The sequence below is a fragment of the Bubalus kerabau genome, chromosome 1 (genome assembly GCF_029407905.1).
Source record: "Bubalus kerabau isolate K-KA32 ecotype Philippines breed swamp buffalo chromosome 1, PCC_UOA_SB_1v2, whole genome shotgun sequence".
Classification (NCBI taxonomy): domain Eukaryota; kingdom Metazoa; phylum Chordata; class Mammalia; order Artiodactyla; family Bovidae; genus Bubalus; species Bubalus kerabau.
In genome coordinates this window covers 213,038,677-213,108,073 of record NC_073624.1, presented here as the reverse complement: position 1 = coordinate 213,108,073, position 69,397 = coordinate 213,038,677, and the positions used below count along the sequence as shown (strand labels likewise).

At 54.9% G+C, this 69,397-nt stretch overlaps 4 protein-coding genes across 6 annotated transcripts in view; 1 reads left to right on the top strand and 3 right to left on the bottom strand.

Moving 5' to 3' along the window:
- The window catches only part of CSNK1G2 (casein kinase 1 gamma 2), a 24,256-nt gene extending 14,822 nt beyond the window's left edge, over window positions 1–9,434 (bottom strand). The window contains exon 1 of the mRNA XM_055553559.1: window positions 9,172–9,434. The gene's annotated coding sequence lies outside the window, so the exon portion shown is untranslated. The remainder of the gene's footprint in view (window positions 1–9,171) is intronic.
- Window positions 9,435–16,055: 6,621 nt separating this feature from the next.
- SCAMP4 (secretory carrier membrane protein 4) lies at window positions 16,056–33,487 on the bottom strand. 3 transcript variants are annotated; one of them, XM_055553535.1, is made up of 7 exons: window positions 33,433–33,487; window positions 25,964–26,012; window positions 24,266–24,394; window positions 23,618–23,774; window positions 22,264–22,365; window positions 19,186–19,303; window positions 16,056–17,582 (listed from the first exon to the last, which is right to left on the bottom strand). In XM_055553535.1, the coding sequence occupies exons 2-7, from the start codon at window positions 25,968–25,970 to the stop codon at window positions 17,403–17,405; spliced, it is 693 nt and encodes a 230-aa protein (XP_055409510.1). In that variant the 5' UTR covers window positions 25,971–26,012; window positions 33,433–33,487; the 3' UTR covers window positions 16,056–17,402. The 3 variants fall into 3 exon arrangements, with proteins under 3 accessions (XP_055409510.1, XP_055409524.1, XP_055409516.1); XM_055553549.1 differs by lacking the exon at window positions 33,433–33,487 and adding an exon at window positions 32,918–33,046; XM_055553541.1 differs by lacking the exons at window positions 22,264–22,365; window positions 33,433–33,487 and adding an exon at window positions 32,918–33,023.
- Window positions 27,322–30,333, bottom strand: ADAT3 (adenosine deaminase tRNA specific 3). The gene is given in 2 exon segments (XM_055553525.1): window positions 27,322–28,661; window positions 28,664–30,333. Coding segments are annotated over 2 exon segments (1,101 nt in total). The 5' UTR covers window positions 28,700–30,333; the 3' UTR covers window positions 27,322–27,596.
- Window positions 33,488–55,463: 21,976 nt separating the features above from the next.
- On the top strand, window positions 55,464–63,750 carry ABHD17A (abhydrolase domain containing 17A, depalmitoylase). Its single transcript, XM_055553516.1, has 5 exons — window positions 55,464–55,601; window positions 59,048–59,584; window positions 60,570–60,764; window positions 63,007–63,186; window positions 63,272–63,750. The coding sequence occupies exons 2-5, from the start codon at window positions 59,253–59,255 to the stop codon at window positions 63,495–63,497; spliced, it is 933 nt and encodes a 310-aa protein (XP_055409491.1). The 5' UTR covers window positions 55,464–55,601; window positions 59,048–59,252; the 3' UTR covers window positions 63,498–63,750.
- The last annotated feature ends 5,647 nt before the right edge of the window (window positions 63,751–69,397 follow it).

The window sequence follows — 69,397 nt, the reverse complement described above, 5'->3', positions numbered from 1 at the left end:
TACACACGTCCCCCTCCTCAGGCTGAGCCTACTGACTTGTGTAGGCAGGGCCTCCCTCCAGGAGTCACCCAGGCCCTGGGCCCGAGAAGCCACGAGAACCCCAAGCGCCAGATTGTGGCACCTACGCACCACTCCCTGAAAGGGACTCAGGCTCTGGAGATGCGCCAGCCCGGGGGGCCGCAGCCTGGAAGCCTGAGGTCACCGACAGTGTTACCGCAGAAAGAAAGGGACTGGGCCGAGAACGGGGACCAGACCCCAGGACAAGGCCAGCGTCCAAACGATATCAAGCAGAAACGGTTCACAACACAGGATTTACGACAACGGAACACAACCCTAGATAAATGGGAAAGGAGGGGGCACCCGCCAAGCAGGGGCTGCAGCAACACTGAGGGAAAGGCCCTGTGCGAGGACATGCAGGGTTCACAGAGAAAGGCAAGGAAGACGGTCAGAGCTCACGCTCTGGGTCATGAAGAGCAGGTGTGGGCAGATGTGCAGGTTCAGCCAAGTTACAGACGAGCCCAGAAGGATGTGGGACTCTGCACTTTCCTGCAGCTTTCCACGGACTTAAACACATGCATGACAAACCCCGTGGCCCCAGCCCAGCACACAGCAGGAGCTTCCATGGTGGGGGCGGGGTTGCTGGACGTCAGGAATGGGTGGGTCCAGGCCATGGGCTTGCTGGAGTGACCAACAGCTCACTCCCTGGGCACACTTGAAAGCCCCCACAACTGAGAGCTAAGAGAGGGATGTGGAGAAGAGGGATCGGGGAGGGACACAAAAGGCGCTCAAACGCCGCATAACGCCTGGTGAGAAGAGACAACTGAAGGCACGGAGCCGGGGCTAGGCGGCCACACGGGCCACAAGCGAGAAGACAGGTACACATACAGAAATGGCTGTACCCCCACAGGAGGGCCGGCGACTGGCAGAGCCCGGGGGCCTGGGGCAGAGAGGACGGGGGAAGCGCGGACCCTGGCTGAGGGCGATGCACCAGCACCAGCCCATCAGCTGCGACGCGAGTGACACTCAACGGAGGTGTGACCCACGGGGACCCCAAACTGACCCACAGACTCACTATAAACCTAACATTGCTCTGAAACAAGAGTCTATTTAAAAAACAACCTCCACCACCTCTGGCAGCACCCCCCAGACCCCCTCTCCCTCTACACAGTGCCAGGTGGGCACACTCCTGCCCAGGACCTTTGCACCCGCAGCCCAGCACCCACCCAGCCCCTCGGCCTCCACCAGAGCACTCGCCATGCCACCAGTCCAGCAGGCACCCGTCCCAGGGACACAGTGGGCACCAGGCAGGAGCACAGCTGCTCCTTGGCGTCGGGGTCCACAATCCCCAAAGCAGAGCAGGGAGGCCAGGCGACACCCTGGCCAGAGAGAAAGATGGAGCCCCAGCTGAGCACAGGGCGGGGACACAAGCCCTGAAAATGATGAAAACGTGGGCTCTGGGGCCAGATGACAGGGAGACGCCTGATGACCTGCAGGGCAGCCTCCATGGTGCCCTGTGCCTGCCCCAGGCCCACTGGAATCCTGGCTGGCCTCTGCTAGCAGGTGCACTCTCCTGAGCTCAGAACGGTGGGGAGGGGGATGGGAGAGCTGGGCTGGACCACCCTCCAGAGTGTGTAGCCTCAGCCCAGGGCAAGGGGCTGTGCGGGCGGACACATTAAAGACATTAAAGGGCCAGAGCACCTGCAGACCCACCAGAAAACCACATGCCCTGTCTCCCCATCTTACCGGAGCTGGCCGAGCATCACTCACCCACCCAGCTCCCCTGCTGGGGGAGATGGCTCCTTTAGTCTGGACAGGTCCTCAGAGATCGGCACATCCTAGACAAGGACCCAGCCCTTCTGCTCAGGACTGATGGTGGGGGGAGGACCAGCACCCGCCCACCACGTGGGATCCGGTGTCCCAACTGGAGCCTCCCCAGACCTGGTGCAGCAGGGGGAGGGCCAGGCCAAGGCACAGGAACACAAGCCCCTGGGAGGATGGCTTCACTCCTGTGGGCGCAGCTGGAATGGTCTCTCTCCCCAAGAAGGAGGAGACCCACGGCCGCTCCCAAAGGGGGAGCGGAGCACAGCAAGCAGCCAGACCTGCCTGTTACACACCCATGGTGTATGGGGGTTTGGAAGGACGTCACTGACGTGTGAACAGTGCCCACCGCCTGATTCTGAATGAGTTCTCAAAACTTTCCCACGCTTGGCCGAAACACCCATTTTCCTCAATGCGTGTGTGTCTTTTGCCCCTGAAAAACACCGACGACGGGATGCGATCTACGGTAACACGCGGCCAAGGCACCTGGCCCCGTGGGGCTGCAGTCCCTCCCGGCACCCAACACGCCTGCTCAGAGAGGCACCAGGATGGAAGACCCCGGGCCGGCCTGGGGGTCTGAGACGCCAAGGGGCAGAGCCGCCCTGGCCCAGGTCCTCTGAAGGGCTGGAGCTCCAAAAACTGCAGGGCAGCGGGAAGACAGTCTTCCAGAAAATGGCCAGGGTTCCCAGGCTTGGAGGAGGCAGAGACACTATGACCAAGGGTCAGACCCTATAACGCAGGACAGGACGCAGAACCTGGAGAGGGAGCCTGCAAGGACGGGGACAATCAGGACCCTCCTCCACAGCAGGCGGCACAGAAGACGAAGCAGCCACCGTGGAAAAGACAGCAATTCCTCACAAGAGTCACCACTCGATCTGCTCAGTATCCACCCGCGGGAACCGAGAACACATCCACACAGACCCGTGTGCACAGCACGCAGGCATCCACAGCCGCTGGACTCACGACCGCTACGCGGCCCACACAACCCGGTGAACACACATGTCCCTCCACATGGGAGTGTCCTTCAACCAAGAAAAGGGGTGACGCCCTGACATTCATTACCACGTGGAGGGACCCTGAGAACACGATGCTCAGTGAGGGCAGCAGACACAGAAGGACCCACAGGGTGTGAGTCCGCTGATGGGAAATATCCAGAACGGGACGATCCACAGACAACATTGTGGGGTAGTGGTTCTTGGGGGCTGTGGTTCTTTTGGGGTGACAGATGTTCTGGAATTGATTTTGGTGATAGTTGCACAACTTGTGAATATACTAAAACCACCGAGGTCTCCTCTCCAGTGAACTTTACGGTCGGTGAGGTGTATCTTAATTAAAGCCAGTGCAGCGTGTGGCATCACAATAAAGCTGTCAGGAAGGGCGTGGCGCTGGGCGCGCAGCCCAGAGCAGGGCTCCTCTGTCCAGTGTGGGTCAAAGTCCGACCCTCAGGCAGCTGCCAGAGCCACACCTCCCACTCCTGTGACAGATGCGGTAACCATTCCAGACAGGAATCAAGAGGTATGCACCCACAGGAAGAGAAGCCAGGGAGAAGGCGGGGAGGGGAGGAAGGAGAGCTTGGTCCTCCCCAGCAGCGCTGGCCCAGGCTGAGGGGACACAGAACTCACCCACTGCTCGCCCAGCGCTCTTCAAACTAGCCAGGGCGGCCACCCGGCTCATGCTTACCCGCACCCACCCCAGGCTGCCCTCCCCACCCGAGCCACCCTGCTGGCCTCTGGCCCGTCTCTATCCATGAGCTGGCAGCAATCCAACCTTGGTCCCCCAGATTGGCCATGAGCTGGGGAAAAACCCCTGGCTGAGAGGCTGCATCACAATCACCAGATGCCCCACCTGTCCCCAGATGCTGGCTGGAAGGACCACCACCGGATCGCAGAGGTTCCACTCCAACCCACCAGCGCCAATGTGGCCCTGAGCCCCAGACGGACGGGAAGAGGACGCCAGCCTGCGGTGGCCAGACGCAGATTAAACACCAGACGCCCAGCAGACAACAGAAGGTCAGATAAGCAATGAGTTAACCTTTACTGCAAGTGTGTCCCACATGCCACCCGGGGCAGTTTATGCCAGGCGACTTTCGATCGTTTGTAGGAACTACAATTGCGCCTGCCGCCCCACGCTTTATCAGCAATATCTGGCCACGCCTGACAGCCGTGCCGACAGCCTCCCGGCAGGACTCAATCCCCAGGGCCCTGATGTTTTTCTACTCAAGCTCTGTATTTGTTAAAATAGAGTGTTTCCAATGAAAATTTAAGCTTCCAAATGGTGATAAGCCACACACACCCAAATATGAAGGATGTAAACTATCTCAACAGTAACCTCTCACACCAACTACGTGTTTGGCCGTTTCTCAGATACCCCAAACTAAATGAGATAACCAGGTCACCTGTTTCTTTCTACTTTCTAACCAGCATACTGCCCACCATCCACGTAGCTCTCATCCTGTCCGTATCGGGGGCAGGGGCTGTGGGTCTTGACAGATACGTCTGCCTCCAAAAGACTCGGGACCACTTCCCCCCAGGGCACCAGCATGACCATTTCTGACTGGGAAGTCGAGGCCAGGGTGTGAGAGGCGCCAGGCATGCCCTATAGCCTGCCTGGGTTGGGGGCACAAGTCAGGGGCACAAGCCAGGGGCACGTGGGGACTAGCCAGGCTGGAGCTTCTGGGCCAAGGGTCTCATCATAGACTCCCCAGGCCGGTCACACAGGAAGCCCCAAAAGCCCAGCCACAGCCTGGAGACCAGAAATAAACCAGGAGGGACCGTGCGGGTCACCCTTGGGCCAGCAGGAGAGCGGCCCGAGGCAAGAGCAGGGGACACTGCCCTGTGGGGGGACCTCAGCCAGCCACCACGTCCAGTCCACAGGAGCAGTATCCCTCCTGACCTGCTTCCACAGACTTCCTGCTCCCAAGGGCAGAGGCAGGGGGCTTGTGGAAGCCCAGAGACAGGCTCAGGGAGGCCCTGAGATGGGCACCCGCAAGCCCCTCAGCTGCAGCTCACTGCGCACTGCAGGCTGGTGGGAAACAGTGAGGTGGGTGCTCACTGGACCCGACTGCCTTGACACCGGGCAATGCCTAGACATTGTCCCTATGTGGCTGCCCTCGAGAATGACCTGCTCCAGCGCCCACAGGGCGGAGGGGACAGACCCGGCCTAGAGAGCATGTCCCTGCCTACAGCTTCAGAGGAAACAAGCCCATGTCCCGGGGCCGGCAGGTGGAGGGAGGACTAGGCCTGGGCAAAGAGCCCCACAGCTGCTCCCTGCTGGTGTGAGAGTAGAGGCCAAGGCAGGGCACTGGTGGAGGGCACAAGGGGTCCTGGAAGCTGCCAGTTCCTCAGGTGAAGCCACACAAACAAAGGGCTGCCAGGCCAGTGGGTCTCTATGGGCGACTCCTAGCACACGGTGTGATCTGGTTCCTATAAGATGCCAGGCTCCCAGTGTGGGCCCTGGAATAACCCCCAAGCCAATTCTAGAACCCACAAGGAAGGGAGCCCTCAGGGCTCTGCACTCTAGGCACCAATCCCATCCCTCTGTTGCACCCCTCTTCTCTCTCAAAGCCCTTGGTCTTCCCAGAATTATCTCCCTTGGATTCTTCATCTCAGCCTACTCCCCATCCAGCTGCCCCACACGCAGCCCCACTGGGTCACCCACCAGGCTCCCAGAGAGCCCTGCCACATGCCCATCAGCTGGGCCCTGGGACTGCAGTGAGCACGTGGGTCACTGAAAACTCTCATTGAGGTTCCACGGAGGCTGTGGGTCCCACAGTGAGCAACACTGCCCTGCAACCCTGCCCTGCAACCTGGGGTGGGAACAGCCGGACCTCCAAAATGGGGATCATGCTGGATCACGCCAGGGGTGATGTTTAAGCACAGCTTTTTAACACTCTGAGGTGTGTCATGAACCAACACAAAGTTGTGACGCATGAGGTGTATCTGTTTCTACCTTTGAAGAGTGATGCCGTGACCCAGGACGAGACAGGACACTATTTGCACCTGGGCGCCCCCGCCCTCCACCTGCTGGAGAGACTTCCGTTGCCTTTCCACTCACGCAGAGGCACTGCCAGCGGGGGCGCTGGCGAGAGCAGCCCTGCCAGTGGTGAGCTCAGGCGCAGGGACACCTGGCTGGCGCCCCCGACGCACGCACTCACGCACACACGTGCGCATGTGTTCTGCAGGCTAGATCTATGCAGCGAGGGGAAGGGCTCGCTCTCCTTAATTTAAGCTACCTGGCTTCTGCCACTCACTGAAAGGGACTTACAGGAAAGCTGCAGACACCTGGGCAAGCCAGATCAGTGGACCATCCTGGGTGCCGAGGGGACAAGTGGGGTTCTGAGAAGGAAACGCCGCCATTACCCCCTGCCTGAGAATCCCACCGGCCATCTGTATGGACCCCCACATCACAAGGGGATGTAGGTTCTGCCAGGAGCTCAGTGGAAAATGGGCAGGACTGAGGGGCTGAGGCCAGAGGAGCCGGTCTTCCCACCCTCAGCCTCTTGCTCAGGCTGCATCCAGTGGGCAGAGAGGGTCCTGAGGAGCACAGGCCTTGGCAGAGTGAAGGTCCTCCTCCTGGAGGTCACTTGGGCCTCGCTTACTCATATGTAGAAAGGGAGCTTGGGGACTCGCCCAGCAAGGCCCCCAAGTGCCCAAATAGGGTGGGGCAGGTGCAGAACTGCTCAAAGTGGGACCTTCTGCACCACCGGGCCTCGTTCCCTGACCAAGCAACAGAAAGAATCCCGACTCGTGGCTTAGCGTGCACCTGCTGCCTGGATCACAACAGCAAGGCCCCCATTCAGGTACGACAACCCTGGAGAAACACCCAACACTGATGGTGACCACGACCCAACCCGCATATGCAGCTCCTTTACAAAAGCCCTTTCCAGGGAAACCAACGGTTCCCCCCACCACGCTGACCTGCCCGACACCCCCCAGCCCTGCTGCCAGCTCCCCGCCCCCCCCCCACCCCCGACTAAGGCCTTGTAAAGCCTCTCTGTAAGGCCTCTGTGGTCCTGGGGGGAGGGGGGCAGGTCTAGAAACTTTTCAAGACAGAGACCAAGCCCCACAAGAGCCCTGAAGAGAAACGCTGCACCTCTGAGGCAGCCATGGCAAGTCCATCCAACGAGGCTTTCCTGGTGTCCCAGGCTGTCCAGAGGACATGCCCTGCCCCCAGGTACTGCCTTGTGGGGGCTGGGCCCTCCCTGAGCGCTACCCACCAGTAAATCCCCAAGGCTCAGGTGGCCCCGCGGCTGTCCGGAACACCTCTCAGCTGGCTGGCTTCCCTGGAGCTGGGATGAACAGATAGGATGCTTTCAGTTTATTAAAAAAGAAAAAAAAAAAGAAAAAAAACCCTCACATACTTCCTCTTGCAACCCAGAGGTAATTACTAGGTAGTTAGAAGGAGGAGGTGGTTCAGATGGAATCAGAAGCCGCAGTTCAGAGGAGTCTATGCTCACAGGACCTGCTGTCACAGTTCAGAGCCAGGTGACTAGATGCCTGTCCCCAACCCACCTCAGAGAAATGAGAGGGATCCAGAATCAGATGGGAAGGCCTGACAGCAGGGGGGTCAAAAACCAGAGCCCTGCCCAATGCCCGCTGCAGACCTTGGGGTCTTGCCTATAGCTGGGGTGGAGGTCCAGCCAGCTCCTTCCAGATCTCCTTCCCTCTCTCCACTGCCAGATGCAGCAGACACAACTGGCCCCCCGAATCTGGGAGCTGCCCCCCACCAGCTAGATTCCCAGCCCACACTCACCACCCCCATTCCATTCCTCAGAGGCTGAGCCACAGATACCACCGCAGGGGTTGAACTAAACATCTGGGGCTCCAGAGACAATAAGATGGGCCAGTAAAGTCTTGTCTAGCCCTGTGTGTGCTGCTGAGGGAGCTATAGTCAGCCTGCCCTCCCACCCCCACCCCAACCTCTGCCTGCAGAGCCCAGAGCAGGCCACAATTCGGTGGAAACACAGCAGATAAAAACAAACTCCTGGCAACGACCACAAACTTCCCCCAGCAGCTCAGTCTGCTCCCCTCGGGGGCCACATCTAGCCCCCTAGCGGCTACCCCCTTCCCTATCAGAGCCATCCTCCCCCTCAGATTCGTGTTTCCCCACTCATCCCTCACACCCTGAGCCAAAGGAGGCCCTGGGGGGGGGGGTCAGGAAACGCCAACTGAGCCTGTCTATGTCCCTCAGGGCAGGGACGAAGGTGCCCAGAAGCCCCTCAGGATGGATGTGTGGACACTCCCAGGAGCTCCAGACACTGGCCCGGCCTGGAGCCCCCTATTGAGGGGGCTGGGGAGAGAATGCTGGACCCCACCTACGTGCACGGAACCCTCCAGGCCGTTTCCTGCAAACAATGCCATCCGGAGGCCAAGGGAATAACCCAGCTGCCCAAAGCCGGCCCAGGACGACGCCCCGGACGTCAGGGCAGGGCTTTCCCTCAGGCCCCCAGCCCGGTCCTGAACGCCTCCCCTGAGAAAACTGGGGCAGAGGGAGCAGGGGAAGCGCAGGACAGGGAGGGGGTGGTGTGGCTGCCGGGCACGCAGACGTCGGCCCCCCCTCCTTCATCTGAAGTGTTTCCGGAAAACAAAGCCGGTGGCGAGGGCGGAAGGGGGAGGCGCAGCCCGGCGAGCGCCGGGAGTTCCTGAGCGTCCCACAACAGGTCCCCCAGCCCAGACCCCTCCTGCTGTTCCCCTTTCCTGCCCCCAGCTCCCCCAACATATCTGCAGGGCCACAAAGGGGCGAGTATGCGCGCCAGCGTGGGGAGGACCGACGGGCCCAGCGGAGAAGACTGGAGGGGTGGGAGGCCAGGGGGAGTGGGCAGTGGGCTTGAGCACTGCGGGGGCAGTGAAGGAGTGAGGTGGGGTGGGGCTGAGGGACGGACAGGCCAGCAGTCAGGAGTGACGAATCCGTGGAGAACACTGAGGTCTGGAGTGAGGGAACAGTAGAGTGTGGAGTGAGAAATGGAGGAGGAGGGGAATAGTGAGGTCAGTAGTGTGAGGATCTGTAGGGAGTGAGAAGTGGCAGGACCTGAGTTTGGGAGTCACTGGCAACGACAAGGTCTGGAGTGCAAGGGGGTGGGAATGAGGAGTTGGGTCGACAGTGTGGGGATCACTGGGCTACAGCGGCAGTTGGGGTCGCCGTGGGGGGTGCAGTGGGGAGTGCAGGGCTTCACAGGAGCAGGTCCACATTATGGGCGTCTGCGAGATCCGGGGGTCCGAACTGCGGGGTGTAGGGGGTGCGGGGTCTGAGGAGTCTTCGAGACATATGAGTAGAGGGTCTGGGGGTCCGCGGGGGTGGGGCCGCCGGGCCAGGGCGCGTGTCCGCCGCCGCCAGCGAGGACGCGCGCGTCGTTACCTGACAGCCTCTGCCGCGGCCGTGGCCCCGGGGCCGGACTGGGCGGCTCGGGCTCCCTCAGCAGCGCTGCGCGGACCCCCGCTCCGGACCCTGTTCGCGCTCCGGCTCTGGCTCCGGCGCCCGCTTGGGTCCCCGCTCCCGCTCCCGCGCCGCCGCCGCCGCCGGCCTCCGCATGTTGGGCGCGGGCCGTCCCCGCCGCGCGGGCGCCCGGCTCGCCCAGGTCTCACAGCGTCGCCCGCGGCCCGCGCTTACGCCGCCAGCGTCGCGGGGGAGGGCCCGGCGTCCACTGCGCAGCCGCTGGCGGCCTTGGGGCGCGCACGAGACGTCACCGAGGGCGGGGCCTGGGCGGGGCGCCCGCCGCTTTGCGGCAGCGGGTGACGCCGCGCGACAACCGCCGCGCTTTGCGGCCGCTCCAGGGTGGCCGGGCCACAGCCCGCGGGACTACCGGAGGCCCGCGGCCGTGAGGACACGCAGGGGCTGAGAAAGAACTGGGCCCGAGAAAGAACCGGGCCCAGTCCACCCTCCCGAGAGGGCGGGGCTCCCGCCGCCGCCGACCCTGGCCCACCCCACCGTTGCCATGGTGACGCGTGGCCGGTCGCTCCGACACCGCCCCACCGCGCTTCTGTGACGTCAAGGTCTCGCCACTTGACGTCACGGCCGGGCGGCCCCGCGGGGCGTGGTAGCGCGGGGACCCGCCGACTTCCGGGGCGGGCGGCTGGAGTCGGGTGGGGTGGGGCTGGGAGCGGCGAGGGTTGTAGGTGATGGGACGGCGGCGGGGCGGTGCTTCTCTGCGTCGTAAGAAGCGGTGACGTCAATGAGGAGCCAAGGAGGGGGTCACCCAAGGTCCTGGTCCAGCTGGGCCTTCCGGCCAAGCAAGGGCCCTGGCACGCAAGCTGGCACTCAACAAGTGTGGTCTGCAGAGTGCTGGCTCACGCACCGTGTCAGTCAGGGGCGACTGGCAAGGGGCCCGCAGTGAGACCCTGCTCCACCTGGAGCCTCTTCCTGCGGGAAATTTTTACGGTGGAGGGAGACTCATCCACTCTCGTCTTAGTATTAAGTGCCTGCTAGCGGCTCTCGGAGAACGCAATGGCACCCCACTCCAGTACTCTTGCCTGGAAAATCCCATGGATGGAGGAGCCTGGAAGGCTGCAGTCCATGGGGTCGCTGAGGGTCGGACATGACTGAGCGACTTCCCTTTCACTTTTCACTTTCACGCATTGGAGAAGGAAATGGCAACCCACTCCAGTGTTCTTGCCTGGAGAATCCCAGGGACGGGGCATCCTGGTGGGCTGCTGTCTATGGGGTCGCACAGAGTCGGACACGACTGAAGCGACTTGGCAGCAGCAGCAGCGGCGGCGGCGGCTCTGAGACCAGAATGGTGAACTAGACTGTTGGCATGGCTTCCCAGCGGGTCCTCAGTCCTGAGCCCGGGGGATAGACAGGACAGAGACTAAATAGACATGACAGTTTCAGGTGGTGTTATAAGATGGCTTGGAGCAGAATGACCGAAGGGCAGACCCTAAAGGCCAAAAGCTAGATGTGGCACATGGAAGGAAGATTTCCGTGGTCTCTGATTATCGTCCTGCTGTCCCGCAGCCACAAGCGGGGAAGGAGAATTAAACCTGAGGGGAAAGGAGGAATGGCAGAGCTGTAGAGCTGGCTCTGCCCCACTTCTCCTCCTTCAGCCCCCCCCTTGTAATGTCGACACCTCCAGGAAGCCCAAGTCACGTCCCCGTGTTGTCCTTTCTCAATTGCTCCTCACCCTCTCCAACCTGAACCTTACCTTCGTTTCAAATTCACCTCCTCCACCAGCCATGCTAGACCAGGGACCACATTTCTTGCTCACTGCTGTGCCCACACACAGTATAAACTCAGTCTGTGTGGTCACCATGTGTGGTTCATTTGTTATGAACAAAATAACAGACGACTCTAAGGTCCTTCCAGATTCTGGGAGAGCCGGGAATTGTATTTCCTCAGACTTTCTGGCCCCATCTGTCCTCTTCTCTTCACTCTTGACATTCAAAAAAAAAAAAAATCTGCTCTCCAGTGCTCAACTCCCAGAAGAGCAGGGGGCATGGTAGCCTCTCCTCCAGAGGTGTTTGAGCCATAAACTTGAGCGCCAGCCTTGCCTCTGTAAAATGCAGGGTGGCTTGTGCAGATGAAAGACTGTAGAAAAAGCCACAACTGGGGTTGGGCCAGCCAGAGGCTGTCTCACTGTGGGTAGGTAACTGACCCCCTTCTGGTCCTCTGCATCTTCATTTGTAAATTGTAACTAATGATACCCCACTCCGGTACATCATGGGAATCCATAGGTTAGTGAATAAAGAACTGCCAGCATAGGACCTTCTGCCTCACATGGACATATTTCTAATCACCTAGGATCTGTGAAAAAGCAAACAGGTTTCAAAGCTTCCTCTTTTTTTAACCCGCTTCAAGTGCAGCCCACATGTTCCTGCTTCGTTTCGGCTTTGATCATGGGGACACCATTTGGGAAAGTTGGGATAGGAAAAAAAAACCTTTTGGGGCTCTGACAAAATAATAACACTGTAAAGAAGACGAGCTTGTCTCCCCATTGCCCCCATCCCTCAAGGGTAAGTCAAACAACATCCCAGCTTTCTAATAAATCCCAGACAGCTGTGGATTTCAGCAAGAGACAAAGAGGAAATGCTCTCTTCTGTTCCTTTTACCCATGAAAGAGGCAGGTCCATGGAAACATCCCAGGACAGGTTCAGGGCTGCATCCTGGTTGTCCAGCTCCAGCACACAAACACAAGTTGGGGAGCCATGTGCTTTTGTTGAACTGAATGGAAATATCCCTCCCTATGGCCAGGTCTTTCCCCCAGTGGGGCAGGGACTTGGACACAGATATTCCCATTTTTGAAATGTGGAAAGTGAGGCTTATAGAGCCCAAGTAAAGTGCCCAGTGTCTCCCAGAACTGACCTCCAATTCAGCTGCCCTCCAGCAGAGGGTAGAGGGTGGGCCCAGCACCCCCACCCCAATCCCAGTGGCTGCAGGGGAGGTCTGGCAACATAAGCTAACCAGTGATTAGTATTGTGAGCTACAGAGCGTAAAGCAAGGTCAGATGACAAGAGGCTGTGTGGAGCAGCCATGAAAACTCTGCACTTTCACTGCAGGGGGCACTGTTCTGCCCCTGGTCAGGGAATGCTGCATGGTGCAGCCAAAATAAAAAGAGAAACCAAGGCCTCAAGGATGTAGAAGCTCCTGGGGCACTTCATTCCAGGAGTCTACCCATCATCCTCTGAGAACAGCCCCAAGCAACCAGGTCTGTACCATGTGACTACCCCACCATCTCTGATTGGCTCATGAGCCAATCAGCGTCTCCTCTAGGGACTGGCCAGGAAATTGAGGCCAAAGGATCTGATTTGTGTGAAATATGTCCCAGACAATGGCCTTCTGCCACTGCAAGGTCGCCATTGTTGAGATACAGTGTAGGCTGACCAAGCATCTCAACTTCCCCGGGTCTCCTGGGACCCTGATTTCTCATTGCTAAGACCTGAAATCCCACCAAACTAGAAAGGCTTAGTCCCCTGAGCACAGGACATACAGTGTCCTACTTGTCCCCAAGGGGGGTCCCCACGAGGAACTCCTTTGCCCCACTCTTAGAGGCCAAGGTCTGGGCAGATAAAGGCTTGGATTTATTGTTTAGTCGCTAAGTCATGCCTGACCCATTTTAGCACCCCCAAAATTCATATTCCACCTGAAACCTCAGAAGGTGACTTTGCTTGGAAATAGTGTTTGCTGATGTCATCAATTAAGATGAGGTCATGCTGGATCATGCCTCTTGATGAGGGTCAAAGAGTAGAGTGAAAAAGCTGACTTAAAACTCAACATTCAAAAAACTAAGATCATGGCATCCAATCCCATCACTTAATGGCAAATAGATGAAGAAAAAGTGCAAACAGTCACAGATTTTATTTTCTTGGGCTCCAAAATCACTGCAGATGGTGACTGCAGCCATGAAATTAAAAGACACTTGCTCCCTGGAAGAAAAGCTATGACAAACCTAGATAGCATATTAAAAAGCAGAGACGTTACTTTGCTGACAAAGGTCGGTCTAATCAAAACTATGGTTTTTCCAGTAGTCCTGTATGGATGTGAGAGTTGGACCATAAAGAAGGCTGAGCCCCAAAGAACTGATGCTTTCAAATTGTGGTGCTGGAGAAGGCTGTTGAGAGTCCCTTGGACAGCAAGATGAAATAGTCAGTCCTAAAGGAAATCAACCCTGAATATTCATTGGAAGAACTCATGCTGAAGCTTCAATACTTTGGCCACCTGATGTGAAGAACTGACTCATTGGAAAAGATTGATGTTGGGAAAGATTGAGGGCAGAAGGGGGCGGCAGAGGATAGCATCATTGACTCAATGGACAGGAGTTTGAGCAAACTCTGAGAGATCATGAAGGACAGAGAAGCCTGGGGTGCTGCAGTCCATGGGGTCACAGACACCTGAGGTTAGCTCACTCCAGGGGCCAGGCTGTGGTCCTGCCCTCTCACCACGCAGGATGCTTCAGAGGATGGTGTCCTTTTAGCATCTCTTGGTCCTTACAGCAACCTTTGCTCACACCTGAACAGGGTCTGACTCATGGTCCCCAGTCACCCACCAATGCCACGGGCATCGGCCAAGTTCCCGTAAATTAATTTACTCTGAAGAATCAACTCCAGTGACCTCCAGGCTGCCTCAAGAGAGGCGCCCAGCTGACCTGTTGGGTGAGCAGAAGCCATGAGGCAGTGGAGAAGACATTTTGGGTCTTGTTGGTGATAGCTTAGGTCACAGGAACAGAGATGAAGACTGACCAGGCAAGCGGGCGCGTCTAGGGGTGGCCAGAACAAAGCACCCTGAATGGGTGGCTTCAACAACAGAGATTTACTCTCCCCTGGTTCTGGAAGCCAGAAGTTCAAGGTCGAGGTGTCTCAGTGGTGTTCCCTCTGAAGGGGGAAGTGAAGGCCCTTTGAGCATCTGGCAGTTCTCTGACCCTGGCTGCATCACCCCCTCTCCAGCAGCGTTCTCCCAGCCTCGGTGTCTGGGTCCACACTTCCCCTTGGATAAGAACACCAGCCATCCGTCCTGTGTTGGGGCCATCCCACCCCAGTCCCATCTGAACCAACCCCATGTGCACTCAAGGTGACCTGTCCAGGTCCTGGTCAAGCGCAGCCCCTCCCCTCAGGGGTCCTGCTGAGGATGCTCTCAGCACAGCCTCCCCTGTGGGAAGCCCTTCCTCCCCAACAGTGTCCACCACCATCATGAACATGGCTCTCATCCATCCCAGGGCCCTGTCCCCCATGGCCAGACCCCTCGCTGCAGCCTCAGCTCTTCCTGCTCTGAAAGTCATGGTTTTCCTGGACAGGCTGAGCAGTGGCCCCACATCCTAAAACCTGGGAACTTCCCTGGAATCAGGATCTTTTCAGATGTATTAAAGCTTAGGATGCAGCTGAGGTCATGCTGCTGTGGGGTGCACCCCAAACCCAAGGATGGTTACCTTGTTCTACTTTTATTTTTTTTGGCCATGCTAATCTTAGTTCCCTAACTACAGATCAAACCTGCGTTCCCTGCACCCCTGCAATGGACGCATGAAGTCTTAAAACCACTGGACCACCAGGGAAGTCCTCAGGGATAGTGTCCTTGTAAGAGACAGAAAAGTTTGTGAGAAAAGGCAAAGCCTGGAGCCACTGGGGGCTGGGAGAGGCTGGAAGGCTGCTGCCCTGGGGCCTGAAATGCAGTCTGGCCACACCTGGATCCAGAACCAGGAGGGATCAATCCTTCATTTAGGCCCCAGGTCAGTGTCCCATCCCAGCCACCCCAGCAGACAAGCTACCTTCTTGACCTCACCTCCATCCCCTCACCTCCACCCGGTCCTGTGTCCCCTGTATCACCTCTGAGTCCAGGTTGCAGATCCCATCCCCCGGGCCCACCTGGGCCACCCATCCTATCTGCAGCAGACACTGTTCGTCCTCCAGGTGCTCCTGCCCACCAACCTGTGTCCCCCACACCAACGGGCAGCACAGCCCCCACAGCCTCCTCATCTCACTTGTGGATACTCTGGGGGCAGCTGTGACGGAGCATGGCGGACTGCACCCACCCATGTATCCCCTCTAGTTTGGGAGGGCAGAGGCCAAGATCAAGGGACCGCCTGCTGACCCTCAGCTTTTGGAGATCCCAGCCAACCTGGGCTATAAGCCTCACCCCAACTCTTCCTCCACTTTCATGTGGCCCCTCCCCACATGTCTGTGTCCAAACACGCCCCCTTGTGAGGCCCAGTCCTGCTGCGTCAGGATCACCTGCTCCTGCATGACACTCCCTTAACTACCCCTGGAAGGATCGCATATGAACTTGGGGTTTCAGCATGCAACAGCCCCTATCAGCATGCAAAGGACCCCTACTTTGGGTCCTTTCTCTCTGGTCGTCTGCTGCCCTCCCCTGGTGTCTGTGGAGTGACAGACGCACTGCCCCCATCCCGTGTCTACATGGGGTGTCCACTCTGCCACCAGGGCCTCCTGAGAGTCAGGTGAAGGCCCCTGCAGACCAAGCTGCTCCTACTCCAGCCGCTTCTGTCCTTGTGTCTTCTTCACAGCAAGTGGTGCTGGTATTTCATTTTCTGCAAATTTCCTTTTTCAAGTGAAAGCTGTTGAGTGTGAAGAGAACATGACTGAAAGCAAACAAGAAGGGAATGACCCCAGGGTGCAAGGATATGGCCGCCGGCTCCTCTGTGGTGGGTCTGGGCAGGGGCCCCAGGCAGGGCGGCTGGCAGCATGGACGGGACTCGGCCCAGGCGCACAGCACGGTCCTGGTTTATCCCTCCCGAGGCCACAGGCACCAGGATCCATGGGAGGAAGGCCCTCAGAAAGCTCTCTTGGAGGCTCACCTGATGCACAAAGGATGTCTTTATTTCCTGGATATTTTCATGTAACAAAAACCACAATGCACAGTGAGGTGCGGGGGCAGGGTGGGTGCTGTGGGCACACCCTACTATCGGCTCAGCGCCCATCAAAAGCAGCACCCCAGACAGGGGATGCTTGGCCCCACCGGGAGCGTGACGCTGACCTCATCACAGGAGGTGGCCTTGGGGATGTGAAGGAACCTGGTTTCCCTTCTGGGCCCCAGACCCCGGTGCTCTCGCAGCATGGCCACTTTCAGGCACCACAGGGCATTCAGCAGGAGTAGCCAAGCAAGCAGGCATAGGGAGCAGCCTCAGGGAGAGACCCAGCGGCCAGTGGGACAGGAAGTACAGCTTTTCCCGAGAGCCAGGCGGCTGGGAGCCAAGGGGCAGTGTCAGGGCACCCGGGGCCTGGCCCACGAGGGCTGAGGACACTGGGAGGCATCTCTGGCCCTTCCCCTCACAGAGGTGCTAGCTGCTTATGTGGGAAGGAGAGGACAGGGATTCAGATTCCTAGTAAGGCACAGACTTATTGTGTCTCCCTTGTTCTTGTCCTTCAGGTTGGCGACTCCAGCTCCTGCCCTGCAGCAAGGGAAGGGCTCCACTCTCAAGAGATGCACCTGTGTGCCATCTGTTTCCAGCGAGGCAGGCTAGCGCCTCCCTCCCCCTCCACCACAGGCTCTAATGAGGCTCTGCCTGAAGGTCCCAGTTCTGAGTCCCCTCCATGGGACAAGCGTGGCCCCAGACAGGGAGGCTGGAGGCAAGCTGCCAAAGGACAACAGACAGACAGAAGGGGAGCAGTAGTTCCTATCATGAGACAGGAGGTGAATCAGCCTCTGGGCCTCCCTGTGGGCTTGCCCACTAGAGGACCAGCCACCACCCAGGCCCTCAGCCTCCTACCAGACACAGAACCCTGGTGCCTGGACAGCCTCCCTCTTCAAGTCACTGGGCCAGGAGCGACTGCCTGGACAGAGGCTGTGAGGGGTGGACCTGGGCTGGGCCCTTCTCCATGTCATCAGTTCTGAGAGGGGCGGCCTGGTCAGCCCCCTGCGACCGGGAGGGAGAGGGTGTGGCTGCAGCACAGTGGACGTCACCATGACAAACGGTGCTCCAGACTATGGGGGGGTGTCCTGCCAGATGGCAGTGACCAGACAGCTTCCGGGCAGAGCTGCTGAGGAGACCTGCCTCAAGAATGAGATGAATGTGGGTTCGGGTCGCCGAGAGCCCCTGAGCTGCCCTCTGAGCTGCAGGGGGGCCTCACCAAACCCAAGGTGGTGGGAGTGGACGGTGAGGGGCAGGTGGGCTGGCGGCAGGTGGGCAGCAGGGCTGCTGGCTCCCCCTAAGGCCACTGGCCACCACTGGCCGGGTAACTGGGCACGGTGGGGTACTCGGGCAGGCTGTTCCCCGAGAAGTTGTTGAACTGGGCCTCCCTGGACGGCGGGTTCCTCCAGGTGCCCGTGCTCCACTCCGTCTGCGCCTTCTGGAAGCTCCCACCAGCCCCTCGGTAGATGCTGTGCACCTGCGGGGGTGAGGATGATGGTGGGGAGGCCACTCAGCTTGCGTGCAAGGAGGGGCTTTTCTTAACCGAGCATGACTAACATGACAACACTTGCAAGAACTTTAGAAAACGTGCAGAAGCTGAGGCGGGGAGCTCTGAGGGCCATGCCTACACGGTGACTGCTGCTGGCTTGTCCCCAAGGGTCTCCACTGTCCCAGCCAAGCCCAACACTCGGCACAAGTGCTTCTTCCAGGGAAGGGGCTCTTCTGGGGCAGGTCTGAGGCCTGGCAATTGCCTGGTGACTCCTTCCTCAGCCACATCAGACCCAGGACCCCCAGGTCACCAAGGGGGTGACATCATTCTCTTCAATGATGTCCTCAGCAGAGGCCTAGGCGGATAGGCCACTGCCCCCGCACCGTCCAGGAAGCCGGGCTCCTCAGATGTGGGGCTGGGCTGTTTCTGGAAGTCTGGCAAATCCCGTAACTGAATTCATTTAACTTGAGGCTTCTGACCAGCAAAGCTGACAGTACTGTCCTTTCCCACCAGAATTCATCTTTCTTTCTTCCCAGTGAACTCCCAAACCTGGGATGGTGCAGGGGACCCCAACGGGGTGGCCCTACTCTGGGGAGCTTGCTTGGCTTGGAAGCCCCTCCCTTCTGCCATGACACGTCCCTGCCGGAACCACAGCCACCTTGTGTGGCCTTCATCCTGGCCTCTGGCCAAGTCTTCCAGGGTCTGTTCTGCACTGGTTATCCCCCAACCCCCTTCAATCGTCCACACAGTCAGGAGGCTTTGGAGGCAAACATGGGGGCAGCAAGTACCCCTCTGTCCTCCCAGACAGTCCCAGGACCAGCTGAACAGCCCAGGCCTGGAAACCTGAGAAACAGCTGGGACCCTGCAACAAGGAGGCTGGAGGGACCCAAAACCCAGGCTTCAGGAGTTGCTGGCCAGGCTGCAGCACAAGGCAGGTCCAGCCTCCCCAAGCAGGCTACCAGGCACATGGCCAAGAAGGTCACCCCAGGAAGGCTGGACAGGTGCACTGTCAGGCATCAGTCTCTATGTGGTCCCAGGACAACCCTCGTGTGGCCAATGCCCAGACTACAGTGCACATGTTCCCACTGGTCCCTCAAGGCATCTGAAGCAGGGCCGTCCAGGGAGTGGCCATGATGGTACAGACAGTCAGGGCAGGCCTTTCAAAGCCTGAGCGCTCAGTATGAGGGCAGTGCGATGGATGTGAATTTTCAGTTTTAGTTACTTTCACTTAATTTGGGTTTAACTGTAACCAGCAGCACGTGGCCAGTGGTGGCTGAATCAGCAGTGTGGACAACCCTCCAGGACACACATGCTGGGGGCTCCAGCAGACACCCAACCACCCCAGTGTGCAAGTGGTTACCCTTGGCCACACGGCACTGTCTGCCCTCCTCCCTGGAAGTCTACATGGGCAGGAAGGCAGGCAGTCAAAGGCCCAGATCGCAGAGAGTCTGCCCTGCTGTCAGCACTCATTTCACTGGCCAGCGCTTGGCCTCTTGCTCCTACAACAAGCCAGGACGAGTCCCAGGGCTGGGAGGTCAGAGAACAGGATGTGAGGGAGGAAGTGAAACATCCCAGGAGCTGGAGGACTCACCTTCATGATCATGATAGCCATCATGGCAGCCGACATGGAGAACATGATAGCTGGGAGCAGCATGACCACAGCAGCCCCGACGCTGGTCTGGAAGAAGCCAATGGCTGCCAGCCAACCACTGCAAGAGGAGAGAACATGTGTAGGAGCCAACAGGACCGTCAGATGGGCCCACTACCTCTCATATGTAAAGAGCTCCGGCAAATCAACAAGAAAAAGGTAACCCGCCAGCAGAGACATGGGATTCCCATGAGGACTACCATGGGGCCAGTATACTTAGGAAGTGATGCTTAACCCACCCACAAAGACGTGCAAGTCAGACAGAGGTGTCGTTCTCACAACACTGTCCCGACACATGTTGTGCAGAGGACAGAGAAACGAACCCTACTCTGTCAGTTTGGGCTGCACCCTTTCTGGAGCACAATGGGGTCTGACCCATAACAAGGCTTAAACATTCATTTCCTTCTCCCTCAACTGTTTCACTCATCCAGTGTCTGTAACGAGGACAATCTGAGGATGATCTAAACATCCACTAGTTGGGCAAAGCATGAACGTCAGTTACACTAAGAAGGTGTGAAAACAAGAGAAAGTTGAAGGTCTGGGGTAGATCCTGAGCCCGCACGTGGAAGAACATGAATCTGGTGTCCAGGCAGGCCAGGGGTGGGGTGGGGGGGAGGCAGGAAATAGAGTTCTTTTGAGAATGTTTTTTCTTAATAAGTAACAAAACCACACAGTTCAGGAAGCTTAGAAAAACACACAATAGATACCTCTCTCCTGTCAACGCCACTCCCCAGCCCAGAGGGAACTAGCATCCCTCATCTGCTAGTTCACTTCCAGATACAGTTTATAGAAACATGTGTAGGGGATTCCCTGGGATCCAGGGGTTAGGACTCTGTGCTCTCACTGCCAGGACCCAGGTTCAATCCCCTGTTGAGGAACTAAGATTACACAAGTCACACAGCAAAAAAAAGATAAAGTGTGTGTGTGTGTGCGCACGCACGTGCACGCACATGTGCACAGGTATACAACCTGCTGGACATGCACACACACACACACACACACACACACACACACACACACACACGGACAGGCCTTGCCCCTTTGTGAAGCCAGGAGGGACGTCCTCCCATACAAATGCACACTGCTCTGCACTTTGAGGGAGTGTAAGCACAGCTGGGGGTCTGGGAAGATGACAGACCTGGAGATAAGGGGGATGCGACGAGGGTATAAGGTGTTCCCCCAGGGCCACCCAGCCAGGAGCTCAAGGGGCCAGAGCCAGGGAGATGCGGATGCAGCCTGCAAAGGCCAGGGGCGGATCTGGGAGCTCTGATGAAGGTTCAAGAGTTACCATGTGGCCCAGAAATTCCACAGCCAGGCATCCACCAGAGAGAACTGAGAACACGTGTCCACACAGACAGGTGTACACAATGCACAGAAGAACCACCAGCAACAGCAGAAGGGCAGAGAACCCAAGAGTCCACCCACAACAAATGACACACACACTGTGTCCCACCAACTCGGCCACCAAAAGGGGCAAAACCCTGACACTTGCTACCGTGTGGACGGAACCTGACAATACACTTGCTCAGTGAGAGGAGCAGACACAGAAGGACACACAGGGTGTGAGCCCACTGATGGGAAACGTCCAGAACAGGCCGATCCACAGACACAGGGAGTGGGTTCCTGGTTGTTAGGGTATGAGCAAGGGACTGCTCACGGGGATGGGGCTTCACTTTGGGGTGGTGGAATGTTCTGAAACTGGAGAGAGTGATGAACCTCCACCCTTGTAAACACACAGAACCACTGAGTCGTGCACCTAAGCAGCTGCCTTTCTGGGCTGGGAAGGCACCTCAAGGAAGCCCCAACCGTGGAAAGGACTGGCGGTGGGGGCCCCAGTCACAGAGGGTGCACACTCCACCCCACCTGGAGTCTAATGTGGACCAACCACAAAGGCCAACTGTTAACAAGCCACAGGGACCCCAAGGGGAAGGCCTGACATGGTAGCGCTGTGGGTGAGGGCATTGTGCCCACCACATCCGGTGGAGGCAAGGGTGTCAGACGGGTGGGGAGGCAGCTCGGGGTGGACACACTACCCCAGATCCACAAACCGCGAAGAAGCCCCATGTGAACAGGTCACAAGCAGGCAGGACGGACAGGTCTGAGCCTCTGTGGTCACTGTTGCTTCCTAGTGTGAAGCAGCACTGTGGTCTTTTACACATAAGACGTCTCACAGGTTTTAAAAGGCCTTCTGAATGCACTGACAGGGAAGCGTTCACCCAGCAGATGGTGGAAGTCTGGGGCCAGCAGGGAGGGATGGATACCCAGGGCCCAGGACTGGCCAGGTGTCCCTGTAGCTCCACAGCAACGGTGGACCCCCATGCTGTCCACCGCCCCCTGGAGGGGACTTGCGGGACTGTGGCCACCTGGACTGGAGCAGGTGGCTCTCTGGAAGGCCAGCCCTGCCAACCTGTGGGTTACATGAATTCGGACCACTGGGACTTAAGATGAAAAGTTTGTTTCAAATCACTGAACATTTAATAATTCACTATAGCAGCAGCAGACACCTCATGTGTTAATGAACGCTAAGTCACTTCAGTTGTATCTGACTCTTTGTGACCCTATGGACTGTAGCCGCCAGGCTCCTCCGTCCAGGCAAGGATACTGGAGTGGGTTTCCATGCCTTCCTCCAGGGGATCTTCCCAACCCGGGGTTGGAACCCACCTCTTTTATGTCTCCTGCATGGGCAGACGGGTTCTTTACCACTAGCGCCATCTGGGAAGCAATGGAAAATGCCTCTCCCAGATCGTGGGGCATGGCCCTTCCAGCTGCTCTCTGACCCCAGGGACACACAGCTGGACATGCCTGCCAGGTTCTCCTGGGGGCTGGGTGACTGGCATGAAAACCACTGTGAACGGGCTGCCAACCCGGCACCTCCCAGGATAGGGGGTTTACAAGAGCGATGAGCAGACTTCACCCTCGTCCAGCCATTGGCATTTTGGTGTCTTGGCCACAGTGTTCAGCCTAAGCTCAGGTCTGTCCTGCACATGACACATGTCCCCATGGCTGACCCCACAAGCTTACCACGCGCCCCATCCCGAGAACCCGACGGCCTGGATGACGGTCAAGATGAACTGGGCTCCGAAGATGAAGAAAAACGCCATGAAGTTGAAGGAGCTGTCGGATCTGGAGGGAAGCCAATGGCTTTGTTACCAATGCTGGAGGAGAGGGCGAGGCCGAGGAAGGGCCCAGGCCAACTGGGCAGGATAGCCCTGCCCCACCACACCTCCAGTTCCCGCCCCCAGGAGGAGGACAACCCTGACATGCTCCTCACCAGAAGGGGATTTAGGAGGCCCCACTACGCCCAAGGACCCGCTGGTACCCTAAGGTCAATCTGATAGGTTCCTGGTGGGTTTGCGACGCCCTGCTGCCCTGGACAAAAGAGGCTGCAAGGGGCTCACATAGGGAGGTCAAGCAAGGGGAGACCCGGGATGGAGGAGGGCCGGGGACCTTGCGGCACAGGGCTGCTCCCGGGCTGCCCCCGAAGCTCTCGGGGGGTCCCCATTCTTGCACACAGTTGCTGGAATCAGCTTGGGACCTGAAGCCACAGCGCCCCTTTCGCTTCAGCACAAGTGGACAGGTTTCTGGTTCTTGTCTCCAAAGGGCCCCAGGGGCCCCACCTGACTCCCACTGAGGGTCTGGGATTAGGGGCCACGTGGAACAGACATAGCACACGCCTGAGTGCCGAGGGCAGGTTTGCGGTGAAAGCCACAGAGCAAGATTCACAGTAGCCAGAAGTGGGCAGCAACACCAACGCCATCGACAGATGATGGAGAAACACCACTTGGTTCCTGCACACGTGGGAGCATCAGATACCCAAAGGGACGAAGCCCAGACACTCGCTACCATGTGGGTAGGGCCTGAGAACATGATGCTCAGTGACAGAAGAAGACCCAGAAGGACACGCAGAGTGATCCCACTGATGGGAAACGTCCAGAACAGGCAGATCCACAGACACAGAGAGTGGGTTCCTGGTTGTCAGAGGCTGAGGGGTTAGGATGGTGCTAATGGGGATGGGGTTTCTTGTTGGTTTGTTCTGGAACTAGACATGCTGGCTGTCCAGTCTTGTATAAACACTAGAAACATCAAGCTGTTAAGCAGGTGAGCTGAGTGGTATGTACAGTATGTCAACAGAGTTATTAACAAAACAGGGAGAGATGGATGTGGCTTGTGGACCCCAGTGCACAGTGTCATCCAAACACGAGAGGCAGGCTCACACCTGGGCCAGGCGGCAGCTGCAGATCAGGGTACACCCCTCTCAGGACTTGGCCCGGAGGGGGGTGTGCACAGTGAGGTCATCTGCTGTTGTTTCTGAGCCGACTGTAAACCCCAGACACTCCCCAAGGGCCCCTGGAGGGTGGGGGCCACCCCAACTCACCGGAAGGCCTTGTAGGCGGGCCGGAACCAGCACACGTAGCCGCAGGGCGAGAAGAGGAGCAGCCAGAGCAGAGCCAGGCCAAAGTTAGCGCCTGAGCCACCCGCAATCCACCAGGCCAGGCAGGCAACGAGGTTGACGCCCAGGGTGGCACAGTAGACTAGGGGAGGGAAGGAGAAAGAGGGCGCTGAATGGGACACCCCCTACTGCTGGGGTGTGGCTCCCATGAGCACAGAGACCTTGGGGCCAGAGAAGGGCCTGGGGGGCCCGGCTCTGTGCAGCTGCCCACCTGCTCCATCCACTCTGGACAGGAGCTCATCAGTGTGTGTACTCAGTTATGTCTGACTCTTTGCAACTCTATGGACTATAGTCCACCAGGCTCCTCTGTCCATGGGATTCTCCAGGCAAGAATACTGGAGTGGGTTGACATGCCCTCCTCCAGGGGCTCTTCCCAGCTCAGGACTGAACCCACATCTCCTGTGGCTTCCACATTGGCAGGCGGGTTCTTTACCACTGAGCCATGAGAGAAGTTTGTCGGTAAGCTTTATTACTAAACCCTCAGGCTCCCACTCATCAAGCTCAAGACAAGTCCTAGGCCAGGCCTGTCCCGGGCCTGGGTCTCTGGGTGGTGCACCCCTCCCCTTGACTCACACAGCCACAGGCGGTAGATCCTCTTCACCAGGACCTGGTGCTCAATGGGGATTTCGTCAGAGAAGTTCTGGTAGAAGCAGGGCTTCAGGGGGATGAACTTGGGCAACGGGGGGAAGTTGTTCTCCTTTCCTGCAGGGACAGGGGTATGGAAAAACTCACATTGCAGTCAGCTTGTAGTGGCCCTAGGGCTGTGCCCATCTGCTCCTGGGACCTGTAGATACATCACCTCATGGGGCAGAAGGGACTTTGCCAGAGGGATTAAGCTAAGGCCCCTGAGACGGGATGATCCTGGACTCCCTGGGGAACCCAGTGCCATCACAGGGTCCTTATGAAAGGGAAGGGGTAGGGTCAGAGGCAGAGAGACGGGAGATGCTGAGCCATTGGTTGTGAGGATGGAGGGAGGGGCCGCGAGTCAGGGATGCAGCACCTCTAGAAGCTGGAAAAGCGGGGAGCTGGTGCTCCCTGAGAGCCTCCAGAGGGACCAGCCCTGCCCACACCTGGATTTAGCCCTGTGGTACCCATGTGGGACTCCAGACCTCAGGACTGTCAGAGAACAAATTCTATTTACTTACTTATTTATGAACTTAGTTTCTGACCACGCCACACAGCATGCAGGATCTTAGTTCCTCCACCTGGGATTGAACTCACACCCTCAGCGCTGAAAGCAGGTAGTCCTAACCACTGGACCTCCAAGGAAGTCCCAGGACAAATTTCTTTCAAGTATCTGAGTCTGTGGCAATATCTTACAACAGTCACAGGGATAAGTGAAGATTCAACAGCAGGGTCCACACATATCCACACTGTTGACTTCAGGGCAGGTTGTGGCACTTGGGACGTGGGAACCCCCTGGGGTTGCCATTACAAAGGACCACAGGCTGGGTGGCCTGATTGGACAGAGGTCTGTCCCCGCTCCGTTCTATAGGCTGGACAATCAGATCCAGTGTCACAGGGCCACATTTCCCCCCAATGCTCTGGGCGCCCCGGGGTTATGAACCCGTCCCTCCAGCTCTGCCCCATCCTCCCTGCTTCCCTGTGTCTGTGCCCATGTCTCCTCCATCTTAGGATGTCAGTCCCACTGTTATCTCAGGGCCACCCTGCTCCAACATGACTTCATCTCACAGCCACACCTGCCATTAGGTCCTCTTCCTGGAGTCTGGACTCTATGGGGTTTTTGTTTTTGTTTTCTTGGCCTTACTGCGAGGCTTGTAAGATCTTTGTTCTCTGACCAGGGATGAACCCAGGCCCCCAGCAGTGGAAGCTCAGAGTCTTAACCACTGGACCACCAGGGAAGTCCTGGGACTTCCTGTTTTCCAACATGGAACACTTCCGTCTTACATGTGGGGCCCAGGGGCCGAGCTCGTCTCTGTATGGTCCCTTTAGCACCTGTGCCACCTTGGTGGGCAGTGGACAGACTTCATAGCACAGTAACAAAGTGCTGCCCAGAGCTGCCCACTTGGGCTCCATGTCCAAGCAACTACACAGGTGCCCCCTGGGCTCTGCTGGCTGGGCCAGATGCTCACTGTGTGGAATCGTCACACTGTTGTCCAATCCAGTGGCCAGAGCAACCCCGACTCCCATCCCAGGAGGAGAGCGAGGCTGTGCCCCTCCTGGGGTCACAGTGTGCTCAGCCACCCGGGGAACTTTCCAGATGGCCAGAGAAGCCAGGACCCCCCACTGTGGGGCGTGGGTGGGACTCACCTGACATTTTCGCTGTGAAGACAGGGTGGGAGTGGAAGCCTGCAGCCACCTGGAGGGGAGACAGGCACAGTCAGGGGGTCTCTACAGCTGCAGGGCGACCCCACCACCACTTGCGGATCCAGGGGCCACTGCAGTTACTGCCCTAACTACCAGAGCATCCACAGGGGTCTCTGGGCTCTTGGCTCAAGGCCAACCCAGCCCCACATGTGTGACCCCAGTCACCACCTCATGTCAGAGCCCTCCACCCCCACCCCGGGCAGCTTGCCACTGATGTGGGGGAAGCATCTGGGTGGAGGGTCCCAGTGACCCACCACTACTGCCCTCCTGCCTGTCCTCCCCCAACTCCCCCACAAAAGTGAACGTGTTAGTCACCCAACCCCCAAACTTTCCCTTTATCCACGGATGGCTCTGCACACTTCCTATGGCCACAAAGTCTCCGAGTCACCAAAAACTGAGTCCACGCTCATTGCTGTGTGACCTCAGGCAAGTTACACAACCTCTCTGGTCCATGGCTTTTGCCCCTATGAGCTTTGCAAGGCCAAGGACCCCACTGCAACCCAACTGAAATGCCTGGGGACAGGCCAGGCACCCAGCGACCCTGCCCAGGAGCCCGTGTCATGGAGCAGCCCCTCAGAGGAGGCACCACAGAGGGGCCAGTTGCACAAGGACCTAGGAGACAGACATTACCTTCTCTAGGAAGTGGGCCAGGCAACGTGGCCACACCTGGTACCCAACCAGCACAGCTGAGCTTGAACAGCCCCCAGCGCTGGGCACTGGAGCAGGTGCAGAGCCCCACATGCAGGGGGTCCAAGGGAAGGATCCAATGACTGAGAGTCTCCGGGTCCACCCCCGGCCCCCAGCTCAGAGAGGGCCTCCCCTGGGACCCAGAGCCTGGCCTAGCCCAGACCTCCTGCCACAGGCCCCACTGGCCATCCACCACTCTGGCTCCAGCAGACCCTCCACCTGCCCAGCCCCCATGGGCAAGGAGTAGCCCTGGGACGGGGGCTCAAGGCATGGATGTCTCAGGGGCCTGCAGCACACACATTTGCTGCTCAGAGTCCTGCACACATGGGTTCCAGGGCTAACCACTCCAGGGCAGGCAGACCCCCACCGGCCCCTCCAGGGACCCTCTGGGCACCTGGGAAGGACGGGAGACTGATGCAGTCAGCAATATCCAGGCTGATGGGCCCTTTCCTTAGGCTCTAGCCATAGCCATCCAGACTCTGGGGCCCCTCCCTGACTATACTCCACTCAGCAGCTCACCTCCCCGCGCAAATCCAGGTATCAGAGAAAATGGCCACCCCGACCCAGGGACTCTCGGCCACCGGGGCCTCATGCCTTTGTTAACAGACACCAACCTGGTTTAAGTTGTTTATTTTCACATGTCAAAGCTGTTCCCTGACACCTGAGAAAAGGGGACACAACGCTGGTGACCCCAGGGGCCCACCTGGGTCTGAAGGTGCCCAGCTACTCAGTCAGCTGGACCCCCACTCCGCCCAACTTTGAGGAAGACCGTGTCCAGAAAGGGACGCCCCCCATGTGCCAGCAGAAATAGCATGAGTGTCCATGAGTTGAGACAGGGCAAAAAGCCCCTGGCGATGTGAGGAATGCCAAGGAGGGTCCAGGCCAGCGCCTATGCCTTGGTGTCCAGCCCGTCGGGGTCCAGTCGGCGGCACTGGGCCTCCAGGATGCCGCGGAAGGCCTGGAAGCGGTGGTTGAGGTCAGGCCGGGCATGCAGGCGGAAGCGGGTGCCGAGTGCGCCGTCAGGCGAGGGCGCCCCATAAAAGACACGCCGCACCCGAGAGTGGACCAGGGCCATGGCGCACATGGCGCAGGGCTCGCGGGTGATGTACAGGTCGTAGCCGGTGCACACGTAGGGCAGCCCGTCCTCGTCTTCGTCCAGCTTGTGCACAGAGCCGGCGCGGACAGCCGGCGCAAAGGAGCAGGCAGGGTGGGGCGCCAGGTTGTAGGCACCGCAGCCCTGGCCTCGCGCCACCAGGTCAATGCACACCATGGCAGCGTGCAGCAGGGGGCTGGCGCTGCTGCTGCAGTCGTGGCCCGTGGCCAGCACGCGGCCTGAGGCCGGATCCACCACCACCGCACCCACGGCCCTCAAGCCCCTCGAGGCTGCCTGCTGTGCGGCCCACACGGCCCGCTCCATGTGGGCCTGCATTGCAGCCCGCTCCTGTGCCGAGAAGAGGCATCCAGCCAGGGCTCGGGTCACCTGCCTGTCCTCATGAAAAGTCGTGGGCCAGTGAGTGCGCGCCTCCTCGAACTGGCTCCTGGTCAGGGGCGGCCGCACAGGCACAGGCACCAGGAAGGGCTGCCCCAGGCCACGGGTGTCCACATCCGGCCGCGGGAGGAGCTCGGCCAGCGATCGCGAGTCCCGGGCCGGCCCCGCCAGGCACAGCAGCATTTCCAGCGAGTGCGGGCGGCCGGGGTCAGGGCTGGGCCGCACCCTCTTGAGGTGAGGCTGCGCGGGCAGCGGATGGACTGCTGACACCTCCTTGAGGAGGCGTGAGGTCTGGCTCTTGTCCAGGACGGGTGCAGCATAGGCCAGCACCAGCTCCACAGCCCCAGACTGCTGCTCTGACAGAACCGGGAGGGCTTGCCACGGCGGTTCTTGCTCGGGACTCCCGGCCTTTGAATCTCTGCGCAGCTCCATGATGCTCGGGGCGGGGTCCATCCTCAGTGGGGCTCTGACTGTGGGAGACAGAGACCGGAGCAGGGCATCATCCTGGGCCGTGGGGGGGTCTGGCGAGCTGGAGGGGTCGTCCCAGGAGCGTGCCACGTCTGCAGGCTCGTCCCACCAAGCAAAAGGCACCAGCTGTCGTGCTCTCACTCACATCTTACTAACGCCGTGTTTGCACAGAGTTTAAACTGCCCTTGTCTGGGTGTCTTTTCTCTCCCCCCTTTTTTTTACTGAGAAATGCCATGAGCAAAAATGCACACTGGATCCCAGAGACTTAATACAAAAGAGAAAACTAACTGTATCGTTAAGCCTCTTTCTGTATTCCACGGACACAGAAGACCAACTCACTACACCACTTTATTCAAAGGCCTTGAGATCCTTGGATCTTCTTATCCTTGGGGGCCCTGGACCCAGTTCCCCATGGACGCCGAGGGATGGCTGTGTTGACTACATGGCTGAAATGGGGATACTCTACATGTCTCAGGTTAAATAAATGTATGCTTAAGGTTAAGTTCAACTGTTTCTTTGTAGTTTCCCAAAACGTGTCTTCTACACACTTCATGTCATGTACACGTCTCGCGTTATATTCCTACTGGTTAGGGCTGCCCTGGATGAGAGCAGAAATGGGCCACAGATGACCTTCATGTGGCTCCAGGGGAGCTCTGTGCCATGGCAGCAGAGCCCGATGCCCTGGCGGTATCTGGGATTGGACCAACCCCTCCCACCTCTTTCCCATGGACGAGGTGTGCTGAGACCGTGTAACAGCCTGCCCCTTACTGCTTCAACGCAGCCTACTCATCACTCCTCAGCCCATGGGCCCTGCAACGGGCACGGGAGGTCCTCACCAACCACTCCAGCAAACACACAGTGTGGCTGGGGGCCCCTGGGGTACCCAGGACACCAGGGCCAGGTCAGGCCCTGAGGAGGGTCCTGGGCGTGCTGGCTGTAAATCCACTGCCAGCACACACCGTGCCCAAGGCAAAATGGCCCCCACAGCCTGCTCCAGGCCACAAAAGGCCCCACTGTCTCCTGGGCAAGACAGACACAGTCCTGTTTGTCCCTCCAAGACTGCAACCTCTGTCTGACCGAAACAAAACAAGTGACAGAGACAGGAGGCTGGCCTCGGACTGCTGCTGGTGGGGCTGCCATCCTCCAGGGAGGAAATAAAAACCACCAGGAGGCCACCATCTGGCTCAGTGATCCCACTCCCAGGTGCAGGCCCAGGAGAACTGAAACACATGTCCACACAGCCATCCACACACACGTGTTCACAGCAGCACGACTCCCAACAGCAAAAGGTGGCTGCAAGCCCACGTGTTTACTGAAAGATAAACACATAAACACCAGGTGGTCCCTCTGCACACGGGAGCATCCCTCAGCCATGGAGAAGAGAGAAGCCCTGACACTCACTGCCTCGTGATCATACCCGGAGAACACGATGCTCAGTGAGAGCAACAGACACAGGACACGCAGGGTGTGATCCCACTGGTGGGAAACCTCCAGAACAGGCCGATCCACAGACACAGAGAGTGGGTTCCTGGTTGTCAAGGGCTGGGAGGTGGGGGGATGGGGGGGTCTGCTCCTGGAGACAGGCTTCCTATTGGAAGACAGAATGTTCTGGAACTAGACAGAGGTAATGGTCATATAATACACTAAATACACTAAAAAAACACTAAAAAGTATGCTTTATGTGGGTGATCCCCACACTATGTGAACCGTATCCCAATAAAGCTGCTGTTCTTTCTGGCGGCGGTGGGGAAATCTGGCGATCACCAGGGCATGCCGTGCTTGCTTAATCAATCAGTCATGTTGGACTTTTTGTGACCCCATGGAATGTAGCCCACCAGACTCCTCTGTCCAGGGGATTTCCCAGACAAGAATACTAGAGTGGGTTGCCATGTCCTTCTCCAGGGGATCTTCCCAACCCAGGGATCAAATGGGCATCTCCTGCACTGGCAGGTGGACTGTATACCCACTGAGCCACCAGGGTCACAGCACACCTCTAACACGGCCCAGACCTCGTGACTGCTGCCAGTACTGAAACCGCTCCCTGTCTTCACTCCTGCAAATGGGCTCCCCAACTCCCCTCATGACCGGGACGGAGGCTGCAGGGCTCGTCCCTTTCCAGAGGTCAAGGGACTTGCCCAGGCCACGTGCCTGGGAGGGCAGAGCTGCGGCCAGGTGGCCAACAGCTCCCAACTCTGCCTTCTGAGCCCCGTAGTGGGGGAGGGGCTTTACAGATGGGACACAGGTTCCTCCAGGGTGACACACCCAGACTGGGAGCTGCAGCCCACCCAGAAATGGCCCCCACGCCCAGAGATTTGCTTAAATGAACCCCGGGGACCTCAGCATGCTGGGAGGCTTATCTGTTCCTCTTTTCCTCCTCAAAACCACATGTCCACCCTGCCTGTGGGCACCCCCTCACCCACCCCAGCTCTGGACACCCCACTGCCCCACCCTGGCCAAGTGCCCTGCATGCGCACCCCCTGACACACACACACACACACACACACACTGCCCCACACCCTCCCTGCTGTGCACTTGGCTGCTCCACCCAGCTCAGGCCCTTCCCTGGGTGTGTCTACCTCCCGCTGTCCACAGCTAGGGCACCTCCTAAAGGTTCCTGTGCTCCAATGGGGTGGAGGCCAGCCCCCTCCACAATTGTTTATATTTATGGTTGGAGCTTCTGTGGCTGGCACCCACTGTCAGGGCCATGTAAGGCTCAATGGTGTGGGGAAGGTCCAGGAGGGTCCAGGAGACCAGGGAGCTGGGACCCCCCACAACAGCCAGTCCCCTCAGTGGGTGCTGGGGCCTGAAGCCCAGAAGGCATCAAGAACATGGGGCTTATTCAGTGAGCTGAGGCAGCCTCTGCAACCAGAGGTAGGGGCCTTATCTCACCCCTGGGTGTGTCTGGGCCCTGCCCACGTTCTCCTGGCTGAGACCAGGCCTTAGGCCCAGGACAAGCTTCCCCCTCAGTAAAATGGGATCCACCACCACCCTGGCTGGGACAGAAAGTGAGAAAATCCATGAGGCTGGGCCCACCCCAGGGCACAGCTCTTCTCAGGAGCCAGTGCCCTGCGATGGGCAGATTCCAGGAAGGGTCCTCGGAGGCAGTGACCCACAGCTGGACCTGGAAAGCAGGTGAGGCAGGGTGGGGAGCCCTGAGCAGAAGGAACACCCAGTGTTGGAGTCTTGGACTCTTGAACAGTAGATGCGGCGATGGCTTCAAATATGGTATCCAGAACTTGGCCCCGTGGAAGGGGGAAGGTGCATTAATGTCCACATCTGACAAGCTCCCCAACAAAGCAGGGTCCCCAGAAAACATGCAGCACACCCCGCTAAGCGTGAACCCACATGAGCAGATGATTTCTTAACATAAATGTGTCCCATGGAACCTTTGCAATACTTTTATACTAATACATATATATATGTGCATATATTTGTTGTTTACACAAAATTCTAATTTAATGGGGCAACCTGCCTGGTTATTTGCAAAACCTAGCCACCCTACAAGGAGGCCTTTGTGCACGAAAAATCGAGAACCATGCGCATGTGGGGTGTGGGAGACCCAAGGCCAGAATTTTAAAAAGCCTTGAAAACTCACACTTCCCTTAAGTATCAGCAAAGATTATCAATTTTTAGGGCTTCCCAAGTGGTTCAGTGGTAAACAATCCGCCTGTCAATGCAGGAGACGCAGGAGATGCGGGTTTGATCCCTGCGTCGGGAAAATCTCTTAGAGAAGGAAATGGCAACCCATTCAAGTATCCTAGCCTGGGAAATCCTATGGACAGAGGAACCTGAGGGCCACAATCCATGGGGTCGGAGAGTGGAACACAACTGAGAAACTGAGCGCGCGCACAAACAAGACGTACAGAAAGATTGGGGGTTTCGCCCTAAGCGGGCGGAAAGCTTGTAAACGGACAGCACGGAGGTACAAGGCTGACCAAGACGACCAGAGGCCTGAACACAGAGGAAGCAGTTAGGGCACGGGGTCTCCACAGCGGACGGCAGGGGCGAGCGCACGCGCAGAAGGACGACGGGCGCCGAAAGAGGGGTCCCAAAACCTGGACGCCCCGCGCGCACGCGCACATGCGCCCCTCCCCGCGTTCGCCCGATGCGCGCGCACGAACCCGGGCCAGTTGGCCCCCTTGCTCCCCGCGCGGCCGGCGCCCCTCCGCAGGCGCGCCCCCTGCCCTCGCCCTCCTCGCCTTCCGCGGGAGCCTGGGTCGTAAAAGCCCGAGACCCCGGGGCTGTGTGCTTACCTGAGGAGACAGGCGGAAGCGCTGCGCTTCACCAAGTCTTAGCAACCAGCCCGCCTGCTCCGCCTCTGCCACCGCCTGGAGCCTCGGGGCACGACGGGAGCGTAGTTCCAGGGGCGGAGTCGGCGCGAGGCGGAGGCGAGGCCGGGACTACAATCCCCAGAAGGCCGCGCGGAATGAGTATTCCGCCCCTTTCTTGAGCGCGGCTGCTGTGACCCGCAGGAGAGTGAAGCGAGCTCTAAGTTAAGGGTTCGAGACCCAGCAGGGCGGCAGGAAAAGTTGGACTCTGGGATGCCGGGATCCAGCCCCGGCTAATCCAGGGTATTCGAAGGAGAGACGGCGTAGGCGACCTATTTATTTAAATATTTATCAAAGATATAAAGAGTAATAGGATGAGGATAGCTCAGTGAGGAAATTCAGTGGAGAAAAGCGGCTGAAATAAGGATAGCTCAGTAGGAAAATTCAGTGAAGAAAAGAGGCTGAATAAAATTCCAAAGCAGGGAATTAACGTCACCTACGAAGGCCGCAGGCGTCCTCCCGTTCTCCCGAAGGAGAGGAGACACTAAGGCCTCCCCAGTCAGATCTTAGAAGCCCAGGCAAAATTAGTAAGCTTGACGAGCTTCCCCGCCTCAGAGGAAAAATTCAGCCAGAAGGTGAAAGAAAGAACGACATGGGGAGACCAAACTTCGGTGAACAAAAAAAGGGGCATACTTTATTTTCCAAAGTAGTTTTATACCTTAAGTTGTGCATATAGGATAATGGGGGAACGGGTGGAGTCATGCAAGGACAGCAGTTCCTGGTCCTAATCGAAGCCAGGCTTTCAAACTTATCATATGCAAAAGTTCAGGTGATTTACATCATCTTCTGGCCAGGAGGCCTGTTAACATTTTAAGAAACTTATTTTTCTCTAAAGGTGATTATTCCAAAGTCAGGCACCAGCCTCCAAAAAAGCATTGGACAAAGCCGCATTCCTATAGGGCAAAGGGGAGGTGGGCTCAATCAAGAAAAGAATTAACTCAAGGGTCCAAGGTTACAAACATTGAGGCTACTACTTACATTTCTATACACCCATTATATCAATCAATACACTGCCAAGGACACAGTAGGTAAGGGGTATGGAGACTTAGCAGCAAACATTGGCCCAACAAGTGAAAAACCGTTCTCCAATACAATTTCTAATCAATCTTTCAACTACTCAAAGGAATCTGTGTTTAGACAGTTTAGAACATCTCCTACCTCTCACAGTTGGGAGGCTCTGAACAATCACATGTGGCCGGAAAAACCCATTCAGGCAGGCTAGAGGATTTCCAAAGGAGTTTGTAGGTTGAAACACTCACACCCAGGAATTATTAACTGGAGCTGTAAGCTAACTCTTTTTTCAGAGAGAGGTAGTGGGGGACAGCCCCCCTGTAAAGTCAGAGGTGTAGGTGAGAGCACAAAGCAGAAAGTAGGCAGACTCTGGTTTTGGGGGTAGATGCTCGAGAATTTCCAGGGGGATTCCTGAGGCTCGATCCCGCCTTTGCGTATGCCGAACCTCCTTCCTTATGACCTTTGCCACGAGCGGAGTGCCTCACGCTGGCTCCCGGCAGTGATAGAATTCTAGTTGAGCTATTCTAGATCCTGAAAGATGATGCTGTGCAAAGTGCTGCACTCAATATGCAATATGCACTCAATATGCAATATGCCGACTCCCGGCACTGGGAGTCTTTTGGGAAATCAGCAGAGTGAAGATACTGAGGCATAGGTGTTCAGGCCACGTGCTTCAGTCACTCCCAGAGTGCAGTTTGCTGCTGCCACGTGGCTCCAGAGATCCTGACCCCACAGACCTGGTTAAGGTCGGCTTCCCATTCTGGTTGGGGCCCCAGCCGACCCCGGCCTTATTTTCTCGTCTCTGCAGTAGACAAAGAGGATCTGTTGACACTCCTATGCAAAACTTGCTAATTTTATGAGCAAATCCAGTTATTCATTCTAATTAGAGATTAAAACCAGAGCGTCTCAACAAGGGGCAGTTTGTCCCTCCACTCCCAGGGGTGGTTACGTGGTGGCTACGCCGGGGGTGAGGGTGGGGGGTCCTCCTCTCATCAAACCGAGGATGTCGCTGAACAAGTGAAAGTGGCTCAGTCATGTACAACTCTTTGAGACCCCATGGGCTATACAGTCAGTGGAATTCTCCAGGCCAGAATACTGCAGTGGGTAGCTTTTCCCTTCTCCAGGGGATTTTCCTGACCCAGGAATGGAACTGGGGTCTCTTGCATTGCTGGCGGATTCTTTACCAGGTGAGCCACAAGGGAAGCCCAAGAATACTGGAGTGGATAGCCTATCCCTTCTCCAGGAGTTTTTCCGGACCCAGGAATCGAACCGGGGTCTCCTGCACTGCAGGCGGATTCTTTACCAACTGAGCTATCAGGGAAGCCTTACAATGCATGCTGCTGCTGCTAAATCACTTCAAGTCATGTCCGACTCGGTGCAACTCCATAGACGGCAGCCCACCAGGCTTCCCCGTCCCTGGGATTTTCCAGGCAAGAATACTGGAGTGGGTTGCCATTTCCTTCACCAGGATGCCCCCAAATCAGCCTCCCCAATTGTCCACAATGCAGGCTTTAAAGACCTTGGTTTAACCGCACTGCTAAACAAGCAGAAAAATTTGGATTTGAAAAAAAGGATCCTGAAGAGGGGAATTTTCATTCTTTCTATTTTTTTCCCCTGCTCCCGTCCTCAAAAACCAAAGAATCAAAAAACAAACAAGGAATCCTCTGGCAAGATACGTCCAATGTCTGGAAGCTGATGGCTGGAGGAGAGAACCCTCCTCCTGGAGTCCCCACTGCAGCCCAGCTCCTCAACCCTACAGGGCCCTGAGAGTCCATCCTCTGTGTTTCTCCTCTTAATTTGCAAAGCATTGCCTGGTGTCCCGCTCTATTCCTACGTGAAACCGCATCGGGGGAAGCCATTCTACTTGAAGCTAGTTACTCTCTCTTTTTCTTTTCTCAATTAAAACTTAGATTGATATGTGCTTTTAACTTAAAAACAAACAAGCAAAAAAAGACATCGTTCCATCCCTGGATGGCCCACTCCAGATAGCCAAAAGTTCCTGTCTAGCTTTTTTTTTTTTTTTTTTTTTGCCACAACAGGCAGCTTGTGGGATCTTAGTTCCCCAACCAGGGATTGAACCTGGACCTTTGGCAGTAAAAGCAGGAGTCCTAACCAGTGAACCTAGGGAATTCCCTGCTGATTTTTTAAAATTGCTCTTTAATTAGTATTTCGTTAAAAGCAATGCCTAGAGTTTTGCATCTAAAAAGTGAATCTCTTCAACCTATTTTTCTGCTTGTTTTAAATTTCTCAAAATGCAAAAACACACAAATAGGGATGTAAAATGGTACAGCCGCTATGCAAAACCTTGTGACAGCTCTTCAAAAAGTTAAACATGGACTTACCCCAAAATACAGCAATTCCATGTCTGAGTATAGACAGGAAAGAGTGGAAAGCAGGGACTTGAATGGGTACTTGCACAGCCATGTTCATAGTAGGATTATCCACAATAGACCAAGGATGGAAACAGCTCAAATGTCCATCATCAGATGAAGAGAGGAACGCAATGTGGTCCATCTAATGGAATATTATTCAGCCACGAAAAGGATGGAGATTCTGGCACCTGCTACAACGTGGCTGAACCTTGAGGACATGAGGCTCAGAGAAGCAGACACAGAAGGACACACACTGTCTAATTCCACTCACGAGAAGTTCCTGGAGGAGTCAAACGCACAGAGACAGGAAGTAGATGGTGGGGCCAAGGTCTGGGAGAGGGGATGAGAAGTGCCTGCTAATGGTATGGGGTTTCCTTTTGGGGTGATAAAGATGTTCCACAATTAGAGACTTCCCTGGTGGTCCAGTGGTTAAGACGCTGCACTTGCAGTGCCAAGGCCAGCAGTTTGATTCCTGGTTGGGGAACTGGAATCATAAATGCTGTGTGGCATGACCCAGAAAGTTTTTAAAAATAAAGATGTTCAACAATTAGGTAGAGTTGACAGTTATACACATTGTGGATGTACCTTCTCTACCACCAAACTGTACCAAATTGGTGAATTTTTTGTTGTGTGAAATTCTCCTAAAAACAAGAACAACATGAAAGAGAGGAAAAGAAACGGTCCTTGACTTCCTACCTCCTCCTGCCTTCTTTTCCTTGCAGGACAAAGACAGGCAAGATTTCTGCAGTCCTCTCTCCACAGCCTGACAGCTGCTGGCTGGCCCCCACCCACCTATCTGCCTGCAGGGTCCCCCTGTCCACAGTGATTGGTTTGGGGAATGATCTTGTGACTCAAGTTGGACCAATGAGAGTCAGCCTGGAGACTGTCAGAAATATTAATATAAGCAGTCACTCATGGTTCCTTAGGGTGAAAGCCTGGAGCTGCCAGGAGTTATCTTTTGCCACCCCACAGTTGATCTTGTCTAGGATGAAGCCACAATAGAGGAGGGCAGATCCTAGAAAGAGAAGTCCATGCCTTAACAACATTGTTTAAGCACCTTGATCCAGCCGTACCTAATCAGGACACCCTTGGTCTTTCCTGTGGATTTGGTTTGGGTTTGTGTGCGTTTGTGTGCGAGGCACTTTTTAATTTATTTTTATTAATTCTTATTGGAATATAGTTGCTTTACAATGTTGTGTTAATTTCTACTGTACAGCAAAGTGAATCAACTGTACCCATACATATATCCCCTCTTTTTTATATTTCCTTCCCTTTCGGAGAAGGCAATGGCACCCTACTCCAGTACTCTTGCCTGGAAAATCCCATGGATGGAGGAGCCTGGGAGGCTGCAGTCCATGGGGTCGCTGAGGGTCAGACATGACTGAGCGACTTCACTTTCACTTTTCACTTTCATGCATTGGAGAAGGAAATGGCAACCCACTCCAGTGTTCTTGCCTGGAGAATCCCAGGGACGGGGCATCCTGGCGGGCTGCGGTCTATGGGGTTGCACAGAAGTGCGACACAACTGAAGTGACTCAGCAGCAGCAGCAGCATACAATAGGTTCTCATTAGTTATGTATTTTATACATAGTATCAATAATGTATATATGTCAATCTCAACCTCCCAATTCATCCCACTCCCCACCTTCCCCCTTGGTATCCATACATTTCCTTTCTTTCTTTCTTTCTTTCTTTCTTTTTTTTTTTTTTTTGAGTCATACTTCAGGCTTTTGAAAATCAAGCGTTTCAGCTCCTAGTGTTCCTTTGGTTTTGACACGGTCCTTCATCCAGCACATCCGACAAGTAATGTGACCCTCAAAACACAATGGCAGATTAGTGTCCAGCACTGAAAGGTAGTAAAACCATGGAATCAGTTCCCAAACTGTAAGCTTAACAGCAGCAGATTGCACCCTGGAGTTAGTCAGAAGCCTGGTCAGCTGCCAGTCGTTAGCCTTTCTCCTCTGCAGGGCAGGCAGTCGACAAATGTGTCCTGGGGGAAGACAGGCTTCCCTCCAAGCCACCCTATCTCTGTGGGGCTGGGGCCAAAGTCAACATTTCTTGTGCCAAGTTGTGTGGCTTGTGTGTATCTGGCTCTTCATCCTGTTGACATTCTGAGGTTGCTATGGGTATCTGTATGGGACCCAGGTGCTTCCCGCCTCTGTGGGGATCTTCCTGGAGATGGGTTGAGGGGGCTGCCTTCAGCTCCCCAGGGAAGGCAGATTAAAGCTGCGAGAGCCTGGAGGGAAAGTTGCCAGCCCCTGCTTCCCAGGGGTTACAGGACACTCAGCAAGTGAATCCTTACCTAGTTACCCAGGTTCTAAGAGGGCTCCGTGACTATCACATACACACAAGATCAGCCACCAGCCATCTGTTGTTGTTTAATAGCTAAGTCATGTCCAGCTCTTTGCAACCCCCATGGACTGCAGCACACCAGGTTTCCCTGTCCTTCACTATCTTCCAGAGTCTGCTTAAACTCATATCCATTGAGTCAGTGATGCACTACAACCATCTCATTCTTTGTCTCCCCTTTCTCCTCCTGCCCTCAATCTTTCCTAGCATCAGGGTCTTTTCCAATGAGTTGGCTCTTCACATCAGGTGGCCAAAGTATTGCAGCTTCAGCTTCAGCAACAGTCCTTCCAAAGAATATTTAGGGTTGATTTCCCTTAGGATTGATTGGTTTGATCTCCTTGCAGTCCAAGGGACTCTCAAGAGGCTTCTCTGGCACCACAACTCAAAAGCATCAGTTCTTCACCACTCTGTCTCCTTTATGGTCCAACTCTCACAGCCGTACATGACTACCGGAAAAACCATAGCTTTGACGCCAGCCATCTGTCATCTGGCAATTTCCCAAGCTCGGAAAACATTAGTTTCCTTTGCAAACTGAAGTATTGCAAAATTCTGAAATGCAACCCCTTTTCTCACAGCCCTTTAACCCTTAGTTTACACACAATGATAACCTACCTTGTTCTCTAAATTGCCAGGTCTCAGATGCTGAAATTAATGATGATAATTAACAGTGAATAATATTTACTAAGTGCTTGTTTGTTACAAGACACCATTCTAAACACTTTACATCATCTCCTTTAGTCTTTTCAACAACTCTGGAAGACAGCACCGCTAGCAACCCATTTTAAAGATGAGCAAGCTAATGCGATCTCCTAACCACCCAGCTCTCTTTCACTGCACCTGTGTCCTTCTGATTATTTTATATTTATCCTTAGGTTTCTGTGTGCACCGCCAGCACCCACCCCAACCCCCCACCCCCCAACCTCTCCCCCCCACCCCTGCCACTAACATCCCGAGGTCTGCTTAGTTTAGCCAAAAACAGGTCCTGGCACAGCTAGGAAGACCACAAACCTTTGTTCCTGAGTTGCAGCCATAGAATGACTTCTTCTCTTGTCAGGGGGACTGGAAACGCACCCCACCAGGCACACATTCCAACTGATCCTCCCCAAATCCCTGGCCACCTGGGAGTGAAGTGTCAAAAAGGAACCCCATCTCCAGTTCTTCCTGTTCTTTCCTGGCGCATTCTTTATTTTACTGTCTTTCCAGCATTTATATTAGCTGGCGATTTCTTTCTCTCTCTTTTTTTTTCCTTTCATTTATTTGGCTGCACCAGGTCTTAGTTGCAGCACCCATCATCTTTAGTTACGATATATGGGATCTTAGTTTCCCGGTCAGGGATGGAACATAGACCGCCTGCATTGGAAGCATGGAATCTTAGCCACTGGGCAAATCAGGGAAGTCCCTAGCTGGTGATATCTTATTATCCAGAATGTCTGCTCCAAGATGGCTGGAAATTTTGTCTACTGCGGTATCCCCATTGCCCAGAGAGCACATGCATGTGAACAGGGGACGTTTTTCTTGTTATGTAAGCAAGTCCTTCCCTCACGCATCTCCCCCGCCCCTAGCCTGCACCCCTACTCCGACCCGCCAGGATCAAGCGGGCACTTTCGCCACCTACCGGCCAAAGGCAGCATGACCCGAATCCTGGGCTCCATCTTCAGGATCTGGGAATGCAGTTATTGGGTCATTTCCCCAAAACCCTCCAGGCCCACTGCCCCTGGCGCCTCCCAGCCAGAAAGCAGCAGCATCTGACTCAAGGTTGCTCTCACCAAGGCAGGGGCTGCATGACAGAAGTGGATCTCGGGGCGCGGTCCCCATCACCACCACTACGGGAGGTCCTTTAGAAATGCAGACACTTGGGACTTCCCTTGTTGTCCACTGGTTAAGGCTCCGAGCTTCCAACTCAAGGGGGCCCCAGTACAATCCCAGGTATCGGAACTAAGGCCTGCCGTTTCTCAGCAAAAAAAAAAAAAAAAAAAAAAGGAAGAAATAAAGATTCTTGGGTTCATCCTCGGACCTGCAGAATCAGAAACTTGGGGCGAGGCCAGGCCTTCTGTGTTTCAGTGTTTCAGCGAGCCCCGACATGGGCAACCCTCCAGGCCCTGAGCAGCAATCCTCAACCACCCTTGCTTCCCAGCATTTGCCACAATTGGAGAGTGCACCTGGCCCGGTGCAGCTGGGGACCAGGGTTGCTGCTCACTACCCTGCAGTGCCCAGAAGGGCCCCAACTCAGGACTGTTTGGCCCCAGTAGCAGCAGTGCCCAGGTTAAAAGGCCCCTACTATTTGGGAGGAAAAATGGAATCCGATTCAATTGAGGCCATGCTCACACCACACACCAAGGTAAATGCCAAATGGTCAGACAGCATAAATCAGGGTGGCCCCCAGTGTCTGCTTCTCCTCCTCTTCCTCCCAGTTTCATGTGTATTTAGATGTATGCAGCATCCCAAAGTCACTGCAGACGGTGACTGGAGCCATGAAAGTAGAAGACACTTGCTCCTTGGAAGGAAAGCATTGACAAACCTAGATCGCGTATTAAAAAGCAGAGACATCACTTTGCCGACCAAGGTCTGTATAGTCAAAGCTATGGCTTATTCAGTAGTCATGTATGGATGTGAGACTTGGACCAAAAAGAAGGCTGAGCGCCAAATAATTGATTCTTTGGAACTGTGGTACTGGAGAAGACACTTGAGAGTCCTTTGGACTACAAGGAGATCAAAGCAGTCAATCCTAAAGGAAATCAACCCTGATTATTCACTGGAAGGACTGATTCTGAAACTGAAGCTCCAATACTTTGGCCACCTTATGCAAAGAAGTGACTCATTGGAAAAGACCCTGATGCTAGAAAAGATTGAGGGCAGGAGGAGAAGGGGGTGACAGGATGATATGGTTAGATGGCATCACTGACTCAATGGAAACGAATTTGAGCAAACTCTGGGAGATAGTGAAGGACAGGGTAGCCTGGTGTGCTGCAGTCCATGGAATTGCAGAGAGTGGGACACAACTGAGTGACTGAACAACAACAAAAACAATTTGCTAATCCCAAACCCCTCATTTATCCTTCCCCCACACCGTGTTCCACTTGGTAACCATAAGTTTGTTCTCTGCATTAATTTTGACTTTTGTAATGTTTTTTGTTGCTTGACTACATTGTTAACCATGGCACTTTTTTTTCTGGCCATGCCACTAGGCATGCAGGATCTTAGTTCCCCAACCAAAAATTGAACCCTTGGCCCTTGCATTGAAAGCTTGGAGTCTTAACCACTGGACCACTGCAGGAGCCCTTATTTTGATTTTTAAATATATTGAAATAAAATTGTATTTACCTCTACAATGGAGTTTTTCTGACATGACTCAAGTGCACCTCTGCAGAGAAGGATCCAGGCAAGTGAGCCCAGGGGATGTGCTGTGGTTCTTGGGCCTCCACCTGCTGCCAGATCTGACCTCCTGGGGCAGACAGGGAGGGGCCCCGGCTCCTTTGGCCCTACAGGTAAAAAACTGAAAAATTACTTAGGTACAATGATTAAGTTTTGTAACATGTGTATTGAGATATAATCTCAAGGCCAATGCTTCACTCATTTAAATTGTACAGATCAGTGGTTTTCACAAGCTTTCGCAACCAGCACCACAATCTATTTCAGAGATTTTTATCTCCCAGAAAGGAAACGCCCCCCTCTTCATTAGTAGTCACTCTTTCCTGGACCCTGGACACAGAGCATGGTGTGGACCACAGACTAGGTCCCTGCTCCAGGAGCGCTCATGAGCAGTGGAAGGAGACAAGTAATAACCAAGTCAGATAAAATAAAGATGAGGTTGGGACTTACCTGCTGGCCCAGCATTAAGGGGAACCTGGATTTGATCCCTGGTCAGAGAACTAGATCCCACATGCTGCAACTCAGTATCTGTCATGCCACATCAAAGAGGCCAAGTGCCACAATTAACACTCAGGGTAGCTAAATACGTAAATAAGTTCGGTCATTTCCAAGACTCACAGGAAGTGCTCTACAGAAAACAGAAGGTAGGTGCTGCTGCTACCCAAAGTTCAGCTTCTGTACACCGGTGCCCAGTCAAACCCTGGAGACAGAGCTCCCGGTGGAGTAGAAAGCTGCTCCATCAGTGTCTGACTCTGCAATGCCACGGACTGAAGCCCGCCAGGCTCCTCTACCCATGGGATTCTCCAGGCAAGAATACTGGTGGCGGCTGCCATGCCCTCCTCCAAGGGATCTTCTTGACACAGAGATGGAATCCATATCTCCATCAGCAGGTGGGTTCTTTACCAGTAGCTCCACCTGAGTCAGGAGATCCCCTGGAAAAGGAAACGAATGGCATTCCACTCTAGTATGCCTGGGAAATTCCATGAACAGAGGAGACTGGCGGACTACAGTCCATGGCCACAAAATCGAACATGATTTAGTGACTGAGCACTTGGCTCTGCACATTGAAACCTGGAAGATTCCCTGGGGTTTGAGTTTGGAGAAAATCGGGGAAGGGGGAGGAGATAAGTCAGGGAGCCAGACAGCTCAGCTACTTTGGACAACCATTTGGCAGTGTGGATCAGATCTATACTCATGGGGTTTCCTCAGTGGCTCAGTTGGTTAAGAATCCGCCGGCCAATGTGGAAGACACAGGTTCAATCCCTGGTCTGGGAAGATTCCACATGCCATGGAACAACTAAGCCCGTCTATCACAACTACTGAGACCACATGCTATGACTACTGAAGTCCACTTGCCCTAGAACCTGGGCTCCACAACCAAAGCAGCCATTACAGTGAGACGCCACTACAGTGAGACGCCCACACACCGCAACTAGAGTAGCTCCCACTCACTGCAACTAGAGAAAGCCCAAACAAAGCAACGAAGACCCAGCACAGCCAAAAATTAGTTAACTAATTAATTTAATTTAATTAAAGAATACGAGTGCTTATATCCAGGAAAAGACTCATAGGAACTGTGTTCATAATAGCTCCAAAGTGGAAACAACCCAAGTGTCCATTTTTGAGAGCTGGGTCAAGAAATGGTGGTATGTGGGACTTCCCTGGTGGTCCAACACTTAAGGCTCTTCACACGAAATTCAGGGACCTAGGTTCAATCCCTGGTTAGGGAACCATGATCCTGGATGCTCCAACTAAAAAAGATTCTGCATGCCACAGTGAAGACTCTGAGAGCCACAATTAAGACCTGGTCAGTCAAAAAAAAAAAAAAGTGGTATGTAATAAACAAGGTCCTACTGTATAGCACAGAGAACTATATTCAATATCCTATGATAAACCACAATGGAAAAGAATATATATATATGTATATTAAAATGAGTGTAGGGACTTTCAAGGAGGTCCAGTGCTTAAGACCATGTGCTTCCACTTCAGGGGGCACAGGTATGATCCCTGTTGGGAAAACTAAGATTCCACATGCCACACAGTGACCAAAAAAAGAAAAAGGAAAAAAATGTATATGTAGGCATAACTGAATCACTTTGCTGTACAGCAGTAATTAATACAACATTGCAAATCAAGTATATTTCAAACAATCACAATTCTCAGGTCATTGTATCAGAAGAACAAGAATGCTTGTGAATTCTTGTAATCTGTATTTTGACTTAGGCTCATACAGTGCATTGAGAAAGACTTCTTTAGATAATTTGTGAACTTAATACACGTAAATTAGTAAAACTGAATGGTTTTTAACATGTTAAAAAAAAAAGAAACAGTGGTTTGTTTACAAAATGGAATATTATGCAGTAAGGAAAAAGGTACCTGCCTGCTGCATGCAACCTGTTCTGCATCCCAGGGACACAGCATGGAATGGATGAATCTGGCTGGGAGAGAACAAACTGTAGGACTTCACTTAGGGAGAGTACAAAATTGGACCAAACTCATCAGTGGTGATGAAGTTCAACCACTGGTGACCTCTGGGAGGGGAGAAGCTGGTACAGGGCAAGAGGGAGCTTCTTGGGAGAGGAGGGCCGAGGATGAGGCTGGCAGTGGGTCACAGTGAGCTTGTATATATTTGTGTGCAATTTTTAAGGACTATTTCTTTCTTTCCTTTTTTTTTTTTTTTTTTTGGCCATGCAGCGTGCTGGTTAGTTCCCCAACCAGGGATCAAATCTGTGTCCTCTGCAGTGGAATCTTGGAGTCCTAACCACTGGACATCCAGAGAATTCCCAGTATATCTTTTTTTAAAAAAACATGATTTCTGGGTGTGTCTGTGCAGGGGTTCCCGGATGATGCAGTCCTTTGAATTGATGGGCTCCCTAAAGCAGATGGCCTTCAGTGGGCATCAACCCACATGTTGTTGACCTGAATGCAAAGCGAAGGAAAGTGGAATCTGTCCTCTCTGCCGGATGGCTGGCAGGACCACCCATCACTTCCTGTCCTTGGTCTTACAGCATCAGCTCCCCTGGGTGTCCAGTTTGCAGACAGCAGGTCCAGATGGAGGGAATTCTCAATATCCATTATCCTGATTATACATCTCTTTCTGGGCAGCAGTGTATCTACATTTATATCCTCATCTATCCTATTGGCTCTGTTTCTCTGGAGAACCCTCATCCCAGCTCCCAGGCTGGTTCTCCTGCACCGTTTTGCTCTGAAACCTAACTACTGAGACCGGGCAGCCAAGCAGTGGGTGCTGGGTCTGGCTGTGTCCAAGGAGAGAGTGGGGCTGGGTTCCAGGGAGGGGTCTTCCTCAGAAAAGTCCCATGCGTGCTCCCCACCCCCCCCCCCAACCACAATCAGCTGGGTAAGCAGTGCTATTTTCAGATGCAACCCCCCCACTTCCTTCCTTGACTCTCAGAAGCCCACTTCCTGACTAGGTCTCATTCTTCCCCGCTTGGGGTGGTGCACAAAAAAACATGTCCATGAGGGTGTTTCTCCACCAAGCCCCAGACCCTGACCATGCGTGGGTCCCTTCCCCAAACCACGATGGGCCACACAACATAGAGATTCCAGCACAGAATGAAAGTGCAGATGCCCTTGGTCAAATCCTAAGAATTTCAAGACACAAGCAAATCCCTCCTGAGCTGGGGACACCAGATGACTGCAGGAGTCTCAGGCCAGGATGGTGGCACTGCCCTAACCACCTGCAGACCTCTCCCTACCTCTTGGTTTCATCAAGTTATATTTAATTGTGGTAAAATACACATACCTTAAATTTGCCATCTTAACCATATTTTAAGTGCACAGCTCAATGGTGTTAAGTACATTCATATTGTCCTGCAACCATCCCCATTATCATCTCCAGAACTTTCTCATCTTCCCAAACTGAAGCTCTGCCCACATGAAAGACTGACTCCCCCTCCCCTCCCCCAGCCTCTGGCCCCACCATCTACTTCCTGCCTCTGTGGATCTGACCTCTCTAGGGACCTCCTGTGAGTGGATTCAGACAGTGTGTGTCCTTCCATGTCTGGCTTCTCTCACTGAGCGTCACATCCTCAAGGTTCAGCCAAGGTGTAGATGTCAGAGTCTCCTACCACATTCCACTGTGTGGATGGACCACATTTTTTCATCCATCAAGCCACTCATGCAGCTCCTATCTTTGGCTGTTAAAAATCACGCTGGTGTGAACACTCTTCTACAGTATCTGAGTCCTGGCTTTCATTTCTTTCAGGTCTGAACTCGAGAAACACAAGCATGAATTATTTTTTGGCCGCACTGGATGTCATGTAGGATCTTAGTTTCCCGACCAGGGATTGAATCCGTGTTCACTGCATTGGGCATATAGTTTTTATTTCAGCTTCTCACCAGTCCTAACAGTGAAACACTCCCTTGACAGAGCAAAACCAACGTAAACTCAGAAGACACATCAAAGCGTGAGGAAGAGAAAAAAAAATCTCCCGTAACCTCATCTGCCATCATCCTCCCCGTTCCCAGGGTGGCGTGTTTTTCTCCAAGTGGCACCTGGGGTTGCGTTGTTTCTTGGAGGAAGCAGCATGAATCTTCTCCTTAGAATCCTCTGCTTCCAGGAAACCTCCCCGCAATCCCCACCTACCAGTGGGAAATGCCCAGGTACTGTTTTAGTCCTGCCCATAGAGGACAATCCTAAAGGGTTGATATCCTTACAACCCTGAAAACTCATTGGAAGGACTGATGCTGAAGCTGAAGCTCCAATACTTTGGCCACCTGATGTGAAGTGCCGACTCATTGGAAAAGGCCCTGATGCTGGGGAAAGATTGAAGGCAGGAGGAGAAGGGGGTGACAGAGGATGAGATCGTTGGATGGCATTATCGGCTCAATGGACATGAGTTTGAGCAAACTCTGGGAGATAGTGGAAGACAGGGGAGACTGGCATGCTACAGTCCATAGGGTTTCGGACATGACTTAGCAACTGAATAACAACACAGCGGAAACAACCTACCTGTCCAGCAGGAGGGGACTGAATACACAGCAGGGGGGCCAGCCCTGGGGTTGCATGATAGGATTGCAAGATGGGCCCAGGGGGAAGAAGTGACCATCTGGGCAGTGTTGCTAAAAGCTGCTGTGTGTATCAATAATAATAATAGGGAATAATGACTTTAAAAAAAAAAAAATAGGGACTTCCTTGGTGGTCCAGTGGTTAGGACTCTACGCTTGCACTGCAGGTTTGGGGTGGGTTTGATTTCTGGTTGAGGAACTAAGATAGATCCTGCATGCTGTGGGAAGCAGCCAAACATAAAAAAATAAAATAATAAATGGGACAGTCTCTTTACACCTGCTCATAGGTGGACACAGATGCCAGGGTTTCTCAACCCTGAATCAGTTGCAGCTTGGAATAGTGGCCGCCTTGAGAGATGGGGTCATGTTTCCTGGAGAACGAGATTGGGGCAGAGATGTTTTCTGCACAACCATATTGACCCTTTGAATTTTGAACCATATAAATGTTATTTCCCATAAAAATATAAGTCAAAGTAAAGCTATTAAAAGAAAAAAAAGAAAAGACCAGCCACTTTGTAATGGTCTGCATATCTCGGTGTGCTCAGTTGTTCCATCATGTCTGACTCTTTGTCACCTCATGGACTGTAGCCCTCCAGGCTCCTTGGTCCATGGGGATTCTCCACGCAGGAATAGTCTTTTTCATCAAGCGTCAACCATAATCATTTTTTTAAGAAAATCTTTTGGCCGATCCACATAGCATGTAGGATCTTAGTTCCCAGACCTGGATTTGAACCTGTGTCCCCCTGCATTGGAAGCATAGAGTCTTAACCACTGGATGACCAGGGAAGTCCCCAAACATAATCTTTTTATTTAATTTCCTCTCTTCACTTTGAGGATATTTTTCTGTTTCATCGGATGATTAACTTTGCTTCTTAAAAGAACTCCTTTTCTTCCTCCCACCTCCCCTCTCTACTGTAAACATTTATTGAGCACCAACTGAATGCTGAGCCCCAAACTGGGCACCAGAGTTAAACAGGAGACCAAAAGGAAACCAATGCAGATGCTTTTTGTCTTGGAGTTCAGTAGCTAGACTGAAACTTCTAGAACTTTCCAAGTGACAGACTTGTTCTCCACCTGTGCCTTCCACAATGGGAGCCCCCAGCGCCGCATGGCTCTTGAGTACTTGAAAGGACCCCATTGCAACTGAAGAAGTCCAATTTAAATTGTATTTACTTTTCATCCATTTATTTAAATGTAAATAGCAGCTCAGAGCTGATGGCCTCCATATTGGAGAGTGTGTGTGCTGTTGCTTCAGTCGTGTCTGACTCCTTGCGACCCTAAAGACTATAGACCACCAGGCTCTTTTGTCCATGGGATTCTCCAGACAAGAATACTGGAGTGGGTTGCCATTTCCTTCTGCAGGGGATCTTTCCAACCCAGGGATTGAACCTGTGGTTCTTATGTCTCCTGTATTGGCAGGCGGATTCTTTACCACTATCGCCACCTGGGAAGGCCCTATTGAATAGCACCTGACTGGAGCTCACTGATCCAAGCAGGACTGATCACAGAGACAGACAGCAGTGAGCACTGGCTTGAAGCAAGGTCTTAGTTCCCTGCCCAGGAACTGAATCTGGGAAGCCTGGATGAAAATCAGAAATCCTGGCCACTACTAGTCCACGAGGGGTCTCAGGCTTAAGGCAGAGTTCCTCCTGGCTGTCTACCCCATTGAAAAATGCATTTCTCAAGGAGGCCAAAATCTGTAGAAACACTACAAAGCTTATTATTAGAGACACAACACAATAAGCTGGAGAGCACACAGAGAAACAATTTGTTTAGTTAAAGGACTTCCCTGTAGTTCAATGGCTAAGCCTCTGGGCTCCCAATGCAAGGGGCCTGGGTGCAATCCCTGGTTAGGGAACTAGATCCCACATGCTGCAACTAAGATTCTGGCACAGCCAAATAAATGAATAAACATTTTTAAAGAGCTTCCAAACATTTAAAAAAAAAAAAAAGACTGAAGCAAGGTAGAGATCCCCCTACACCCGGAAAAGGGTGTGAGCATCTTCCCTAATAAGGCAGAGTGCATTGAAGAGATGATTAAATCATTTATATTTGGTAGTTCTTCAGGGTCTTTGTTTACCTTTGACCAATTACCTGGTTTATTTTTCCACACCTCACCCACCCTAGGATCCTCCCCAACATGTGGGCACAATTTTTTTCCAAGATGGATTCCAGCCTAGAGGCCAACAGGGAGGCTTGAGATCACCTATTATGGGGTGGCAGCCCTTCCTCTTTGACACCCAAGGAGCTTTTTTGTACATGTGCAGTGTCTCCCTTGTCCCCAGGATGGGAAACATGTAACCTCTTGATCTTTTCCTCAAACAGTATTGCTTTTAAGATCATTGATTCCTGAGACTTCCCTGGTGGTCCAATGGTTAAGATTCTACACTCCCAATGCAGGGGGCCTGGGTTCAATCCCTGGTCCAGGAACTAGATCCAACATGCCACAACTAAGAGATCCCACATGCTGCAACTAAGACCCAGAGTAACCAAGTAAATAAATAAATATTTAAGAAATTAAAAAAGACAACACTGGACAGCCACATCTAAGATAATGAAATAAGGTTACTCTTTAATTCCATACACAAAAATAAGCTCAAAATAGATTGAAGACCTACATGTGAGACCAGACATTACAAAACTCCTAGAGGAAAACAAGCAGAACACTTTCTGACATAAACCACAGCAACATCTTTTTTGATCCATCTCTCAGAACAATGGAAATAAAAACAAAAATAAACAAATGGGACCTACGTAAACTCAAAAGCTTTTGCACAGTCAAGGAAACAATAAACAAAATGAAAAGACAACCCACAGATTGGGAGAAAATATTTGCAAATGATGTGACCAATAAGGAATTAGTCTCCAAAATTTACAAACAGCTTATGACACTTAACAGCATCAAAACAAACAACCCACTCAAAAAATGGGCAGAGGACCTGAATACACATTTCTCCAAAGAGAATATACAGATGGCCAACAGGCACATGAAAAGATGTTCAACACTGCTAATTATTAGAGAAAGCAAATCAAAACTCCAATGAGATATCACCTTACACTGGTCAGAATGGCTAGCATAGAGGGTATGGCTCCCCTCCCTTCCTCCCAGTCCCACGGTTTTCATTTCAGGATCTCAGGGACAACCTTGGAGCCTCTTGTTCTGAATCACTAGGAAATTCATGCAGAGTCTGTAGGGGGTTCATAAATAAGCCCCCTCCCCCTCCCCCCCCAAAGAAAACCAAAAAACAAAAAACAGAATGGCTAGCATAAACACTCTTGCCTGGAAAATCCCATGAATGGAGGAGCCTGGTAGGCTCGCGTCCATGACCCAACTGAACGACTTCACTTTCACTTTTCACTTTCATGCATTGGAGAAGGAAATGGCAACCCATTCCAGTATTCTTGCCTGGAGAATCCCAGGGACAGAGGAGCCTAGTGGGCTGCCGTCTATGGGGTCGCACAGAGTCGGACACGACTGAAGCAACTTAGCAGCAGCAGCATAAACACACACACACACACACACACACAAATACTGGAGAGGATGTGGAGAGAAGGGAGCCCTCCTACACTGTTGGTGAGAATGTAATCTGATAGAGCCACTACAGAGAACAGTGTGTATGTTCCTTAAAAAACTAAAAATAGAGCTATCATATGACCCTGAAATCCCACTCCTAGGCCTATATCTGGACAAAAACATGATCTGAAAGGATACATGTACCCCTATGTTCATTGCAACACTGTTTAAAGTAGCCTGGACATAGGAGCAACCTAAATGTCCATGGACAGAGGAATGGATAAAGATGTGGTACATATATACAATGGAATATTACTCAAGCATTAAAAAGAATGAAATAATGTCATTTGCAGCAACAAAGATGGACTTAGAGAGTGTCATACCAGTGAAGTAAGACAGAGAAGGAGAAACATTGTATGACATCCCTTATATGCAGGATCTCAAAAGCAGTGGTACAAATGAACTCACAAAACAGAAAGAGACTCCCACACTTAGAAAAGGAACTTATGGTTGCCTGGTGGAGGTGGGTGCATATGTGCTCAGTCATGTCTGACTCTTTGTGACCCTATGGACTATAGCCCACCAGGCTCCTTTGTGCATGGGATTCTCCAGGCAAGAATACTGGAATGGGTTGCCATGCCCTTCTCCAGTGGATCTTCCTGACCCAGGGATTGAACCCACATCTCTTAGGTCTCCTGCATTGGCAGATGGGTTCTTTACCACTGGTACCACCTTGGGGAGAATGGATACATAACTGTATGGCTGAGTCTCTTCATTGTTCACCTGAAACTAACATGACATTGTTAACTGACTATACTCCAATACAACATAAAATTTTAAAGTTTGGGGGAAAAAAAGACAAGAGCATTGATTCCTGTGATCACATTATTTTCCCGACAGACTGAGGTCTGTGCCAGTGGCAACCAAAAGTTTCCAGAGCCTCCCTCCATCCTCCTGAAAGCCTTCGTCTCGGCTGGGAGTTATCCTCCTCCCATGTATCTATTGACTCTTCAGAAAGCATGGGGGACAGCTGGGGACATAGTGGACAAGAGTCCGGCTCCCTGCCCTGGGGGGAGCTTGGAGCTCGTGGAATATGGGGAGGATAGATGACAAACAAACAAACAACTCGGTAAAATGATGGCAAGTTTTCTATTAGAAAAATAAATAGGGTGTGGTAGGGATTTTGGCTGAGGGAGGTCAGTGAGGGCTTCCTAAGGATGTGATATTTGTGCAGGTGCCTGAGGAAGAGGAGGAGCCAGCCATGTGTCTATCTGGAGGCATTCTAGGCAGGAAACATTGCTTGTGAAAGGCCCTGAGGTAGGGACAAATTTGGATCATAGAAAAAGCAAGATAATTCCAGAAAAAATCTAGTTCTGCTTCATTGACTATGCTATAGCTTTTGACTGTGTGGATCAAAAAAACTGTGGAAAATTCTTAAAGAGATGGGAATAGCAGACCACCTTACCTGCCTCCTGAGAAACCTGTATGCTGGTCACGAAGCAACAGTTAGAATTGGACATGGAACAACAGACTTGTTCCAAATTAGGAAAGGAATACATCGAGGCTGTATATTGTCATCCTGCTTATTTAACTTATATGCAAAGTACATCATTCGTGATGCTGGGCTGGATGAACCACAGCTGGAATCAAGGGACAGCACCCTAGAGCACACAGCTGAGGGAGGGGGCAGCTAGGTCCTGGGCAGGGGATCAGAGAGAACCAGCTAGAACCCACCTCTGGACAGTGTCCAGTCCTGATCCTGAGTCCTCTCCCAGCAGCTGACCCCAGGGAATGGGGCCTTGCGGAAGGACTCTTCTGTTTTACCTTCATTAAGAGGCTCTTTAGTTCCTCTTCACTTTCTGCCATAAGAGTGGTGTCATCTGCATATCTGAGGTTATCGATATTTCTCCTGGCAATCTTGATTCCAGCTTGTGCTTCATCCAGTTTTAAGAAAAGACTGACTTAAAACTCAACTTTCAAAAAACTGAGATCATGGCATCTGGTCCCATCATTTCATGGCAAATAGATGGGGGAAATCATGGAAACCATGACAGATTTTATTTTCTTGGGCTCCAAAATCACTGTGGACAGTGACTGCAGCCATGAAATTAAAAGACGCTTGTTTCTTGGAAGAAAAGCTATGACAAACCTAGACAGCATATTAAAAAGCAGAGACATCACTTTGCCAAAAAAGGTCTGTATAGTGAAAGCTATGGTTTTTCCAGTAGTCGTGTATGGATGTGAGAGCTGGCCGTAAAGAAGGCTGAGCACTGAAGAATTGACACTTTCAAACTGCGGTGTTGGAAAAGACTCTTCAGTGTCCCTTGGACTGAAAGAAGATCAAACCAGTCAATCCTAAAGGAAATCAATCCTAGATATTCACTGGAAGGACTGATGCTGAAGCTGAAGCTCCAATACTTTGGTCACCTGATGCAAGAAGTGACTTATTGGAAAAGACCCTGATTCTGGGAAAGATTGAAGGCAGGAGGAGAAGGGGATGACAGAGGACGGGATGGTTGGATGGCATAACTGACTCGATGGACATGAGTTTGAGCAAGCTCCGGGAGATGGTGAAGGACAGGGAAGACTGGAGTGCCGCAGTCCATGGGGTCGCAAAAAGTTGGACACAATGTAGTGACTGAACAACCAGGGACAAGCTTCTCAAGGGTGGCTTGGCTGGGGCAGAGAGAGCAAGGGCAAAAAGGTGGGGAAAATGGGTCAGTAGGTGCTGGGCAACACCAAACAGGTGCTTTGGGAAGGGAAGGTGTTGGGACTGACCTTCAGAGACCTTGGGGAATTCACAGCAGTGCCTTCATCTTTTCTGGGTGCCTTCTGGTGGGTGGGGGAACTCTGCAGGGGTGAGGCAGACCCCATTTGGGTAAGGACTAAGCCTATCCCCTCCTCCTGGCCACCCCCTCACATACACACAGATGTTCCCCTTGGGGCATTTCAGTCCTGGAGAAGCTGGGCTTTCAGGTGTTGCAGCAGCTCTGGCCCTTTCTAGCCCAGGGGAGGAGGGGAAGATAGGGCCACGGGGTGGGGGAGTGTGGAGGAAGGCTGTGGACAGGCCTCTTCCTGTTCTGGCACAAGGAAATGGAAGGAGCCTGGCTTAGGTGTGACATTTGGACCTCAGGAGGACAGCTGATGCCGGGAGCCTTGAGGGCACAGCTGAGGCAGGGGCGTGTCCAGGCACCCAGGGACAGCCCCATGGAGCACACAGCTGAGGGAGGTCAGCTAGGGCCTGGGCAGGAGGTCAGAGGGAACCAGCTGGAAACCACCTCTGGACAGTGTCCAATCCTGAGCCTGAGTCCTCTCCTGGCAGCTGACCCCAGGGAATGGGGCCTTGGGGAAGGACTGCCCAGGGAGGCCTATCTCTGCAAATGAAGCTGAAAGTTAGATTCTCTGGGGGAGGACAGGGAGCCAGGGCTGCCTGTAGCGGGTGGGGCGGATGTTGAGCTGCGATAGGCTGGCCTGGCCAAGGCCGAGGCTGTCCCACTCACTGTCCCGCTTTGACTAGGCACTGTCAGCCTTCAGTTTTTCTGTCTTCCTCCCAATCACTCCTCAGAAAGGCCTGCCCTGACCTCCCGGGTCACCTTTAGCCACACTGCCACTTTGTTTCCAAGCCTCATTCTTGTCCACCTGCTTTGCCTTCAGCTGTGTCACCAGCCGCTGTCTCTCTGCCCTCAGGGTGAGCTGAGTGGAAGAGAGTCGGAAACCCCAATATTTTAATGCTCAATGAAAACGCCTAACGTGTGTGTGTGCTCAGTCGCGTCGGACTCTTTGCCACCGCATGGACTGTAGCGCCAGGCTCCTCCGTCCATGGGATTCTCTAGGCCAGAATACTGCAGCGGGTTGCTATTTCCTCCTCTAGGGGAATCTTCCCAACTCAGGGATCAAACCTACATTGCAGGCGGATTCTTTACCACTGAGCCACCAGGGAACTGGTGATGGGGGTGGGGGTGGTTGGTTGAGGGGCGTGGGGAGGGGGAGCCTAAAGTGATGCAAAAGGACCCATGATGAACAACACATAAAGATTTGAAATAAAGGCTGAATCATCCCAGCCAGGGGCCTGCTGTTACTGCTGCTGCTAAGTCACTTCAGTCATGTCCGACTCTGTACGATCCCGTAGAGGGCAGCCCACCAGGCTCCCCCGTCCCTGGGGTTCTCCAGGCAAGATACTGGAGTGGGGTGCCACTGCCTTCTCCAATGCATGAAGGTGAAAAGTGAAAGTGAAGTCGCTCAGTCCCAAAACTTTGTTTTTTTAGTAGTGCATTAAAATAGTTCTTATGTTGATCACTGAGGTTTTTGTTCTGTGCTAAATCGCTTCAGTCGTGTCCGACTCTGTGCGACCCTATGGACTGCAGCACGCCAGACTCCTCCGTCCATGGGTCCTCCAGGTAAGAATACTGGAGTGGGTTGCCATGCCTTCCTCCAGGGGATCTTTCAGACCCCAGGGATGGAACTCTAGTCTCTTACATCTCCTGCATTGGCAGGCAGGTTCTTCACCACTAGCGCCACCTGGGAAGCCCCACTGAGTTTTTTGGCACCCTGTAAATTTTGATACCAGAAGAGTTCCTCACTAGAGTCCTAGACCTGGAATGAGAGAAGGATTAAGTGAACGGTCGTGAGTCTCCACTCCCAGAAACCTTGATTGGAACCTGAAGCTCGGCTCCTGCCCACCCAATCTCCCCGTCCACCACAAATTCCCCGCCCACCAGGAAAGTTAACCCCGCCCCCGGACGCGCGCCGCGCCTGCTCCCGGTCTTGGCCCCCAGCCCCTCCGGCTTCCCACGCACACCTGCACGTCATTTCCGGGGCGGCCGCGGGAGTGAGGCGCACTTCCGCCCGCGGGGGAGCGGCGGTGGTGGCGGTGCAGGGGACCGGTCCGGGGCGCCGAGGGATTGACGGGCGGGCGGCCGGGAGCCATGGAGCGCGGCCCCGGGGCCGGGGGGCGCGGGCCGCGGCGGTGAGTGTGAAGCAGGGGCTGGCGTTGCGGCTCTGAGTGCCTCCCGCGGTCTCTGCCTCCCGCGGCCGTTTGGAGAGCCGGGCCGGGCCGCGAGGCTGGGGCAGTCCGGCCGCACGTCCCTGAGACCCCCCCACTCCCGGGGCGGCCGCGGTCCCGGGTGGAGGACCACTGATCAGGCCCGGGACCGCGGGACAGCGTCTCCGACTCTGGCAGAGCTCCGTCCACAGTCCATTCAGTCCTCCGACGTGGGATATGCGCTCACCCTCCCGGGGACGCGGCCCCGCCTTCGAGGAGTGCGCTGTCCGAGCAGCGGACTCTGACCCCCGGCCCCGAACAAATGCCCCAGCCTGACACCCTCGCCCGCCACAGCAGCCGGAGCCGAGCCTTGCTTCCTAAACATCTCCAAGACACCTTTGCCCTTTCGCGGGCGTCCTGCGTCCGGCTTGGACACCTGGGCAGGCTTCCCAGCCTCTGCTCCAGTCCCATCTGCAGGCTGCTACCAGGGCACCATCCACAGCCCCTAACCCATGGGCTCCACCCCAGACCCCCACTCCTTAGGCTCCCCGTTTCCCCCAGGATGAATTTCCCCCAAATTCTGCAGCAGGATTCACGGGCGGGGCCTGACCCAGCTCTCTCCAGGACCCCTCTGCTCACTGTTCCTCCCAGTGTCTGTTCAGTCCAGGACCCCTAGTTCCTGGAACCTGCTCTCACCTCTGGGGTTTGACTGTCCTCTCCCCGCTGTCCTGGTCGCTGTCACCAGGCACTTTGCAGACGCCTTTCAGACTGACTGGGAGAGGTGCGGTCACAGTTGTCCATATTTAGGTCGTCTTGGAGAATTGTAACTGCCTGGCTCCTTGTTGATCCTCATGATACCAGGAACCCACACTGGGCCTGGCAGCGGGGTGCTGGATATGTGCTTGTGGACAGAATCACAGGGCTCTTGAGTGCTGGGAGTGCCTGCCCAGTGAGTGAGGCATTTAGGTGTGCTCTGCATTTTGAGGGCCGGCACTCTCATTGATATCTGGCACCCTCATTGATATCCGTGTAAGACTGCGGGAGGTCCCAGGTCTGGGAGGCCTGAGAAGAGACTGTACCCGCTCTCTTGTCAGGCATGGCAGACTGTAGAGCCTCCCTTTCCCCCCAGTCCTTTGTCTGTTCATTCAGCCAGTGTTGATTGAGTGAGAACCGGTGATGATCCTGCCCTCATGGAGTTTCTCTTTGGTTGGAGGCGTGGGGTGAAGGCTGAATTTATTCATACAAGCTGTGGAGTCAGATCTGGAGCCTAGAGAGCCTGTGGGGAAGGGACTAACCTTTTTGGAAGGGCCCTGGGAGATGTGAAAGGTGGATGGGACAGGGAGCCCAGGCCGTGCGATTAGGGGAACTGCTGGGGCTGCAACTCTGAGGCAGGAGAGGACAGTGTGGTTCATCTGGGGAAAGTGGGTTAGTGATGAGCAAGGGAGGCTGGAGAGGTCGGCCACAGCAGACAGTGGTGAGGGATTTGATCTCCATCATAAAAATAGTGGGACCCCTGGAACAGCCCAGTGGCTGGTAGATTTGTGTTGTGAAGAGATCTTTTGGCTGCAGAGGGCAGAACGGCATGGAACAGGGTGGCGGTGGTCAACGGTTGGGGGGAACCAGCGAGGAAGAAGACTGTGTGTGCCCCAGGTGGTGGTGGGAGGGAGAGAGGCAGTCAGCAAGCCCTGTGATGGGCCGGTCTTGAGGGTACAGGGAGGTGTCAAGGATGGCATCCTGGTTTCTGGCTTAGTCAGCGGGCCCTTGTCCATCTTGGGGTGCCTGTTCATCCTCGGGTCTCCAGGGGCCTCCTACCTGCCCACTGGCTCTCAGCCAGGCCTCCCTCTGAAAACCAGCCTCGCCTTGCTGCCCAAACTCCAGACCCGCCACGCCATCGAAGCACCAATGCAATGTCAACCTGTTGGGGCCTGGACATCTCTGAGAATATGTTGGAGCAGCCTCAGTTTGATTGACACTCTGGGGAGTGTGTCCTGGGCACAGTGGGGTGTTGAGCAGCATCCCTGGGTTCCACCCACTCAATGCCAATAGTAAGCCCCCCAAGTCATGACAACCATAGATGTCTCTCCAGTGGTTGGCCCATGTCCCCAGAGGGTAAATTTGCCTTGGTCTGAGAACCAATGTGATAGACTTTCCCTTCTGAACATACTTGCACGTAACACAAGTATCCCACATGGGAGTCTGGGGGCTCCTGGAGGCCGTCTGTGTCCCTGCCTCCCTCTCCCACACCCCTCCATGTGCCCCTGATCCAAGTGACTGTGAGATGTAGCTTTCTGCGGCCCCCAGTCTCAGATCACAGGTCTGAAGGGGGCAGGTGTGTTTCTGGGCCTTGGACTGCACCAACCTGCTCTGCATTGGTGTGGCCCTGGCCCAGTGGTTTTCAAATGCTGTGGCCGGGAAACAGAATAGGCTCAGGTGCTCTGCTGCCAACAGTGAGCTGTGAACATGTGTCCCTCCCTCGCTCTAGGCTGTAAGGACAACGTAGTAAGTGAGTAGCTTTTTCTCAGACCTCTGTATTTTCTTCCAGCCTCTCTGTTGGCAGCTCCATGCATATTGAGTGTAGCTGCTTTAGCAGCTCAGCTGTAGTCTGCTTGAGATAGAGTTCAGGACATTCTGTGCCTGTCCTGAGCCCTGCCTGTCCCACCTCTTTCCCCTCATCTCATTTACTCTCTTTGTGACCTGTGTGGTGTCTGTACTGATGGAAGTGTAAGCTGAGGCCCGGGGAGTCTAAGTGACTTCCCCGAGGCCACAGACCCCTAAGTTGGCGGAGCAGGGGAAGGTTCCCCAAGCTCCTGTGGACCCCAACCCCCACTGCGGCCTGGCCCCAAGCACAGGAGAGAGCCATTGTCCCGGCTCCTTGGGCCTTCCCAGCCTGGAGATGTATCCTGCTTTTGTTCCCAGAGCCTTTGTTTGTTGTATTTCCTCTGCCTGGGCTCATGTCTCCGGACATCGCAGGCCCTGGGAGCATGCTCCCGGGTCCCTGTGGTCAGCAGTCTGTCCTCCCTCGGCTGAGCTGTGTCACCTGGGGATGGCAGATGGGAGGGGGTGGAGGAGAGTTTGGGCCAGCTGTGTGGACAGAGGTCTGGGGGTACCAGTCTCCCTGGACCTGGGGCAGGGGCAGTATTGGGGAGAGTTAGGTAGCCAGGGTGCTGATCACCCAGCACGGCCTGCAGGCAGAGGCTGGACTGATGAATGGGGTTAAATGGCAAGAGTCACCTGCAGGCTGAGGAAGTGTGGTAACAGGCAGGGGGCTGGTTGGGTCCCACCAGGGTTGCTTGGAAGGCTGGTTCCCCAGGGAGGGCAGGCCAGGCCATGGGGCAGTGGGTGGAGCAGTGGAGATTGGGCAGAGGGGACGCCCAGGGCTTGGGACCCGTGGGAGCCCCGGGGGAACCCCACATCATGCTGTCCCCCTACAGGCTTTCCCTCTGTGCCACACGGACACGCGAGGCTGCGAGGCTCCTGAGGGCTCAGCTTGGACCACGATGGGGCTGTGCCACGGCCTCCTAACGGGGCTCTTGTCTGGGGAGGTGGCCGGGGGTCGCCCTGTCCCCTGCCCGTGTCTCCGAGCACCCCCAGCCCTCCCCTGCCGGGTGAGGCCCGCCCCGGCACCCGGCACCCGCCATGAACGGCCTGTCAGTGACCGAGCTTTGCTGCCTCTTCTGTTGCCCGCCCTGCCCCGGTCGCATTGCCGCTAAGCTCGCCTTCCTGCCTCCGGAGCCCACCTACTCGCTGGTGCCTGAGCCTGAGCCCGGGCCTGGTGGGGCCGGGGCTGCCCCCTCAGGGAACCTGCGGGCCTTGGCTGGCACCCCTGGGCGCTGGAAACTCCATCTGATGGAGCGCGCTGACTTCCAGTACAGCCAGCGTGAGCTGGACACCATCGAGGTCTTCCTGACCAAGAGCAGCCGGGGCAACCGCATCTCCTGCATGTACGTGCGCTGTGTGCCTGGTGCCAGGTGAGCTGCGCAGACATGACCCCTGTGGTGGAGGGGCCAACTGGGATGGGGGCCCCAGATATGCTCTGTTCTCAGCCTCTCATTGCGGCCCATTGAGACCACCAGAGGGCCAGAGCCAGTGAAAGCCCATTTGGGTGGGCGGGTGTCCCAGAGATTCTTCTTGCCAAGGAGCAGCAGGTGAGATCTGCCCACGGCCACCAAGAAACTGCTTGGGGTCCTTCCACATGCAGCCTCTTGGGGGCCCTCTCTGGGAACCTCCTGCCTCTGGGTCTCAGTGTTCACATGCCCTGGGTCAGTTTCCTGGGCCCTGAGTGCCCAGTGAGGCCTCGGCACCCACTTTCAGGTGGTGGCCCTGAGACTAGGCTGGCAACTGGGGCCAGGTCTGACTCCCCGAGCCCCAGCGTGGCACAGAGGTGGGGCCTTCCAGCTGCTTCTGCCTGCAGAGGAGGCCAGGTCCAAAGGGCAGGCTTTTACCTCGGCTGGGCTGGGCTGGGGCCCAGTGGTGCTGGAGGAAGAAGATTCTGGGAGCCTATCAACCAGGATCCAGACTGGTCAGACTGCCTGGCATGGCCGCATGGGACCCTGGGCAAAGATAAGGGCCCTGGTTCTTTCCCGTGGAGAGGGAAGAGCCGTCCCGCAGTGAACAGGGGTTGGCCCTCCTCCCTGTGGTCGGAGCCGCTGCAATCTCATCCTCCAGGAAGGTTCAGAGCAGCAGGGAGATGAACCACCATCCTTAGGCTCTCAGAGTCTCTCCATCAGGAATGATTCCGGGGGGAGGCAGCTGCCACCCAGGGCCATTGATGTGAAGGTCACTGTGGCTTTTCGGGCTCACACTGGGTGGTCCCCTGGATGATGGGGAGCCTGAGGCTTCACTGTCTATCCTGGCCTAAGTCCCAGTGAGTCGAACCAATTCTCTGCTCCTTTTGTAAGGGCACCAGCCCCCTCCTTCCATCACCCTCTGACTTGTGCTTCCCCGCCTCACCAGGTACACAGTTCTCTTCTCGCACGGCAACGCAGTAGACCTGGGCCAGATGAGCAGCTTCTACATCGGCCTAGGCACACGCATCAACTGCAACATCTTCTCCTACGACTACTCTGGTTATGGCGTGAGCTCCGGCAAACCCTCCGAGAAGAACCTCTACGCTGACATTGACGCTGCCTGGCAGGCCCTGCGCACCAGGTGAGCCCAGGCTGCAAGGAGGGGGCAAGGGTGCGCGTCTCCTCACAGGTGACTGGACCCTGTGGGAAGAAGCCCAGGTGGGGGGCTGCAGGGTGAAGCCTGGCCAGAGTTCTGTCTGCTTGGTGTGCAGGGAGGCTGGATGGGGGCCCTCTGCCCTCCTTGGAGTGATCTCCTGGGAGCCCCAGTCTGGGAGGGGCAGGGACAGGGCCTGGGGTTCTCTCCATGGGAACGGAGGCTCTGCCTGGAGGGAGAAGTTAGGCAGAGGACTCAGACCTCTCCTGGGCCTGGTACGTGGTGTGTGAGGGTGGTGTGAAAAGACTTGGAGATCCCCACACCTAAGGGAGCACTTGAGGGGTGGGGAGGGGCCAGACCCCTTGTTGTGGAGCTTGGCTTCATTCTGGGGAGGGTATCTGGGCCTAGAGGTGTTGTCAGACAGCTTAGTTCCCAACACAGCCCCTGTGGGAGGTCAGCTAGCAGAGGCTGGGGCTTCCCTAGGCACAGTACCCAGCACAGTTGCTGGCTTGATTCAGACAGAGTCCCTGTGGTCTTGTCTACACCTCTGCCCCTGGAGCCCACCACCCTTGTCATCCAGGTCCTGGCAGCCCCCTTCCACTCCATGGTTCCTCACTGAAGCCTGGTGGCTCAGTCTCAGAGTCAGCGCACACAACCTGTGGCCTGGTGCCCCATGCTGCCCTGGAGGGAGCACCTGACCCCCAGCCTCCTGGAGGTGGTGCCCTCTGCCTGCCCGGGGCGGCCTGACCTCAGCCCTGCCTAGCCAGCTGGTGCGACCAGCTCCTTCAGGGCCCATAGCCAGCCTGCCCTGGGGAGGCGGGGCCCTGGTTGCTGTAGTGATGCACCAGGAGTCCTTGATGCAGGCCCTGGGAACAGGGTCCCCTGGCACCTCTGTGGTACTGGGGACTCATGCTGGGTGGCCTGGTGCAGGTGTTCCACACTCAGATGCCTCAGCCTGTCCCCGCTAGCTGCAGGTTGCTAGCAGAATCATGCCCTGCCGAAGGGTGAGGGTTCTGAGCTCTGTCATCCGTCCATCTGTCCTGCTGCCAGCATTGACCTCCAGCAACCTTGTTCCTCAGCCCCAACAATTGAGAATCATTAGGAGGGCGGGAGGTATGGGCCCAAGCAGTGGTGCAGGGCGGGGAAGGGCTGAAAAAGCTGTGGAATCCAGCACCTGCTGTGTTTGTCCAGGTGGAGACAGCCAGGTGCAGCTGGGAGTCCTGCCCGGAGTTGGGTGACAGGAGTGTGCTGGTGCTCAGCACAGGGGTGCTCCTGGCAAACCAGGGAGCAGACTGGGGTAGAGTGGCCAAGGGGGGTTGGCACAAGGTTGGGTGGCATCCCCAAGGCCTGAGGTTGGGGCCAGAGGGCAAGGACAGGTGCTGATGACCCCTGGGTGCCCAGGGGCCCGAGTGCCCTGGCCACTTGGAAGAGGGGCACCCCCTTTGAGATCACAGCTGGGGGTGTGTGGAGGGAAGGCCATGGAGACCTCCTATACCCAGAGGGTGGTGAGTCCTTGACTGGTCAGGAAAGAACTGCGCTGAGGTGGTGCTCTGGGAGTTCTGTGTGGAGTAGGGGGGAAAGGGGCATAGGACCTGACCACTATGTAGGAAAGGTGCCCAAGGAAGGAGGTAGTGACCACTCACTCCCCTCAGGAGCCACTGTTCCTGCTCACCCACATTTTACTAAGCACCTGAGGGGCTGCATACTGGCTGAGATAATTGGGCAGGATATGAAGACAGATAACTGTCTTCATTCCCCAAGGCCAAGGGAGTGGGTGAGGGTGACTGGAAGACACGCCCCCTTGCAGTGGGACCAGGAAGGGCTGTCAAATTTCGAACTGCAGCGGCAGGAAGGCTCCAAGCAGGTTCTGCATGTGGCCCTGGTCTAGTGTGTGTATGGGTCGGGAGGGCCGGGTGACCAGAAGCAGCAGAAGAAGCCCCAGGGACCTGCCGCCAGGAACCACAGCGCTGGTGGGGCCTTCACAGGTGTACTGCCCAGGTGTGACCAAGTAGATACTATCGAAACTGAGGGTTTGGGCTGCGGGCAATCAGTTCTCCTCACACCTGGGGATCCTGCCTCCCCTGCTAAGCCAACGCCCTCGGTGCTGGCAGGTAGGGGAGGGTCCCAGGACCCTATCATATTTCCTGGAGCCTGCGCAGAGAATGGAGGACAGGCAGTGGGAGGGGTGTGTGAGTTGTTTCGCTGCTGATCCTGCCCCTACCGCCGCCAGGTACGGCATCAGCCCGGACAGCATAGTCCTGTACGGGCAGAGCATCGGCACGGTGCCCACCGTGGACCTGGCCTCGCGCTACGAGTGCGCCGCGGTGGTGCTGCATTCGCCGCTCACCTCGGGCATGCGCGTCGCCTTCCCCGACACCAAGAAGACCTATTGCTTTGACGCGTTCCCCAAGTGAGCGCGGGGCGGGGCGGGACGGGGGCGGGGGCGGGACCTTGGGGGGGCGGGGCGTGGAGGCCTAACGTACCCCGCCCCGCAGCATCGAGAAGGTGTCGAAGATCACGTCGCCGGTGCTCATCATCCACGGCACGGAGGACGAGGTGATCGACTTCTCTCATGGGCTGGCGCTCTACGAGCGCTGCCCCAAGGCCGTGGAGCCTCTGTGGGTGGAGGGCGCCGGGCACAACGACATCGAGCTCTACAGCCAGTATCTGGAGCGCCTGCGCCGCTTCATCTCCCAGGAGCTCCCCAGCCAGCGCGCCTAGCCTAGTGGCCGGCCCGAGCCGCGCCGGGACCTCAGCAATAAGGCGGCGCCCGGACCCTGCCCCGGCCCCGGGGGCTGCATGTGAACCCCCGGGCGCCCCACGCCCTAGAGGCAGCCGGCCGGCAGGGGTCGGGACCTGCCCCGGCCCCTGGGCCGTGGACAATGTACAGGTGACGGAGCTATGCGCACCTTTCCTTTTGGAAGCAAAACGAAGGAAAAACGTGAAAACAGAAATTAAAGATTTAAAATTTTAAGGTTTCTTTCCCTTTCTTGGCTTGTGCGTGCTCTCCATGGGGCTCAGCGAGCCCAAGACGGGGGCGGGACCAGGCTTTGTCCCCAACCCTCCAGGGGAGTTCACAACTGCAGATGCCAGGTCAGAGTTCCGGTCCTTGAGGTTGTCGGTTGCCTAGGTGGTGATGGAGGGGCGACAGCATTCGAATCCAGGACCCTGCGTGCTCCGAGGGCACGCCTGGGGAGGGTGGTTGGCTCCCTGTCCGCAAGACAACCCTGGGGGTGGAAGTGGCCCCCGCGGGTTTAGGCTGGGACTACTCTGGACCCTCAGCGAGACAGATACCCTTTCGTACCCGTGTGGTAGACATCGCAGGGTTAGGGTTAGCTCCCCCTGCGCAGAAGACCAAGGAGAGTCTTGCCCGTTAGCGTCCAGTGGAGGGCAGTGGTAGGTCCGAGGCTCCGTGCGGCCTCCCCAGGAATGGGGTCACGAGGAGCACTCCTGCAGCACACCTCCGGACCTTGGTCTGAGCTCAATACTCCGCGGGGGATGCCCTTAAAGACAGGGACGGCCTAGGTCTTCCGGGACCCTGGCAGAACGCCCGGCTCACCTCCGCCCCCCGGAGTGCCCCCTGCGACCTCTAAGAGCGGCGCTCTAGAGCGCGGAAGGCTTCAGAGACGGGCGACCTGTTGTCCACGCCGAAGTCGGGCGGCAGCTCCGTGTGCCCGACACCGGGCAGTAGCGAGGCCAGGAGCCACCGCTGCTTCCGCCTCCTCCCCTCGGGGTCCTAGGCCCCTTTAAAGAAGGGGGCGGTGTCTCGGCCTGGGGGCGGGGGTGACGCCGAAGGGGGCGGCCGAGCGGAAGCGGAAGTGGGGTGGCGTGCGCTTGGCTGCAGTGGCAGGCGTGGAGGCCACGGCCTGGCCGGTAAGTGGCGGCGCCCCGGCGGCCGGCCCTGCCCTTACCGCCGTCCCGGCCGTGGGGACGCGCCCAGCGGGCTGGCCGACGCCGGCGGATGTGTGTCAGCGCTTTCTGTGGCTCTCAACTGGGCTTCGGGCCTGGGGTGCTGGGAAAACCGAGAGTGGCCCCGGGCACGCGAGATCGGCCCGGCGGGAGCCCTGGTCCTGCGGTCCCCGACCGAGGACGGTGCCGAGGCTTGTCCCTCCCGAGTCCCCGGGCCCTCCCGCTGGGAATCTAGGTTCCCGTTTAATAATCCAGGATGTCTGGGAGCAAAACTGAGCGTGGGTGTGCACTCCCGGGAGCAGAGAGCCTCCTTTGTACTGGCTTGTCCTGGTGACCGAAGTAGCCGGATCTTTACCGACCCCTCCCAGCACGTCCGATTCTTCGGCCGTCAGCTGCAGTATTCCTTCCGCAAGCCCCTACCCTGATCCTCCTGCCTTGTGCTGCCACTGACCGCCGCTGCTGCCCCTGTCACAGAGCCCGCCGGCTTTTCACCCCATCAGAATACAAGTTCCCCGAGGGCCGGGGCTCCGCGGTGCAGCAAGTCCAAAGCGACGGCTTACGATTGAACAGAAATGTTTTCAGGCACAGAGTAAAAACTTCAGAGTATGAGTGTTGGGTGGTAACTCACTGCTCTTCCCACCCCTGACCTCCAGTGTTCCCGTCCACGGCGGCACAGACAAGCAATTTTTTAGGTGTCAACAGAGAAAGTGCATGTGTAGCCAAAGAGTTTATACAGAAATGTGATCCTGTTATCATCGTGGCTTGGAGAATGTTCAGTTACCCCTACATAGATGGGATTCAGTCCTTCTAATGGCTGCACTATATTTTATTAGCACTGTAATTTATTATTCCTGTTACTTTTTGGTTGAAATTTGTTTTTTTTTTCCCCAAGTCTGTAACAGGCATTGCTAGGTCCAGTATCCTTATACACTTCTCTTCCTAAGTACGGGTATTCCTGAAAACTGAATTCCTTACTGCAGAAGGGCTTTCCATAGATCTGTAAATGGGCATATGATCTCTTAAAATAGTATTTCATTGTAGCTTCGTATTTCCTAGAAATATAATCAAACATCTCAGTGCTTCTGTCAGACCTATATTTTTTATGTTGATCATTCCTATCACTAATATGGGCATTTTGAAATGGAAACTATTTTAAACAGTAGATATTTAAAAGCCATTTGTATTTTACATTCTTTGTCCATTTTTCTATTGGGTTCTTGGCATTACTGTTTTCTAGGAACAGATTTAAGAAAATTATCCCACTGTGAAGAAAAAGTATTTTTTCCAACTTGTCATTGGGTTTGACTTGGATTGTATGTGGATTTTTTTGTGTTTATTAATTTTATTTTTGCCAGGCATTTAAAATCATTATCAGTCATTAATTTATCAATTATGGCTTCTGCATTTCAAATCATGCTCAGAGATATCTTCCCTACTCCAAGATTATAAAACATTTTGACCTTTTCTTCTGTAAATAATTTGTTTTTTAAAGTATATGTTTAAATTTTGTATCTAATTCTAGAACCGACTCCTGGGAAGGAGTGAGATAGAAATCCAAACTGCTTTTCCCCAAATCGTTTGTCCCCAATTCTATTTCCCCAAAAAGCCATTCTTTGCCGACTAAAGCCCACCTTTTAGCCTTGACCACAGGAGAACTCTCCGTACCTGGGAGTCGGTTTCTAGACCCTGTCATCCCAGCTAGCCTGAACCCTGCTGACTTCTCTACTGGGTGTCCAGAGGCCCCGTCTCCCCTCAGGAAAGTCAAGAGAAAACTGTCTAAGAAGTAGTTGATGGCTTGCACGCCTTTTCTGTAATGCTAGTTCTGTTAGAAAGGGTTCTGAAAACTTAAGACTTTAGGGACTCCTCTGCACCCCAGTGCTGACCTTGCTTGAGGCAGCAGCTTTTGTCAGGAGCCCCACACCCCTGCTTTTACCACCACCCCCCTCCCCTACATGCCTGCCCAGTGAACAGAAAGGATAAGCTAAGGCCAGGGGCTCCTCAGGCTGGCCTGGCCTGTGGGCTCTGCCCTTCTGCAGTGGGTGCCTCTGAGGGGCTCAGTTTGTGGCCTCTGGGGAACCATAAAGGGGCCTCCATGGGAGGGATGCCAGTGGTACCTTCCGGGATGCTCCCCTCTTCCTTTCAGTTGGTACAGCCCATGGGCCAGGCCGCCTGGGACAGGGGCCAACTTTCGGTTCTCCATTTTGTGGATTTCCCAGGACACATGTGTTCACAAGTGGCAGCATTCTCCCCCTGATCAGCAGGCGCCACGGCTCCCCAGAACCTCAGGTCCTCCCCTTGACACCTGGCCTGCCACACCTCACCTGACACCTGGCCCCGAGTCCCAGAAGCAGATTTCTGGCTCTTTGTTAGCTCCTGGGTACGCCCTTACACCCAGAGACCCCAGGGGATACAGCCTGCCCAGGGGCTGTGAGGTTCTCGAGGGTGGGATCTGGGTTGTGCACAGGCCCCTCTCCCTGAGGAGTCCCTACTGGACTTCCTGTGGGCCCTGGAGTCCCAGCCCCTGAGGGCCAACCATCCATCTTCCCCTCCCTTCCTCTGGCAACCCTGCTTCACTGACTACCTGTCAGACTGAGCTGGTGGGACCCACCCCTCTGGCTCTCCATGTGAACTGAGGGCCTCAGAGGTTCCAGAAGAGTGGCAGGGAGTTAAGTGTCCTCGGCCCCTGGTGGCTGTGGTTGACAAGCAGGGGCCTCGGGGAGGGTGCCACCTCTCAAGACCCCCTGCACCCCCATCTCAGGCCTGGGTGTTCCCCCAGGCAGGCACTTGTCTGTTTGGTTCATGGTCAGGGTGCAGGGCCAGTCTGTTAACCATGGAATTCCGTGAGGTGGGGGTGCCAGCCTAACGTCGGGTTCCCCCTTTCTTAATTTTTGAAGCTCCTGCTGGGGATCTTCACGTCAACAACCCTGGGGTGCTGGGGTTGCTGTCCCCACTTTGGGGGAGATGGCTCAGGCCAAGCTGCCCAGAGAAGCAGCCCCAGGGCTCAGACCTAGACTCTCTGCTGCTCTGATGGTCTCAGGACACAGGCATGCCCCGCTGCCAGACACCAGGGCTGGGGACACAGGTCAGAGCTACGTCTGTGTCCACAGCACTTGCTGGCAAGGTGGACGGGCCTGGATGCGGTCATGGTCACAGCTGGGAGGAGCTGGGCTGGGTGCTCTCCAAAGCCTAGCAGAGTGCCACTCGACCTGCCGTGTTACAGAAAAGGGCTTGTCACCTCCATCAGAAGGTCATGGGGAGGCCAGACCCACGGGTGACCCCCATTACAACTGCACATCTGAAAGGCACTCTGGGAGTAGATGCTTTTCAGGGAGGGTCCTGGGCCAGCAAGGAGTAGGGGATGAGAAGGAGCCCTGATCCTGCAGACCAGATCCTATTCCCTCCCGCCTCCTAGAGAAGGGATATGAGGGCCCTCGGTCTCTCCCTGCAGCTGGGTAAGGGGCCTGGCGCCTCCTGTGGGGGAAGACAGCCACATGCCCACTGCCTGCCTAGGCCTGGCCAGGGGCCCACTGCACTTCCTCTTTTGTGTGACGACCCTTTGGACTGCAGTGAATAATCTGACACATGTTAGAAATAAACACGGATGGGTTACAGACAAGGCAAAATGGGCGTGAATCTTAAAAACACTCATCAAAGTACAGCAACCTCATCTCCAGGAGGGATGGGAGCTTTGGTCCTTTGAGAGCCACAAGAAGGACCCACATGGAGAGGCTGAAGGTCACACCCACACACACCTGGTGCCAGGCAGGTGGCAGAAATGGGTGCATCTGCCTGCCCAGCGTGCCACTCTGAGAAGATGGACCCCCACCCCTACTCCCTGCCATGTCCCCTTGTGTTTCTTGTGTCTCCTGGCCCCTGCAGAGGTGACCACTGTGGACAGGCTGGCAGAGGCCACTGTGCACCAACAGGCTGCCGAGACAGGTGGAAACACGAAGAGTTCACAGCGTGAGTGGGCACGTGACTTCCAGTGAGCTTGAGCTTGTGGCTGACCCTGTCCGTGTCCTGGGCCCCCATGGCCACGTGCTCCCTGATGGCAGTGACAGACACTCAAGTTCATCTGTCCATTCTCCTTTTCTCCCATTACAACAGTGCAGCCATACACAGATATACTTGTTTCCTTAAGAATATTTCTGGGGGGACTTTCCTGCTGGTCCAGTGGTTAGACACGGGTTTGATACCTGGTTGATGAACTAAGATCCCACATGCTGTGGGGTACAGCCAAAAATCAAAACAACAACAAAATGGAAGTGATACACGTGGATTATAAAAAAGTTGAACTATAAAGAAAGTACTATTAAAAAGTAAAGGCCAGGGTGGGAGAGAGACCCAAGAGGGAAGGGATATGTGTATACACATGGCTGATTCACTTCCTTGTACAGCAGAAACTAACACAATATTGTAAAGCAACTGTACCCTAATTAAAAAAAAAGTAAAGACCACTGTTAAAAAAAAAAAACAAAAACAACTGTGGCCCTTCCAGCATGTCTACACATACAGACACACACAGATACACATCTGTACCGCAGCCTTAATTCTGACCCGGACCTGTCAGGGAGCCCCTGTAAGTTGCCTTCTCCTCCGCTTCTGTAACTTCCTCTGTCTGCCACCTGTGCAGCATGGTTCTGTGGGCCCCGCGGTCTGGTGAGAGACCCCTGTGAACCCCTTGGTCCCAGAAGGGAAGCCTGGAGATGGAC

What these genes read in the sequence shown, in the direction of transcription:
- ABHD17A (XM_055553516.1), top strand. Translation starts at nt 59,253, where the DNA reads ATGAACGGCCTGTCAGTGACCGAGCTTTGCTGCCTCTTCTGTTGCCCG. An exon ending in CGCTGTGTGCCTGGTGCCAG is followed by an intron (nt 59,585 to 60,569) that starts GTGAGCTGCGCA and finishes CCGCCTCACCAG; the next exon opens with GTACACAGTTCTCTTCTCGC. An exon ending in TGGCAGGCCCTGCGCACCAG is followed by an intron (nt 60,765 to 63,006) that starts GTGAGCCCAGGC and finishes TACCGCCGCCAG; the next exon opens with GTACGGCATCAGCCCGGACA.
- SCAMP4 (XM_055553535.1), bottom strand. An exon ending in GATCTACCGCCTGTGGCTGT is followed by an intron (nt 23,775 to 24,265) that starts GTGAGTCAAGGG and finishes TCCCTCCCCTAG; the next exon opens with TCTACTGTGCCACCCTGGGC. An exon ending in TGGCTATCATGATCATGAAG is followed by an intron (nt 17,583 to 19,185) that starts GTGAGTCCTCCA and finishes TCACCCCCGCAG; the next exon opens with GTGCACAGCATCTACCGAGG.